Source organism: Aotus nancymaae, unplaced genomic scaffold, assembly GCF_030222135.1.
Source record: "Aotus nancymaae isolate 86718 unplaced genomic scaffold, 86718_ANA_hifiasm-v0.15.2.pri h1tg000058l, whole genome shotgun sequence".
Classification (NCBI taxonomy): Eukaryota; Metazoa; Chordata; class Mammalia; order Primates; family Aotidae; genus Aotus; species Aotus nancymaae.
Window position 1 is genome coordinate 21548773 of NW_026988472.1, and position 72089 is coordinate 21620861.

The 72089-nt window shown below is 37.2% G+C and overlaps 1 protein-coding gene across 1 annotated transcript; it reads right to left on the reverse strand.

Annotated features, from left to right (window-relative positions):
* Positions 1-5009: 5009 nt before the first annotated feature.
* LOC105714209 (cytochrome b-245 heavy chain) lies at positions 5010-38775 on the reverse strand. The gene is made up of 13 exons (XM_012448106.2): positions 38543-38775; positions 35855-35950; positions 34439-34549; positions 26116-26200; positions 24454-24599; positions 22133-22323; positions 19182-19311; positions 16951-17043; positions 14233-14486; positions 13209-13371; positions 11855-12001; positions 8759-8883; positions 5010-7649 (listed from the first exon to the last, which is right to left on the reverse strand). The coding sequence occupies exons 1-13, from the start codon at positions 38585-38587 to the stop codon at positions 7523-7525; spliced, it is 1713 nt and encodes a 570-aa protein (XP_012303529.1). The 5' UTR covers positions 38588-38775; the 3' UTR covers positions 5010-7522.
* Positions 38776-72089: the final 33314 nt, after the last annotated feature.

Genomic DNA, 72089 nt, shown 5'->3' on the forward strand with positions numbered 1-72089 from the left:
TGCTGGGATTACAGGCGTGAGCCACCGCACTCAGCCCCATTATTATTTCTAAAATGCCATTTAAGAGTCTTCAGAGAGAGAGAGAGAAAGAAAATTGCTTGGGATCAATTCACCACCCTGAACGAGAATTGTCTGAATTTTTATGATGTAGTTGAATCTGTGTTCTCCATGTAGCTTGTGGGTTTCATGAATGGTTAACATGGCTGTATTTTTCCTATATGTTAGACATGCTTTGGATTCATTCAGCCAGTTTAATATTTACTAAGTGAAGGGTTTATGGTTCGTTGCCAACTCAACGCAATAAACACCACCTGCAGCGGACCTTCATCTAGCAGATCAAGACTTCCTCATTTCTGAAAATAACTAATTGAGTTTTTAAACTCAATTGAGACAGCAGAATGTAAAACAGTTGTTTCTTAGTATAATCTGTATTTTCCACTTTCAGCTGAAGATTTTAAAAATTATTTTTAGAAGAATGAAAGTTTATTTTGTTAAGTTTTATTACTGTTTTATTGTTTTTCTTAAAAAAAATTTTAATGCCTCAAATAAGATGTATTTTGATTTTCTTTCCCTCCCTTTTTAAAAGCAACCTAGTTCTTTATTCTTATCTTTAAATGCATTTTAAACAAATGTTTACCTATTTTAGGCACAGAAGGTTCCTGCACTAGAAATGAAGACATACTAATAATACTTAAGCCATCTGAGAACACCATGAAATGAGTCATTCTCAATGGCTACCTTCAAACTTAGACAAAACTCTTAATTATTTTGCATAAACATTTAGGCGGGCTTAACTTGAATTAACCCTTTTGTGAATGGACTGTTAATACTGTTAATATCATTGCCAGATTGTAAACTCTAATTGATAGTCTCACTCCTTTAGGTTCTAGTCAGTACAATGATCAGAGAAAAAGTTAAGTATACATAGCATTTGTTGAATAAACATGTGAAGCGAATGAATGAATAAATGCAGTACAATGATGCTCTTAGGTTCTATTGAGACATATGGAGCTCTTTTCCTCTTACACTTAACTGGCCCCTAGCTGCTATGCTTTTAAGTGTTTGAGTGTGCTTCACGGTGTTTCTTTCTTTGCCCTTCCTTAGGTTCTCAGATGTCACTTGTTATCATTGTGTGTGTATCGATCTCTAGAAGTTCTTCTCTCTTAACTTGCCACTTCTCATCAACTATGACTTTGGGACCAAGATGACTAAGCTAGTTATGGCAAGTATACAAAAACTCTGAGTGAATTTCTGACCAATTCTGCCATTGTTTAATGTACTGTTTTTGGATTTGAGCTCCATTTTGGTTGCCCAGACATTGTCCTCACACACTTACCCACAGTTCATACTGCTATTTCAGATAGTGAGATAGCCAGATAGCTTATTTCTACATGAATGGAATGACACGCTATTTATTGGAGTAGAATTGAAATAAATTACCTGTATTTTCTAGATGACAACACCTTTGATCTGAGCCCAAGGACTTTCATACTTTCAAAACACGGATGACTCCACATAATTTATGACAATTCAGAGGATATGGTATTTTACTCATAGCAAAGCTAATGTATTATTCATGGCAATCCCCCAAAAAGAGCTATGTGGTATTAGCACAGATACAATCACCTACAGCTCTCACCCTGAACCTGTCTCTCTCTTTCAACAATTTTTGATCCCATTTACATCAGTGGTTTTGTTATATAACGAACTACTCTAAAGTTAGTGGCTTAAAACAACCATCATTTCATATTTCTCATGCATCTACAGGTCATCTCGGTGGTTCTGAGGATGTGAGCTGAACTCACTTATGTACCTGCAGTCACCTGTGGATGGCCTGGGCAGTTTTGTTAATCTTGGGCTCTCTCTCACATATCTGGGGTCTTGGCTGGGACTAGTAGGCTGACTCTGCTCTGCCCCATAGATTGCACCCTTGAGCAGGCTAGCCTGAGCATTCTGTATGGAAAAAGCAGAGGAGCAAAAGAGAGAAGAGATGTATGCCAGGTTTCCTGAGGCCTAGACTCTGGAACTCACATATCACTTTTGCCACATTTTATTGGTCAGTGCTACAATAGCACTTTGGTGTTATTACATACAATTGGTCAGTGTTACAAGAATAGCCCAGATTCAAGAGATGAGGAAATGGAGTCTTCATGGTGGAAGGAACTACAAAGTCACACTGCAGAGGATGTGGATCCAGGGAGAAGTAGAAAATCTGAGCCAATTTGCAATAAGTTCAAGCATTACTGTTTTAAAAAACAATTAAAAAACACTATTTATTATAATATTCCTTATCTTGCTTTTCTATTAATTTGGTTACCATTCATTTGTTTTACATTTTTCCCCAATTCCCATCCTTTAAGATATACAATATCTTAAAGAGGAAACAAATTTCTCAAAATGCATTTTTATATTTACCAAAAGGAAAGGAAAGTTTTCTGATTATTTTCTATAAAGAAAAAAAGGCAAAAACTCATATTCTTAAAGGCCGTTTTGCATCTGGGTTTCTTTGTGAGTTGGACATGGTCAAACTTGCTGTTGCCTTCAATCTCAGTAAAGCCATAGGCATGTTTGCCCCAGAAGAATAAGCACTGGGTAAGGAATGCAGCAGGAAGTTGATAACACACATATATGAGTGTGATATTTTAGCTGCGAGTGATGCAGAGCCCCCACCTGGAAAACAGGATGATCAGATAGCTGTGCTGACCTCCAATAGCTTGGTATGGAATAACTCCCATGTTAATAGTGTGCCCTGGTGGTTTTCGGCAAATGCAAGCACATTGGCTATTCCCAAGAGATGTTTAGGTAACACATTTTTTTTTTTTCTTATCAATCAACATAAGGATTTCTAAGAATTGCCTTGGAATCTCTTGGAAATAACAAAGGTGTTTCCATTCCTTATACCCTGACTTGCCCTCATCTGATCAGAAAAAGTCATGCTTAGTGTTTTCTATGAGCATGAGTAGGTTAGTGATTTTATTATTACTGAATTGGGTATTGTATTACTGAAAAGAAGAAGTAATATCTAGCAATCAAGGGATCTAACATCAAATCTTGGTTATTTCTTTATGATCTAATGTAATTTTAAGATTTATGAAGATCTTTTGAACTTAATTTCTTATATAAATCAAGTTTGCTATCTTTGGAGCAGTCCTCTATGAAGGATGAAATTTCAAGATATGATATTTTGTGCTGTTTTCAAAAGTCAGAGAGGCACAGTATTCATGTCATTAGTTCTTCAGAGTAAGATCTAGAAAACAAGCTCACAGTGGCCTCTGCTCATGAACAACCTTTCCTAGTATTTTTTAAATCCAAGAAACAGTGTATTTCATGATTTAGTTTCTCATTTCCTTGAAAATTATGAATCTATTAGCAATAAGCATTAACTGAAATATCCAATTACTTAGACTACCTGATTCCCCAATCACTACAAGAAGATAGTAAATACTACAGGTTTAAATGAACCTCAGGCCACCTGGTTGATCGTTTTTCCAAATTTAAAAAATCTCTAGTGGTTATATTTCCCAGCCTGTGTTAGCACTTTGTTTTTTGCCCAATCACATTTATGGTTGAGAAATTTAGCTTCTTCCTCATGCAATCTTATTAGACACACACATACACACATACACACACACATGCACACACACACACACTATGGGCAATAGCTGGCCATTCCCTGAAAGACAGAAATTGTTTATAAATAAAATAAATACAAATGAAAAAATAGACTTAATAAATATTATTGAGTCACCGTACAGTCTTCTTTTCTCCAAGTAAAATAATTCCATTTTTGATAGATTCTATTTTATCTTAATTTAAAAGTAAAAATTAGCATGAATCAGGTTAATCAGTGTTTCTAAACCAAGATACCAAGCTACTTAGATGACATAAACTAGAGATTTATGTTATCACTGTTACCCAGCTATTCTTGGTGCATAATTTGTACCTAGCATAATTGCTTTTAAAATATCCTTAGTTTTTGGCCGGGTGTGGTCGCTCACGCCTATAATCCCAGCACTTTGAGAGACTGAGGTGGGTGGATCACCTGAGGTCAAGAGTCTGAGACCAGCCTGACCAACATGGAGAAACCCCATATCTACTAAAAATACAAAATTAGCCGGGCGTGGTGGCACATGCCTGTAATCCCAGCTACTCGGGAGGCTGAGGCGGGAGAATTACTTGAACCTGGGAGGCGGAGGTTGCGGTAAGCTGAGATGGCAAAGAGTGAAACTCTGTCTCAAAAAAAAAATCCTTAATTTTTTATACCTAATCTGCTAGTGTAGTATAAAGCACATGGAGTTTGTCCCCAGAAAGATGTGGATTGAATGTTGACGTACTCACCCACTAGTTATGGGACTTTTGCTTCTCATTCATCTTCTTTCAGACTGTTTTCTTGTCAACAAAATTGGGATAAAATGGCTACCTTGTAGTGTCGCTAAGGGGTTGACTAAAGTATACGTAAAATGTTTGGCATAGTAAGAGGTGTTTACTCAATGTTGGCTATTTCTATCATTGCCATTTATTTTAGGTAATGTCCTTTCCCTCCACGGCAGCACCCATTGACTCCCACAGGAACATGCCATGTCTACACCCCTATGCATTTCCTGAATGGTGGAGATTATAACTGGTTGACTCATTTAGAACAATGGCTATCACAGAACCACGAGCATATATGACCACAATTGAACTTGATGACACTCAATTGTGAAGTTAGAACATGAAAGTTCAGTAGACATGGAACAAAGAGGTCATGGTTTTGGGGCTTCTTCCTTTCTGAAATTCTATCTATGAAATTAAGTTGCATTCCCTTGTCCCTTATATCAGTGTAGTGAGGATCACCAGTATTTAGCACAGAACTTAGTCTTCAGCTTTCACTTCCCAAATCCATAAACCATGAAGTGTTTGGCATGTCATATACAAAAACACAGAGTGTCTAAACCCCTCTGGGGCAGAGAAAATCATTGCTAGCTGAATTTACCCGTTGATACAAAGATCAGTAACACAGACACAAAGAAAGCTGATTAATTTTAATAGTTGAGCACAGTTTTAAGAATTCCCCCTAGAAATTATCTCCCAAATCCCCCCAGAACTATTCACATACAAAGTCTACAAGTATTCAAATTTCACAACCACAGTTGCAAAAGCAGAACTAAGAAAAGCCTTCACAGTCTTAAGATTAAAAACAATGCTTCATGATTCTTACAGTACCTGTTACTAAATGCTAAATACTAAGTGCAAAAAAAGAAAAAAATAAAGCTGTGCTGGCAGCTGGCAGATGGCGGCTTGAGAGAAGAATAAAGAAGGAAGCTCTTATAATGACAAGCACTTTTATACTCATTTTTTATCTCATAACTGGATAACACAGGGCAGATCTCTCTGCTTTCATAACTTGGTTTCGAAGATAGAAAACCTTGGAAAAACATTCTTGGAGCAACAAATGAAGCTGATTTTACTTATGCACATAGATTAGAAAGGGACAATATTCTCAGACTCCTTATAAGTGAGGTACTCACTCCAGTTCATATTTTGGTGTAAAGAATTGAAGCAATAAACAGAGCCCGAGTCATACTAATAATGCAATAGTTATCTATTGAATAGATGAACTGATACCTGAGGTGCAGTGTGAACAACCTGGACCTAAGTGTCTCTAAGCAGAAACCTTCCTGGTACATTTCAGAAAGGCTATATTTGCACAGCAGGCCATATTTGTCAGACCTACTCTCAGTGCCCCGAGGATTCTGGGAGACCAAAGGAACAGAAGTATGACAAAGAACAACTGAGTTGTTATTTAGTTCATCCTAGTCCCCTGAATAATCCCCATGAACATCAAAATTTGTGACCAGATTTTAAAAGATTCAGTACTATAGACAATCAAAACAACATGAATATGTGTATACCTCCTTCAATTACATTCAACACATACAAAACTTTAGGAAATCTGGGGCAGGGAATGATCAATATGAGACCCCCTTCCCCTCTCTCCCTTTTGCCTTTTTTATTTTCTCTCTTTCTCATTCTCTTTTCTTCTTATTTCCCTTTCCTCCCAAACCAGTCTCCTGCCCTTCCCCCAGCTCTTTCTATTTCTTCCTCATTACCAAAACTTAAAAGTTCTAAATATCTGTGGTTCCAAGGGGTGGCACAAGTAAAACTGGTTTTAATTCTGGGAAACGGGAGCAGTTCTAAGAAAAAAATCCCTGCTCTTGGCCACACTAACAGTAATTTATGGACTCTTGAACATATGTCCAGAACATTCTATTAAGTGTGAATTTGATCTCTGTATAGAGATTTTAGTTTTTGGGATGTTAATTTTAGGATGATGATGATGATATAATACAAATGAACCATTAGTCACACAGATGTGATCCGTTTTGTGTGTGTATTTAAGGAAAACAAGGGGTGGGTGCTATTTAAAGCAGATTGCCATATCAGATACATACTTGTCACAATTCTTAAGTTCAATATTCATAAGGGCTAGCTGGAGAAAACCATTTTGGGCAGGAAATCAGTCTGCATTTATTTTATAGCATAAGGAGCAGGACTAGATAAGCCAGACAGAATCATGGCAGGAGATTAATTCTCCACCTCCAACCCTCTTGTTTTCATGCTTCGGTAAGAATGTGCAGAACCCTCCAGGACATCCTATTGGTTAGTATGCTTAGCCTATTCTTTACCCTAGGGAGAATCGGATTCCTTTGGTTTATAAGAGTAACAGAAGTTATTTCTTTAGATAATTCTGTTTAAGGCTTTAAATTAATTCTATCTTGGCATTGTGTGGTTCTAAGTTCAGTCATTCATTCATTTAAAAAAACCTTACTTGAGTATCCACTCTCTGCCAAGCACTGTGGTAAATGATGAATATTACATTATCTCCAATCAATCCAATATTCTCCTGTAGAAAGAATATCTGCCCCAGTTACCCTGCTCTATTAGTAAACTGGAGTATGCTCAGATGTCAATACTGTCACTATTAAGCGTTGAGACACTCTCAGCATATATTATTTCCTAATGATCTGGAAAATTTCCTTCAATATGATATTAATGATGACAAAAATGACACTAAATGGAAATACATAGCTACTCCTTGGTTTCCTTCTTCTTTTGAGGAAGATAAAAACTGATTTTGAGGATTCTGAGGCAGCTCAGTATTATGGGAAGAGTATCAAACCTGGAGTAAGATGGGCTAGATCTGGTCTCAGCTTCGTAATCTTAGGGAGATTACTGAAACTTTCAATCCTTTTCCTTTTGATTCTAAAATTGAATCCAAGAATCTTTGTCCTACCTGCCACTGACATTACTGAGAGAAAAAAAATGAAATAATGTTGTAAAAGTGCTCTCAAAACCATAGGGCTCCATATAAATGAAACTTACCACTATCAAACAATCTTTGACATTCCTTTAAGGGAAAACCATTACATTACAGTTTCTTTTTCTCCATTTCTAAGCAAGGGATATTTATATTATCAATTAGCATTATTCGAGCATTTGGCAGCACAACCCACATTTATTTCCTCATGGAAGAGACGAGTTAGAAGTTTTCCTTGTTGAAAATGAAATGCACTCCCCGAGGGCCAGACTCAGAGTTGGAGATGCTCTGTTTACTGAGGGTTTCAGCCAAGGCTTCAGGTCCACAAAGGAAAACTCCTATTCTGGTACTTTTGGGAGAGAAAAAAAAAAGACAATTTCAAGCTTTGGGATGAGATGTCGACAAAGCAGGTAGCGGCATTTCCTGTTAATCTGTGGCCCCAGGGCAGAGTCCCCTCTGCTCCTTTGTCTTTTCCACAAATAGCAAAGAGTTCATATTGCTCAGAGGGAGTGTGGTTCAGTCTGTTTGTGTGAGCAGCTGGATAGTTGAAAAGGTAGTTGACTTCCTTGGAAAAATAAAATCCAACCAATGGAAGTTTTGGAACTTTTATCACAGAGAAAATGGGGGTGAATTCATGAGTCTTTGGGCTACTTTCCTTCAGGGCTCTGTGCCCCCTAAACTCTCCCTGGCATCTTGAAATTAGGATCAAGCCAACTATGCTAACTACTTGGTGTGGCTTCATTTCTCTAAATTTTTGAATCTAAAGCCTTGTTCAAAGTGTAGTTTCTGATCAGTAGCCTTGCCATAAACTTTTTAAAAAATGCGGATTACCTGGCCCTACCCCAAATTTTCTAAATCAGTATCTGCATTTTGAAGAGATTCCCCAGGTGCTCTGTATGCTCATTACAGTGCAAAAGGCAATAGTCTAAAGAGTACATGTATGGTGATCTCTTGAGTTTCTCAGGGGTTCTAGCAAGATAAGGGATCCCCCTCAAGGTTTTAGAATGACTGAAGTTTTAGTGAGAGCAGAAAGCACCTTGAGACATCTGTTAACTTAAGATTTTAGACCCAGAAGCTATAACTAAAAGTGGAGACAGTGTCTTCTTAACAATAAGTGTTAATTATATTGAATCTTTAAAAGAAGTAGTTACATTATTGAAATTTAGTAGACAAAGGAAAAGAACCAAGCTGTGGCCCTACTTGGGACAAGCAGGTTGAGAAAGTCTGAGAGGGGCACCTGGGAAACTTTTTAAAATAACTCTCCAGTAATGTTTATATAATTTAAATATTCCTTCTTAAAGTTGAAGATACCTGGGATGTATTGTTGGACATGAATTCAACCTTTATATAGTAATATACATATCTGAGTTTCTAAAATATACAAGTTTCAATATGGATGGGAGCTGCTGCTTTAGGCAGACACAAGCCTCAAAAACATCTTGGTGACAGACTGCTTACTTAGGGTGTTGACTTGCAATTGTCTTGAATTCGTTATCCCAGTTGGGCCGTCCATACAAAGTCTTTTGTTTCAGGCCTGTGATCACATCTTTCTCCTCATCATGGTGCACAGCAAAGTGATTGGCCTGCAGAAAAGGACATGAATTCAGAAAAAGACATGCTGTAAAACCACATACAATGTATTTACGTAATTCACAAACTATTCTAACCAAGGCACTCTGCTGGATGTTAAAAGGTAAACAAAGATGAACAAACTGGATCTCTCTCAAGCAATTTACAATCTAGAAGGGGAGACTTTGAAGTACAAATATAAGTAATCCCATATGTCGAACAGGGTGTGATGAGAGTCATGAAAGAGGCACAAGTATCCCAATAAGAACAAAGAAGGAAGGTGCAGTGGAAGAATACGGGAAGCTTTAGGGCCACAGGATTTGAATCAGGCATTGATGAATGAGTAGTGTCTCATTGTTTTTCTCTGTGCTCTATGTTTGACTTTTGCTCTTTACCGTAATATACTTCTACTCCTTTGGGACAATTACTAGGAGATGTAACAATTTTAGACTAAAATGCAGCAATACTTTGGTTGCATAATGAGACGTCAAATCAAGCCTAAAGCTAGTGTGTCTATGTGTGCGTGTGCGTGTGTGTTCACATGCTATTTTTCTGCTACAATCTAGGAGGCTTCAGTTTGAACAACAGGTATTTTTCATAAAAGTGGTTAATTAAATTTATTTTTAAAAAGTAAATAAAATTTTGAATTCACTAGATGGATAATGGGCATAGAGGAGGTTAAGAAAGGTGGGCACTCTGATTTAATAATTCTATGGAGATCAGTTTTGCAAAGCTAAATAATTACTTTTTCAATACAAATAAATTACTGATTTAAAAAAAAAAACCTGTGCCTGGCTTTTTAAATAACAAAACAGTAAAGCAATTTATATACTATAGATTTTTTTCCTGAGCTTTATTTTTATCAAAGTGTTTTTGTTGTGTTTTTAAATTGCAGAAGTGACATTTTGAAACCACTTTTTTTCTGGAGCAACAATTTTTATGGTTATGTTTCCCTAATCCATATTTGCCACAAGATTCCTTTAAGACTTGGAGAATCTGTGATAAGTAGTATGTCGAAACCCAAATGGGAATTCAGTCTTCACAGTGACAGGGTCCACATGGATTGCCCAGGGTTGCGGAACCAATGTCTGTGAATACCCAGCTGCTATAGTCTGAATGTGTCCTCTCCAAAATTCAGATGTTGCCAATGTGATAGCATTAAGAAGTGGAGCCTTAAAAAGGTGATTAAGATATAAGGATCATCCCTTATGAATGAGTTTAAGGGCTTTGGAATATAGTCGTCACACAGTATTTGACGAGCCTGCCCTTTTTCTTGCCACTATGTAAAAATACTGTATTTCTCCCACCCAGAAGATGCAACCTTTGCTAGACAACCAAACCTGTTGGTGTCTTGATCTTGGACTTGACAGCCTTCAGAACTTTGAGAAAATAAATTTCTTTTCTTTATAAATTATCCAGTCTCGGGTGTTTTGTTATAGCAGCACAAATGGACTAAGATACCAGCTAAGACACTGGAAAGAAACATGCAGAGACTCTTGCCTTAGCTTCTCATTCATGGCGACAGCTTATGCTGTTTCCAGGCTAAGTCATTAATGTTTGCTTATTTACACAGATGTTACCCCTCCAGGAATCATTGACTTGTTTCAGGGTTTGTCAATCTCAGCACTTTTGATATTTGGAACTGTATAATTCTTTGTTGTGCGGGGCTGTCCTATTAATTGTAGGATATTTACATTGCCAACTGTCTCTGGTGTATGTCTGGGCTGAGGGAACAGAGCGAAATTGTCCCAGTTAAGAACTACTGACTTACTTTATTATAGTGGTCTCCAAACATTTTTGAAAGACCACTCTCATTGTACACACACATACACACACAAACACACACATGCATATGTATCACCTTCATTAGATATATATTAATTTATTTACAAATGATAATAATGAACTACTGGGAGATGCTGAGAGTGCAGGCTCTGGCACATTCTGTCTTTGTCACTTATTTGTTGGGTGCTCTTAGGAAAATAACCTAACCTGGTCTGAGTTTCTTCATCTGTAAAATGTGGATAATAATAGGAGCTACTTCATAGTGTTGGTGAGAGGATAAAATTATACGATCTATGTAAATAGATATATAAGAATAATACCTGGCAATATACATGCATAATAATTATAAATGTAGTAAGTATATTGTAAAACATGCAAAAACATGTAAATTAAATGATTTTATAAATACATATATACATATAAGTGTATGTGATACATATATAAATACATAATAAAATATACATGTATATACAGAATCCTTTATATACTTAAGCATGTTATATATACAGATGCTCCTCAGCTTACAATGGGGTTATATCCTAATAAAACCATCATCAAATTGAAAATACCATAAGTTTAAAATGGATTTAATACACCTAACTTAATAAACATCATAGTTTAGCCTAGACTACCTTAAATGTGCTCAGAACACTTATATTAGCCTACGATTGCACAAAATCATCTAACACAAAGCCTATTCATAATAAAAGGTTTAATACCTCATGTAATTTATTGAATACAATACTGAAGTATGGCTTCTACTGAATGAATATTGCTTCCACTTCGTTGTAAAGTTGAAAAATAAGTTGAACCACTGTAAGTTGGGGAGTGTCTGTTTTACACACACACACACATACACACACACACACACACACACACACACAGAGAAAGTTAAATTTCCCTCCCATAACCCTGTACATCATCTCGTCCACCTGGTTTCAGAGTGCGTGGTGGGAGAATTGCCCTAATAATGTCAAAGCGATGGCTTTTATTCCCTTACAGGCTCCTTGGCTTTGAATCTACTCCGAACGGTTTAAATATATTGTGAGGATACCGAATGAGAGTGAATGGACTTGATCACTAAATCCACTAAGTGTACTTAGAAAAAAAATAGTATACAAGACACACCAATAACCAAGGGGAAGTCCATAAGTCCTGTACACTATGGGAAGAACCTGAGCGTTGGAGTCTTGTCCTTACCTGAGACTCATCCCAGCCAGTGAGGTAGATGTTGTAGCTGAGGAAGCCAGCATTGTTCCTTTCCTGCATCTGGCTCTCCAGCAGCTGTAGCAGGTCTGCAAACCACTCAAAGGCATGTGTGTCCCGGCACAGCCAGTAGAAGTAGATCTGAAAATGCGGTGGATCATGAAGCAGATTATATTTGGTAGGCCCTATAAGCATTAAAATGTGATTTCTACTTTCTGTCCCTTAAACTTTTTCCTGATGCTCAGAGTGCCTAGAAACATAGATTCTCAGGAGGTTCTGAACATCTCACAGGCTAGTTTACGTGATCCTGCTCTGGTCTTCACGCTAGTAGGGCAGTAAATAACTAACTTGACCTCAGAAATATATAGCTTAAGAAAAAACTATTAGCCCACCAAGTTTCCCTCTGGGTCTTCTCTTACTCTCCCAGAATCTCTGGCTTCCTTTGAACCTCTTCTCAGAAAGTCTGATGGGATTTAGACTAGGAGGGACTGCCACAGAAATTCTTCCCTGTCTGCTACTGCCAGACATTCATGAGTTTTTAGGTGAAAAATAAGGTTGTACGCACATCCCCTCCCACATGGAAAAGAGGTACAAGGAGAATGAAAAGTCAAAGTAGGCTTAACGTCCCTATTAGAGTTTATCTTTTCAGTTATTAGAATGTTCTGAGGTTTATTTAGGATGCCCTTTATTCCACAATAAAACCAAATTTATAGGTAACCAAAAAATCCCCTGTGAATTGATCCTGAGGAGATATCATAAGTAGAAATTTCAGGTCTCCTCTCCTCCCTTTGGATAAAAAGTATTGGTGGCGGGGGGAGGGGGGCTGGAAATGGAATCAATCTCAATATCCAACACAAGATGAAAGAAAAATTATTCAATATCCTCTCATTGGAACATGAAGGGATCATTTAAAATCATCATTATAAAGCCTGTGAAGACATTGAAAAAGACTTCCTATAATACGTTTTTTAAAAGCAGGACATGAAATTATACATGCTCAATACATAAAACTTTCTAAAAATATGTAAACGTGAAAATATTAGAAGAGAATATACAAAAATGATAGCTATTAAATTGGGGCTGTGAACACTTTTCCAACTTTCTTTCTTCTGAATTTCCAGCAGCACTATACAGATACAATATTTTCCCTTCACTAATAGGCCTGCTTTTCTAGAAGCACATTGGACTTAAATAGTCTTTTGAAGAAAGGTCTGTCTCTCTCGAACCACCGGAAGCTTTTCTTCACTTCCCATGGTCTCTGTCAACCTCAGCCCTGAAAGCACTTTCAGGCCTCACATGGCAGAGTATGGTGACCGCTTCAGGCCTTCCAATAAATGAAAGGACTTACCTTTTTGAGCTTCAGATTGGTGGCGTTATTGCAATATTTATACCAGACTGACTTGAGAATGGATGCGAAGGGTGTGACTCCAATCCCTGCTCCCACTAACATCACCACCTCATAGCTGAACACATCTTCACTGGCAGTGCCAAAGGGCCCATCAACAGCTATCCTGAAGGGAAACGGGGAGGAGACAGTTACAGAGATGTCTTGTTCTTCAGAGTGAGCTGGGACACCTATGATTATTGGGGATGTGAAATATGTTAATTCAAATTGGAACAATGTATCTATTAGGTGCTTCTTTCTATGAAGTAGCTTTCAAGTAACAAAACTTAGTGCCAATGTTGGGTTTGGAAGTAAGAAGAGAAATATTTGGGTAACCAAAACATTTGGTAACTCAGCACAAGTATTTTTTTTATCTCCCCACCCCACTTCACACACAACAAACCCCCCTCCACACACACCCTATCTCTTGCCAGGACATCCCATTTGAAATTTTTGCACATGCTGCACATTGAAGTGAGAATTTGCCATATCATAACATTTTGTAGATTTAATGTCTCCACTTTTTATTTGTCTATTCATTGAGTTATTCAACAAACTCTCAAACCTTTCTTTAGCATCTGCTAAGTGCCTGATATCATTGTTAGGCATGCAGGGAAAAGGAGGCAAGGGGGCTAATATATGGCATTTAACCTCAAATAAATTATGCCAATTAAAATTTAGGAATATTTTTGATATACTATAATTTTATTTGTTAGGAAAGTTAATATAACTTGGCTTTGACCTTTACATATTTAAAGGAGTTTGGGGGCATTTATTTCTAATATTTGATTCAAAGGTTTCACAGTTCACATAAGATTTATAAAAATATGCATGAACACATATGAAATAGTGACCACAGAAATAGTTACCTATATTCTTAGAACCTGTGTGTTTTCTTGGAGACTTAGTAAAACATGGAGAAGAAGGAGCTATTTAGTGCCATTTTTCCTGAACTCATACACATTGGTAATATGTACTTTGTACTCACTTAGGTAGTTTCCAAGCATCTTGAAACTCCTGCTTATCACAGCCACAAGCATTGAACAGCCCCTCTGTCCAGTCCCCAACAATGCGGATATGGATACTAAAGAAGTCTTCTTCAGGGGCAGAGGTCAGTGTGAAAGGGTGCCACTCCAGCTTGGACACCTTGGGGCACTTGACAAAAATGTATTGTCCCACTTCCATCTTGAACCCCTTCTTCTTCATCTGTAGCTCGATGGTTTTGAAAGGATGAGTGACCACCTGTAGAATAAAACATATGTCTGGAAATGACATTTTTCCTAAATACTTGCCTTTTTAGTGTCCATGTGGATAAAAAAAACTGAGCTAAATTGGCCCATCTAGATCTCTGCTTTAGGGCCAACAAAGCAGTTCCTCCAGCAGATGTGTCTGTCACAGGGAATTGCCCTCAGTTGTAGCCCATTACCAATGATGGGCTGACGAAGGAATACTTAGGCCCAGTTCCTTTTCCAAGGGGCCATCTCAATTCCAGCATTCCCTGTAGAATCAGCTGAGGCCACAGTTGCAACTAGAAACAGGGTCAGCTTTTCTGTATCCCCATTTCTGCCTTCTTACTTCCTTTCCAGGTTTATCTCCTACAGATTGCCTTAGAAACCTTCTGCATGCAGTTATTTCTCAGTCTTTACCAGGGAATCCGACGTAAGCAATCAGCCTATTGTGATTTTTTTCCTCTCAGAAGTGAAAAAAGGTGCTAAAAATTTTTACAAAAAGTGATGTTTCCTGCTCAGCCTTCCTAACTTCCCAGAGGATGAGAGAGGGCCTTAGTATTAGATTAGTGCAAAACTAGTTGTGGTTTTTGCCATACAAGTAATGGCAAAAACTGCAATAACTTTGCACCAACCTAATAGCTGGCCGGAAGAAGTAGATCCCATTGGCTAGTTATGTAGCAACATTCTCCAAACCAAGCCTAACTAAGCCAGTCTATCTTTGTCTTGAATCACACCTTGAATCTGCCTGATTCCATGCATTACTTCTACATTTCTGCCTACCTGGGGAGTACGACATGTATTCTACACACCCATTGCCATCCTCATTTGCCTATGTACACACATGTTTATAACAGCTTTATTCATAATAGCAAAAACCAGGAAACAATCCAAATGTCCATCAACTATTGAGTGGGTAATTTTTTAAAAAAACAGAACATAGTGAAGAGCAATAAAAAAAGTAATATGCTGTTTATTTAGTGATTCCTAAGACTTCTAGAAGAACTTTATATGTATAACTAAAGACAAACCAAGGGACATCAAAATAAAGAAAAATCAATAGAAATAAAATAGCATAGCAGCTTCCTAACGTTAACTGATATTGCTGGGCTTTTCTCAAACGGGGAGTTGTGGAAGAGTGGGAGATTATTTTTTTAAAAAATTGTCAAACGTTTCCAGATCTTGTGATTTAAATGCATCTTACATGTTAAAGCTATAACCAACTTCCCTTCTGCTATGAAATAAGGATTTGTAAAGCTTCATTTTGAAAACAGAAAATTAAAATTATGTTGAAAATTGTTTACCATGTTGTAATTTTGTGTGGTGGAAGCAATTTTTACCATATTGCAATTTTGCTATCATAGACACAAATGAGATGTAAGTAAATAAGGGGACAGCATTCTCATTGGAATACTTTTGGATAACATCTTGTTTCTCATACTTATTTATATGAGAACAGGAAAACAAGTTTTCCTTAAAAGTTTGTTTAAGAAAAATACTTGTCTGGTTCAGTCATCTCTAGTCTAGTAAGGGAAATTTTGCAGCAACTCTTTTTGCTGATTTGTGGGATTATTCTTATAATACAATATAAATGTAAGAAAAGGAGAACTGTTGTGGTTTCCTATATTTCAAGACTTCCAAATCCAGCTGAACTAACTTTACTATGATCCACCACAGACAGCAAATGAGGAAAGATAGATAGGGTGGAGGACAGGAAGAATTTGTGTGTTTAGCAAAAATAACCCATAGTAGGGTTTTGGCAAATACCTTTTGAACTGAGTTGAATTGAATTAAATCTTATTTGCTAAAGATATACTTTCTTGGTGTTTCCTGAAATTATAACAAGGAGTTCCATTTACATTTATTAAGTTAGATATTTATTTATTTTGTGATGAGAAACAGATTAGCATTCAGGAAAATCCACTCTAGACTTGGAAACAGGAGACCAAATTTGAGAGGCAGCTTAGTTACTAACTTGTCTGAAATTTGGGGCACTTCTACTTTCATATAGATTATTACATATACAGCACAGAAAAGGTGGTAGATAATCTGGAAAACCTTCTCAACCTTTTGGCATCGGAAAATTTTAAGACTCAATTTATGCCCCTTTAAACTCACTTCTTTTTCTTTTCTGCTCTTAACTAACCAAATAATGCCTCTGTGCCCTTCCCCTACACACACACACACACACAAACACACACACACACACACGGTGAGTGGGGGAGATTCATGCACACAAACAACTTGGCTTCATTTTAACATCGAAAATGGTAACTTGTAGTTTCCCCAGTTAAAGGCCCAAACATTTGACTATTGAGCTAAGTAAATTGAAATAAATTGTAGGTCTTCTCTCTGCTGTAACTTTAATTAAAATAAACTGAGTAAAAGATCACTCTGACCAATGCTATAGAAAAGTTGGATAGACTTGTCTATGATACAGTTACACACTGACCACTAGTAATTACTAAACCAATCAATACCTTGGTGATGACCACCTTCTGTTGAGATCGCCAAAACCGCACCAACCTCTCACAGAGATACAGAAACATGGGACCTACTATCCATTTCCAAGTCTGTAATCAGAGCAAAAATGAAAATGAGATGCATAAAGTGGTAATAGATAACAAAATATTCAGAGGGGGAAAATTTCAGAAGCCAAGTTAATCTTTGTAGGCTTGCTTAAATATTTGACATTACATAAATACATTTTTTCTACAATGGAATATATGGAAATATCTGAAGCTAAGATAATTTTGAGCCAGTAAAAGTAAACATTCTCCTTAGTCACATTGGGGAACTGTACTGACAATATAAAACTTTCCCAAGAGGAACTGCTCACAAGAGTGGGATTTCCCCTCAGTGTTGCAACTACAGTTGCAATAACCCTATAACAAAGCAAGGTTGGTTTCAGAATTAACATTTCTCTAAAGGATAACTCAGCAACACAATATTTTTAATGCAACATTGTGATTGCTTTCTCTTAGCTATGTAGTCACAGTGACAAATTTGCAAGATGACAGATTTTATGCAAGACTTTGGCTGTTTCTCCAATATTCTGATAAATTCTGGGAGTATGCAATGCACTTGCTGAATGGAGACAAAACCAGAGCTTTTCAGACTTTAGGTATCTCTTGGGTCAGAACATGCAGTGTTTCAGAACACTGGAATTACTCTGTAGCATCGTTGGTGGTACAAAAACATTGAGGCCAAACAGATCCATCCCGAGATGCAGCCAGCTGGATATCTGGTTTAATACCTAAAGTAGCAAAGAATTTTAGAAGGCAAGATTATCTAAAAGATGACTTTCTGGGATGTATTCTAACAGAAAAAAAGAGAGTGCTTCCCATCGTCTCACATATAATCTTTCTATGAAATTACTTTTACTGGAAACTTATTCTTGGAAATTGACAGCACCTGAATCTCCCCATCTTCAGCCAAAGTTGAAGAATAACATAAACAGTGTTCTGCTGTTGGCCTTTGTTTTGATGGGATAGATATTTAAAACAGTCTCAAATCATCCATCTGTTTCCTGAGTGCTTCTATGGAGCCCCACTGAACGGAACCAGATTTGGATATTGCTAGTATCTCTAGAAACTCTTTGAGGTAGGTTTCTGTTAAGGTGCTAGTACTCTGACTTTAGCTGTCATCAAGGAATGTGCCTTCCCCTGCCCACAAGAGGACTGGCAATACAGTTCCCTTTTTATCCTTTCTATTGATGTCTGCATGTAGTGGAGACAATTAACTGATTTGTCTGGTTGCTTTCATTAATGAGATAGGATGCTTAAAGATATTAAGTCCTCAGATAGTATGCTGTGTCTAGAGAAAGAGTAATCTTATGCTAAGAGAGTAGGAAAAAAGAAAAGAGAAATGGAATGGGATATTTGCCTTCATGTTATACTGTGCTTAAGGAAAAAAAAATCCTCTTCGGAAGCTCTGCACAAATGTTGATTTTTGCCTAGTTTTATACCAACGGCTAGCATAATAACCAACAAAGTATACTGTCTGCCAGTGGGCAGAATGATATGATGATTACAAGGCCCACATCTTACTCCATGGAACAGTGATAGGAGAATAGACAAAATGGAGCCCTTCAGAGTTCCCAATAGAAGAAAGAAAGTATTTCATCATGTATTTCCTTGGTCATTTGCCACATTTCTGCCTACCACATGATGCCATTGAGTCTTGGTATGCACCTGGCTGTTTAGCCTCCTTTATGCCTCATAAACAGAAAACTCCTAATGCCTAAAGGTAGCCTTACATGCCACCTCATCAATTTCCTTTTTAAATCTGAAAGCTGTACAGAAAGTATCATGTGCTGGTATCTCAAGAGGCCCCCTCACTCCTTATAAATGATTTACTTGAGCTATTCAACTCAGCTCAAGATGGAATCCCTAGTGTCCCCCTAAAAATCATTATCTGGTGTTGTCATGAAGAAAAGAGATAGAACCTCTTGACTGAAATAGCACTTTTAAAAACACTATTTTTCCAAGATTTATATCAGGATGTTGATAACAAAACAATGCAAAGCTTATTTTTCCAGAAACAGTTCTATCCAATAAGTATAGCAGAGAAAAGTAGACACATGTTTTAGCTGTTCCATGACATTTGTAATGGACATCTATATAGATGTGTAACATCTGTACATGTTTCTTAGACACAGGGAAAGGATTGTCAGTAATGAACTGTAATAACAACAATGAATTGTACATACCATAGGAGGGTTCCCAGCAAACTGAGGGATTGGGCATTTCTGTATTTTTCCCCATTCTGAGATTTTTTTTTCACACTCCATTGGATTGTGCTCTTTCAAACTCTTTGCTGTCTGCCCACGTACAATTCGTCTGGGAGAAAAATGTAAGTCCAGACCATTTAGTAATAGGAAATTAAACTGTTTTATTAAAAGATTCTAGACATATTTTAAGTGCTCTGATGTAGGTCTGTACTTTTCACTTAAAAGTGATAGCTTATTGCTCCCTCTAAATAGATTAAAGGAAAGAAAATGTATAATACTCAGCAATAGAAAAAAAACATATGTTCAATTACCAAGGGGATATTTACATGTAACATTACAGAGGGTAAGTCTTGGATCATCAATATATGTTCTCTTAAAGGGAGAATTTATAATTCTGTCTCAAGTATCATTTTCATTTACAAACAAACAAAAGCAGAAAGATTGCAAATCTAACAGAGTGACTGTTGGTCCATACAGTGCCTTTATGCAAATTAGAAAAAGGTACCCTTTCTAAAAGGATAGTCCTACAAGCAAAGGACTCAATCATCAAAGTGTGGGCTAACTTTATCGTCTTTGGCCAGGCACTCACTATAGTGGACAACCCAGACAGTCATACACAGTAGCCCTGAAGCTTACCAGAAGTGCCTTATTTGTGGGTTCAGAAATTATCTAAATTAAACCAAAATTTTGAGACCAGTTTGAGATACTTGACATTATAGGGATTATGCCATTCTCACAGACATCAACAATAATAGTGTGTACCTTGAAGTGCTCAGAGCCCATCTATTTCAATTCAATAAATGTTAAATGAGCAACTACCAAAACATAAGACAATTATTGGTGATAGAGAGAGGAAGGCACAATGTTGAGTAGACATCAAGGAACATAAATGACAGCGTCTTTAGAATACATAAGAAGAAAAGACACAGAAAACCCATTGAAAAAGTTTGTTTGGAGACCTAAAATGTATTGTGTCATTTGGTGTATTCTGAGAATGTTTTAATCCAAGTTTATTAACCACTCCTTTCTATCCTTCGGTCTTGAGGAAAAGAATTATCATATATTGAGTACCTATCATGTGCCAGGCTTGGGGAAAGACATTTTGCACAAATCATATCGGTTAATCCTCATGACAAGCCTGAGAGGCAAGTGTTATTACCCCCATTTTACATGAGAATGTAAATCAGAATGATTTAGTAACTCGAAGAAAAATGTTTTGGTGAAAACAATTCTGTTTTGTGTCAGACAGATTTGGGTTCAAATCTCAGTTCTACTCCTTACTAGTTTGGTGGACTCAGGTAAATTATTTAACTTCTTTTCAGCCTCAGTTCCTTCAGCTGTAAAACAGGCATAATAGGAACTCATTAAAGGTTCATCATAATAAGCAGTTTGCATGATGTATAAAAAAATGTCAGACACAAAGCAAGTGTCCAGAAAATAACTACTGAAGTTCAAAATGCCTAAGTTCCCATGGGAAGTAAATGATAGAAAAATAATCTGATTTTCTCCTTGTCTTCTCAATGCTAGGACCAGGAGTCCAGAAACCTGCATTTTAAACCTAGTTCAGCTGCTACAGAGTCATGAGACTGTAAGCAATCACCTAACCAGTGTAAGTAGCAGATTCTCTTCAAGTGGAGGAGATAAACATGTCTCCTCTGTCCGCTTCAAAGGAAGATGAATGTCTGTGAAACTATACAAACAGAAAATGGTGTAATTACTAAATTAGAGAGGGGAAGAAATTCTTTCTCTTCTCTAGGATTACCTGAAACACTGGATTATGAGTAAGTCCCATTTAAAGATACTTGAGTGATTTAGGAGTCAAGAGATTCTTGGTCTACACTGATTTATCCATGGTTAGAAAGAGTTTATCAGGGGTCACAGTCAGCAAGTAGATTAAGAATGCTCAATGCAGCTTTCCCCACCCTTCCCCTTTTTCACACTCATGTCTTGGCCACCAACTGGGCTCTGGACAGACGGAGTCTTGAGCTTCTACTTCCTTCACTGCTAATTTCCTGGAGCCCTATACTCACCAGGGAACGTCCCCAGGCCTGCCTTTATGTGCAGGTGGTATGAAACAGTAGAAAAAAGGAAACTTGATATGAAAGAGGATTTTCAATCAGGCAAACTCTCCTAAGCACACAGCCAGGCACTGTGTGTCTCTAAGAGAATATTTATCACAGCCTGCTTTAGACTACCTGGGCTCCAATCTCAACTGGGCCACTTACCAGCTGGGTGGCTTAGGCTACATAGTTTAACATTTTAGCTCTAAATTTCTTGTCTACAATTGCTATCCCCAAGAAATGGTGATAGTGAAAGATCTATACATTTTGGGGGTTAAAAGAAATATCTCATGTCAAACCCTTAGCACAGACCCTTAATAGAAGTTATCTGTTACTTTCATTATATTAGAATGTTTGAAGGCAGTACCCATGTATCTTTTCTGCTTATATTTCCCGCAGTGCCTGAGATAGGTCCTTATACATAGTAGGCAACAAATAAATGATTGTGGGCTTAAATAAAAACTTGTTATACTATAACAAACCTCTTCAACCAATTAATCATTAACTCATCTTGTTTGGAGGTTTGTCTAATTGACTAGTGATTAAACCATAAGGGTCATCTTTGCAGATATTCTGGATCCTACCAGTGCTCTCAACATGTTTTATACACTTGCAAAGATACTCAGACTTTGGTGTAGTTTTCAAGCTTGCTATAAATAATTGCACTATGAATAGCAATTACATGTATGCATGAAACAAAAATGCCAATGTTGAGTGATTTCTACCAAACTGACCTCTGCTGTCCCCTCACATTCCCTTAGCAGACAGGCTAACCACACAGAGGCAAGGAGGTCACTGTGCCTCTAATAGACCATCATGCCCAGACATTGAGGGACATGAAATCTTTTACTATAGAGTTTAAACACTCACTCAGCTCCATGGATGGCAAGGCCAATGAAGAAGATCACAAAGAGATGATGTGTGTACCAAAAGACTTCAAAGTAAGACCTCCGGATGGTTTTGGTGGAGGAGGTGATAATTAATATGAGGCACAGTGTGATGACAACTCCAGTGATGCCCGCCAAGAGGGTCACTGCTAGGTATAGGCCTCCTTCAGGGTTCTGTAAAATATAAACACATACACACACACACACACACACACACACACACACACACACACACACACAAACACATTATTATAGGTTCTCAAATCTCAAATGCAGGACTATTATAGTGTCCAATGTATAGAACAATAGGTATTTCCACTCCCTCTTTGAATAATCCTCATCATCCCTCACAGAGAGAAATAGACTTGAAATAGATGTTTCTAAATTTTAAAATGTCTTACATGGTTAAGGTGTCATAGATATACTTAAATAGTTATTTCTAAGTGGGTATCAAATAAAGGAACTCAATCAACTTTTAGGATGTCTAAAAGTTTCTGAAGGCTCTTTCTGCCTTTGATTTTGAAAAGGTGATAGTGCTTAGTTTGCAAATATATTCTGGGAATGCCGAATATCATCAGCTGTGTTCCCCAGAAGCATATCTTAAGATGAAACTTCATGGGCAAGTGACTTAGAAAAGATGTGCTCCAAGAGAAACTGGTAAGAGAGTGGGGAATAGAATAGAAAAGACAAGCAAGTCAAGCAAGGAGGTGAAATCAGGTAGTCTCACAGGGAATAGCTTCAACCTGACCCTGCAAGGGAACTGTGGAGGGTAAGTTACAAATCAGAGTTTATCCTGACTCGAGGCAGGGAAGCCAGGCTTTCATAGTCTGCATCCACCAGTTATTGGCTAAGGATTGCACAGGAACAGGTAACTATTTCAGTCCCCCCACCCCCCACCTTCCAAGATCTCTGAGCCTGTGAGCAAGGGGACTCTAGTAGTCCCTGGGCAGTCCTCTGAGGAAGAAACACAGTTACAGGTTATTGAAAATGAAAACATTTAGAAGAGTGGGAGAACATAGATACAGTAAAAGTGATCCAGAGCATGATAGTGTAGGCTCACCTAGTTATGTTCACGTTGCCACCCTCATGTATCATTGGGCAAACAATAAACAATTTAAAAGAAATATTACCCAATATGTTGTAGAAAAAAATCTGTTTTTTATGATGCTTAATTCTGTGTTTAGTTCTGTGCCTAGGTATATCAGGCAAGTTTTTCTCATGTCAGTCTGAGGGCAATTTTTTTTTTTCAAAACTAAGGATGTTTTCTAAACAAAAGGAAACATTTTTGGAATTCAGTGCATATTAATGTGATTTAGTCATCTTCCCAAGTCACTATGTGCATGAAGACTTAGAGCTTCTGTCTCTGAGTGTAGGAAGCTTCAACAGCTGCTGGGATGGAAGAAGTTCTTCTAGATACCCTCTTGGCTGCTTCTAGAGAACTGCTGAGTTACTCCAGGTGTACCTATGCTTCTCAAGGAATGACACTTAGCAGACATAGGCCATCCCTCAGATATTGTTTGTAAGAAAAGACAAAGGCATCACTGACAACTGTCAGCTGGTGGCTGACCTTACACTAATACTTAGGCCAGGATGTTCGCTACTTCACATAAATAATTTCATAAAACACCAACATCAGACGAGGTCACTCTGTGACTGTGATAGAGTAAGATAAAAACAAAATCTCTCCAAAATCATGTCTGATCCTAGACAATGACTACTGCTTCTTTTCCTATTATAGATTTAGTCCTATTCTGTTCCCTCTGCCTCCTAAGAAAAATAATTAAGATACCTAACCTGAGAACTACCCCCAATTCCTGACCGTAACTGATTCAGAGAAAATTCTTGCATTCTTAAATTCTCCCCTAAACCATCTAACAGAATCCTAAATCCTACAACATGTCCTACTTCACATGCCCTTGAGATGCCCAGAGTCCCTCAAGGTGTTAGATTTCTTTTGCTGTAGCAAGTAATAAACCAAAACTTGTTCGACTAGACATGTGTTCCCAGCTTTCTTTGACTGGTGGGCATAGTCACAGGTAAGCCTGAGTTACTCCAGGCCTCACATGCGCACATTCTCATGGGTGAGCTTAAAGACCTGGAAAACATCTAGAGACCTCCACACATGGGATGAGGAGTGTGAGAGACATTTTTTTCTATACTCCCATTCTTGTAACCTACAGACTTGTCCCTCTGTTGGTTAGCCAACTTTTTTTTTCTGGCAAAGTAGAGGTCTTCACTCACTGAAATCTAATCCTCAATAATAATGGCCTAGAGAATATCTGAATCAGATAGTGAGAGGCTTACCTTGATTCTCTTTCGAGCAAAGTTGAGATAACTTTCATTTGGCCTGTCTCCAAGTTCAGAGAGTGCTATTGAATAAGGATCAGAATTGTTGACTCGGGCATTCACACACCATTCCACATTAAATAGATGTGCAATGGTGTGAATTGCTGAAAAGGGCAGAGAAGACAAACAAAGAGAGTGAAGGGTATGCACAAATTTATTTTAAGCTGGGTTTCTGGGAAAGCCTCTGACTCTATGATAAGCCACAGGGAGACAAAGGGAGGCCTAGGAAACTTATAAACAAGAACTGGGAAAATGACTTAACTCTCTGGTCGTGGTTTACTAATTTGTAAGATGAAGATGTTGAGCTATATGCTCCTAAAGGCCCAACCAAGTTATAAGATTCTATGGAACAGTCTTAGTTTCTGAAGGTGTTTAGATATGCTTTCATTATTTCTCTGCATAATATATTTGGGCTCAATCAAGAAAACTCTCATGGAATAAATGCCTAATTGCTGGCCCATTAACCCGACTCTGAAATTACCTCCAGAGAGAGATGACAAATTTGACTGAATTAATACAAATCTATGGCCATAAGGTATAAATCTCTCTCCTTTAAAAATTGCATTGTTTACTAATAAACACTTACATAGGGCTTACTAGATGCCAAGTACTGTTATAGGTGCTTCACAATGACTTAATCCTTACATTGACCCAGTAATGTAGGTGCTATTAACATAGGCTCATCTTACAGATGAGGAACCTGGGACATAGACTGCTTTAAAACTTTGATCAAGGTTATCAATCTAGGAAGCAGCAGAATTATGAATCAAATCCAGTACATTTGGCACACAAATCTGTGCTCTTGATCTGTACACTATGCCAGTTTCTAACAAGATTTTAACATACATTTCTTTTGAACTATTTATTTGCCACTGCTCAAAAAGCCTGCCAGATCTACTAGTAGAAGAGAAATTCAGTTAAATGCCTGTAATCTAAGCCTATTTTACTCAGGCTAGGAACAGACTATTTAAGGGCAGAGTACAAGTCTGCTTTATCATTGTGCTTATCTATTTTCTGGCACATGAATTATTTGTTGAGTGAATTAATGGAATTAGATAAGGGCCCCAGATACATCCCTTCTTGCACTGACACTACCACTCTAATAATTTAATAAATTTAATAATAATATATAATATATATTTATACATATATATATATTGCATGGATACATGTAATAACAATAGTAATAATAATAATAAATGTATTTGGCTGATAAGGACTGTCTTGAGGGATTCTCAATTTATAACTCCTATAGATTTACTGCAAAAAGTCCACAAATTCACTTGGGCAGCCAATAACTTTTTTTAGAATAAATAAGCTTTCGTGCGTATTTTTGACAGTAGAAAGAACAGGAAAAGATGAAGACACTAGGACTGACTTTTCTGATGGCATATTTTCATTTTTATAGGAAAATCCTGAAATAAAAATGCTTTAAAACCTAAAGAAATAAATCCTAATATTGAAGTGGCAGAAAGTGTGGTAAATACTTTTGAGCAGAACTCAATACAACATATCCAGCCACCACTTAATCTAACTATAAAGGCTGATTGATCTCTTACATAAAAGATAACTATGAATAGAGGGAACTTTCTGGTTCTAAGTTTTCTTTAATAAACTTACCAGTGTGAAGTGCAATCATCCATGCCACCATTTTATGAAAGGTGAGATTCCTGTCCAGTTGTCTTCGAACTCTTGTTGAGCAGCACTTTGGATTAAGGGGGGAACAAAATGGAATAGTAATTGTTCACAAGAAAGCTTGCTATGTGCCAGACATTTGATACATATTATATCATTTAATTTTCATGATCTCCCTACAAACTATATCATTGTATCTATTTTATAAATAAGGAAAATGAGGCTCAGAGAGATGCAGTCATCTTTCTCAGGTCAAACAGCCAGTAAGTGACATGGCTGGCTTAACTGGTATGTTTTCTGTTCTCATACTGGTGACATAAAGTCACCCCTGGAATCAATTGCTTAAGTGTATTAAAATATAAACCTGGACAGAAAACATATCTAGTTACATAGTTTCTAGTTCTGATTCATTTACTCATTAAAAAAGGATGTAGAAATTAGTAAAGGACAAGACTGTCTTCACATACGTGATGGTCAAGCAGGGACAGACAAGTGAACAGTTCTAGAAGAATTGAACAGTTTTCAAACAACATTGTTCTAGGACATACACACTATGAGACAAGAAAGAAGGGTACACCTGCCCATGTAGGTGAACAACACTACAAGGGAGATCATTGATCAAAAACAAATAGGCAAAATAATAATAGCTAACATTTACCAATAGCTTCTGCAACTGTTTTATATGCATTGACTCATTTAATTCTTACATTAATCTTTAATGTAATTAATGTAATATTTAATGTAATTAACCTTTAATGTCAGAATCAAATTAACTCTTTAATTCTTACATTACAATAACAGTTTAAGGAAGGTACTATAATTATCAGTACATAGCAGATGAGAAAACAAAGGGATAGAGAGTTTACCTGGCATTTGGTCACACAGCTGATAAGTTGCAGAGCTGGGATTTAAACTCAGGCCATCTGATACTAGATTTTATATCAACATTCTGATATTTCATACTGTGCATGATTTACTTTGGCATTAAAAATACTATTATACTCAATATTTTAGTGTATTTGATCAGCCTGCACATGTTAGAAAATGTGAGTTTGAATCTCAATTCATGACAATGCTTAAAGCAAGGAAAAAAAAAACGGTTTATGGTTGAATTAGAGCTTTGCTCTCCTGAAAACTGGCCAATGCTCTGGTTGCTTTGTTCCATAGTCTAAATGCACTGTCACAGAGATTCAGGGAACTTTAAGAACAAGAGAGTGAAATACCAAAGAAAATTTATGTATTTAAAGTATCTGGTTTAAAGGTTGTCTTCAATTTAAATACAGGGGTGTTTAATACTTGGCTTACTTATTTTTAATAAAATACTCTGATTTGATAGAAAATATAATTGCATAGAAAATTGTGCTTACTCCACCATCTCTCTCTCAGCCATTACTAGGAAGGGCAGGAAGCTTAAACTATGAGGGCAGATTCTTGGAATTGTAGAAATAGTAGTGAGGAAGACACTGGAGATTCCAGAAAAGGAAAAAATAGAATTAGGCTTTACTGAATTCCTTCTGTGAACCAGGTAGTTTACCCATAATCATTACCTCATTTAATGTAACAAGGTAAGTCTTAATGTCCTCATTTTACAGGTAAGAAAACTAAAGCTAAAATTGCATATTGGCTGGGATCCAAGTCTATTTGTCTATAAAAGGTTAATGCCCTTTTCTACCCAACCAAATGCAGGAATATAGTCACTATTATTCTAAGTGCCTATAAACCAGAGGCAAGAATTTAAGTGTCAGTATTCTATCCAGAAGGTGATCATAGAAAACGAAGGTAGAAATAAGACCGGGGAGGAAATCAATGAAGAGTGCATTATCATATCAGCTACCATGGTCATATCATATCACTGGGCTCAATCACACCGGGGAACTCTGGAAGACTGTGTAGAACTTGTCCCAAAAGTTTATCTTTTGTTTTTATTTTGTTCTTTGGTTTTGTTCTTTGGTTTTTACCTAACGGGTTAAGAAGCTAGGGTGTTCAACCACCAACTGCCACTTATGATTGGCTGAGGGCGGCTCTGATGGCATCACCTCCCTAGGATTTCAGGCTTGCTTCAGGAGAAAGCTGAAAGAAAATCCCCAGGCAGAAAGTGAATGATGCTTGTAAAGCGCAGTTGTCGCGTGGATCGGAAGTGTCAGTGCTTAGGGAATAAGCCAATGGCATCAGCTACAATTAAATGTTGACCAGAGGAGCTGAGCAATGACTCACACTGTAGACAATGGTTTCCTATTTGAAATAAAAACTTGTAAAATAATTTTTTTCAAACTGAATGTTTTTGCAATAAAGAATATTTCACAGATCTGTTGGTGAAAAGTTGACTAGCTTTGTTTTCTTGTATAACTGCCTTGTTTTTCATGTTCAAGTGCTGAAAGTTATTTTCTATTTTGTATTCTTTAAAATTTTCAGGAAATATCTTTTTCCTGTTTCCCAATTGCCATGTTCCTCTATCATTTTTTTTTTTTTTTGGCTCCTCAAGTTCCAACTTAATTTCCTCTATAGTTTCTGAGAGTCCTTGTGTTAGACAGAATTCTAGAATGACCCCCAATGACCTTATATAATCTCCTCCCCTTCAGTTTGGGTAGGACTTGTGAAGATGATGAGACAACACTCTGTGATTTTGTTACCTTATATGGCAAAAGGGATTTTGCAGAGGTAAGGTTCCAAGTTGACTTTAATAGGGAGATTATCTGGGCAGACAAACCCAATCACATGAACTCTTTAAATCTGGGTTTAGAAGTCGGAGATGGAGGAAGTCAGAGATTTGAAGCCCTGTGGCTGGATGGAAGAGGGCATGTGGCAGGGAATGCAGGAATATCTAGGATCTGAGTGACCCCTAGATGAACACCAGCAAGGAAACAGTGCTACATCTGTAATGAACTGAATTCTGCCAACAAGAATGAGCTTGGAAGAGGGTTTTTACCTGGAGTGAGTTTCCAGGTGAGAATTTAGACCAGAAGGCATCTTGATTTCAGTCTTGTAATACTTTGAGCAGAGAACCCAGTCACTGGGTGCTGCACTTGTGATCTACAGAACTGTAAACTAATAAATGGGGGTTGGTTTAAGCTATTGTGGTAATTTGTTACATAACAGATGACTGATACGGGAGTGGTGAAACTAGGATGGAGTCCAAAGAATAAGAGAATGAGAATTAGTAGTGTTGGAAAGCAGTACTAAATTACATTTCAGAGCAAGTTTTGTCTGTGTTGCTTCTCAGTCCTTCCACCTAGCCATGTGACATTGAACCATGTACTCAGTCTCCAGTTTCCTCACCTGTATAATTATCATAGTTCATCCCTCATATCCCAATTGCATATATTCATTGACAGGTATTTTATAAATATTTGATGTTATTTTGTATCATTATTTAAGTTTTCAGTTAGTATGGCTGCACTCCCCAGCTAGCACGTAAGCTTCCTGTGTGAAGAACAGTATGTCATGTACTTTAAAAAATATTTTAATTAGTATTTGGTTGGATAAATGAGGTTCATTTTCATTGCTCTGGAACTGAAGATAATGATACTAAACCTATAGAGATGTATTTACCCCCATATCTATATGTGCCACACTGTTCTTTTCTATTTGTTGACAAATCCTTTTGAAATTTTTTGGGGAAAATTCACTAGCTCCTGCATGCCGAATTTAAAGAAAAAGAATATGGTTTTGTTGTGGAACCTACACTGTACTGTATCCATAGTCCTATCCTTAGCATCACCATCACCATGTATCATAAAAAGTGTGAAATAATAGATGTTGATGTCCTCTGATAGCTTTAACCATAGATCCTTAGAGAAAAATTAACTGAAAGCCAGAAGAGTGGAGAGATGTGATTGGGAAATACATTGTCCATTCAATGATACTCCGTTTCATCTTAATAGGTAATTTTTAAAAGCTAATTAATATAAAACACAAACATTATATTGAAAGGAAAAAGATAGATTACTAGTCACTAATGGATCAGTGGAGTGGGTCCAACCATCAGGCCACCAATCCCTAGTTTTTCCCATCTACTCTCTTTGGCATGGTCGGGAATGGCAAAAAAAAAAAAAAAAAAAAAATCCAAAAAGAAGCCACAAGTCATGCTGATACTGGGCTTTTAAGAAGACCATCTCCCTACCACTTCCTTAAAAAGGAGGCAAGACAACCAGTTGGTGGCATAGGAAGGAAGGACTTTAATGTCTGTGACTGCCCATAATTTTTTGTTTCTCATCACCATGCAGATTGCATTTATATGCTTTGAGTTACTTCTAAATTATTGCCAGCCACTCTCCACTTATCCAAGTTGCCATCATGCCCCATAGCTTCCTTACCAACTTACTTTACTTTCTGCCATTGACTTCTAAAGGGAAATTTCTCTGTTACTGTCACTTAAAGCCTTGCCCAATTTCAATAAACTACCATTCTAATGCAAGGGAGATTATTGAGTCACTTCAGCAGATTTCTATGCTCTATTGAAACTGAGTGAGAAAAAAAATTTCAAGAAAATGGGAAGTGGAACTAAAAGGAAGTGCATATTTTATGGGGTGTAACACTTATGTTACAGAAACTCAAAACCTCTATTTTTTATACACTTGATCTTACCACATGCACCATTAATGTATCTGATTTAGATATTTATATTCAATTTGGAGAAATTGCAAAATCCAACTTTGAATCTACAGAAATCAGGCAAAGAAGTTGACAGTAATGTCCACACCTGCTGGCAGTAGAGTGTGTGATAAATAGGAATAACATTACCTTATTTGCATAGCACTGTTTATAATTTGGAAATTCCATGTTTATTCTCTATGTCTTCTGTAACACTCTAAGCTCCTTAAGTTCATGGCCCATCTATACCTCACTCTTTACTCACCATATGTCCCCAGTCCTTAGCACATAGATGGAACTCAACAAATATTTATTGACTGACAACTCACTAATTGACAGACTTATTCAATTAATATATTTTAGAACAACATATGCCTTCTTACATTCACATTAGTTGACCTGTTTTTCAACTAAAAAAAATATGAAACAGAAAGCCCAAAAGACTCGTGCTAGACCACATGATTAGAGACAGAGGCACACTGAGTGCCTCTGACTCCCAGACTATATAAGGTAACAGATAAAAACCTCACCCTCTCATCTTCCTGTTTCTTTCTGGTCTTAAGACGAGGACTGCCATCCAGCTAGAAATTAGTTTCTGCACGGCAAGCTGGGGGTTATTAAGGGTTCCTCAGAGACTTTTGTATGCTGAGCTGAATTTACCCTTTCTCCATTTTTCTCAACAAAGCAGTCTGAGAGCCTTTACCCCTACATTTCCTGGGGTGGTGGCGTGGGCAACCCTGGAGCTTTCTTTCTCTAGGTAACCAGAAGCAAACTTACAAAGCAAAATTTCAGTGATTGAGACCTCTAGAAACTCAATGCAAGTTTGTGGCTATTTTGCTTATATAGTGTCCCTACTATTGAGTCCTTGTATTTACAACATCCTTGTCATTTCTAGTCTAGGTTACTTGGCATGCTCAAACAACACTCATATCTATAATGGCTTTCTAAGATCATCATACTGCAACAGCACAGTTTCAAGAAGTTTTGGCAGCATGATTTATAGTGAATGTGCTCTGGGGACACAATGACCTGGGTTTGAATGCCAATACTTCCATTTAATTTTATTCCCACTTTACTGGCTGGATGTGCAGATTTCATGAGGTGAATTCCATTAAGCTTCAATGAGTGGCAGCTATATGATTTATAGCATTAGTCATGGCACACTCACTCATTTTAATCCCAATCAGAAAAGAAGTTTTATTTGAAAAGTTCACATTTCAGGTTAGGAATCCCAGAAGAAAGTACATGCTTGATCTATGAAAGAATATTGCTTGCTGCTAGTTTAAAATATTATTATTTTATATAAAGATCTATCTAGTTATAGAGCCAAGCTTCTCTGCAATTTGAAGGACAGCCTCATTTCATCCCTGTCTTTAGAAACCCTCATGCAGATCTTCCCTCTCGGGTCACAGAGGGCCTAAAAGCTACCATTACAACATGTGCTGCTCATAGGACATGGTGCTCAATGGCAGTGCAACTTGGAATTGTGGAGTAACCAAGATTTCTTAACAGACCATCTTGGTGAAAACATTGCCTGTTTCTCAGCCTTTACTTCCTCTAAATAGAAACTATTCTAATGGGGGTGGGAAGAATAAAAATGAATTGTGTCTCCTTAGAAATAAGGAACTGGCTGGGCAGGTTACTCCTGCCTGTAATCCCCACATGTATGGAGACCAAGGAGGGAGGATCACTTGAGCCCAGGAGTTCCAGGCTGCAGTGAGCTATGATCGTACCACTGCATTCTAGCCTGGGTGATAGAGAACCCAACTCAAAAATAAGCTATAGTGCATGGGCTTAATTTAGCAAATGTTCACAGGGAACTTATGATATATTAAACATCATACTTTACAATAGGTAGCTAATTAAAAAAACTTTCAATTGAGTGTAATTTTACCTCTGTCATTTCTGAAATTCAGAAGATTATTTGGAAATTCTTGTAATCAATGTCTAATACAAAGTACTGTTGTTAGTTTTTGGTTTTGATTAGCTGTCAGTTTATAAGACAACATTGTATGGCATAGAATTTATGGATTAAGGAAAGGAACCTCATCACAGAATTTTTCAGAGGAAAACATCATGACTATGGAATATCTTAAACTGGTTATCAACATTCTTTTTCTTTTCTGATAAAGTAGAGATGTTAGAGTTATTTCTGCCAACTTTTACTTTATACTTGTGAGAGCCCAATTTTGGCAGTTGGTTTAAGATGAAATGGTATTTTCTAAATAGTTAAGACATAAAAGCTAAATTATAGCTTCTAGTCCTATATTAGTAAATTGAGTGTTGTATGTTCTTAAAGAAAAAAAATCCTTCTTTGGATCAGCATGAATTTAGTATAACTAAGAAAAATGAGGCTGAGTTCAAGGCAAGTTATACTTGTCATTACAGTTTAGTTCACTGCCTCCTTCACATATTCTGTAATTGCCAAATTAAGCATGAACTCCTCAACTATACACATATGGTTCTAGTTTACCAGCAAAATCCTACCCCTCTTCTCCAGCCTTATGTCAGGCATCTGCCCTGTACAATCCCTACATTCCCACAAAAGTGGTTTGCTTTCTGCTCTCCTCTATAAATGATCTCTACTTAATAAGTAATTTTTTCAATAAGCTTATTATACTTTTAATTTTTTTTAAAAAAACCCAGAAGCTACTAGTCATTAATGAACTATGGAATTGGTCCCACTAGGACACCAATCCCTACTTTTTCCCAGCTACTCTCTTTGGTATGCTGAAAATAGTTATAATGAATAACTATTATAACTGGTGGCAAAAAAATAGTTATAATAATAATAATACAAAGGGAAGCCAAGGCTGTGCCAGTTCGTGGCCTTCAAAAATATGATTTCCTCACTATTTCCTGTGCTTCTGTCCATGCCATCTTCTCCATGTAGGATGCCTTTCTCTCTCATTTACACCTCTTAGAAGCTTACTTATTTTTATATGTTCATCTCTAATGTCACCTCCTCTAAAAAGCCCTTCTTCATCCCCTGCCCCACCTGACACAACTTCTCTCTTGCTTCCCCATAGTATTTTATTTGTAAAGCGTTGTGGGACCCATCATATTTTGCTTTGTATCATATTTATTTGAGTACATTTGTAGATTTTAAGTTCCTTGTTTGTCATCTTTGTATAGTAATACTAATGAGAAATTTGTATACCATTTTAATGGTTTACAGGGTTCTTCCTACTTAATTTTTTTTCCTTCTAGTACAGTACATTTAGCAGACTACTAAATTGTTGAAGTGAGAGTCAAAGGAATTCTGGGCACTTGGAAAGCTCTATGCTTCCTAGTTCCATGAAGCCAATACTTCTTGGTCACATTAGTTATAGTGTGACTCTGTCCATTGACTCCATCTCCTTGGGATGTTATCCACAGAAGATATTTTCTCTGACTTAAATATTTTTGAATGACACTGAAAGATCAACTCCCGAATATCACATGCCAACTTCCTAAAGCTCTGTATATATGCATATCTATTATATGTGTGTGTGTGTAAGTGTGTGCACGTGTGTGCTACTTTATTGCTATTGTTGAGGTATAGGTGGTTCTGTGTGTTTTTTCAAAATTTGTTTTTCAAATAGTTATCTTAGGGAGCTCCATCCTCAAATAGTATGGAAATATGCCAGAGAATGGCTTGGCTCATGAATATTCCACAGAAGCTGGAGCTTGATGGCCTTTGAAAATTAGAGGAACTTAGTAAAACATTTTATCTTACCGCACTGGAACCCCTGAGGAAGGACAGCAGATTTCGACAGACTGGCAACAGAATCAGCATGCAGTTGAAATTCAGACAGGCTGCAGGGGCCCTGGCCAGGGCCAACGCTGACTAGAAGAGGCAGGAAAGGGAGCAGAGTGACTCTTTTGAGCACAGAATGTGCCCTGTCCTCACTTCCCCAAGGTTCTCAGTCACACACCAGAGACACCAAGTGATCTGGACAGGAAGGTCCTTCAGAGCCAACAGTTTTCCTTTAGGGCTAGCTAGGACCCTTCATTTTCATCTGAAATTGACCATTTTCCCTAATCCAACATTTTATTATTAAAATTTTCAAACATAAAGAGAAATTGAAAGAAATTTACAGTAAATACCTGTCAATTCAACTCCCAGATTATACCTTTCATGCTTGCTTTATCACATATCTATCTATCCATTCCAGTATCTATTCATCAGCTCATCTAATTTTTGATGCATTTCAATGTAAGTTACAGACATCAGTTCACTTTCCCCTAAACACTTAAGGTGCATATCATTAACTAGAGTTAAGTATCAAAACTTTTAAAGATTTAAAATATTTTCTTAGCACTTAGGTTGATCTTAACAGTAACTTAAATTTGTATGGTATAATGCTTTGGCGTTATAATTATTATCTTTGTAATGTCTAAAGAAGTTGCATATTTTGGAGGGAGAAAGAATCAATGTGAATAAGTTAACAATAATTATAATAATATAGTATAACTACATGTTATAATTATTTATAGCATTTCTATTATTTATAATACATATAATAATTAATATTGAGCAATTAAGTCACAGTTTCAGCATGATGTAACAAATGTTTTCTGGAGGCAAGAGGCCTGACAGTTCAAGGAAACTCAGAATACTAAAGGACCCAAGGAAACTGAAGGGCCTTCACTCTACTAGCCTAGTCAACAGATGTGGCCCTTGAGCAAGTTCCTCAAGTCTCCATATGTAGACAGACGTTGATTTTATGAAGATCATTTCATAACATGTGATTAGGAGCAGAGCTCTCCATGCAAAAAAGTAGCAGGAATCAGATAACTTAGAAAACATGGAAAGTCCCACTTGTCCCACACGTGTCACTTTCAGATGGATTGCTCCAACGTGGCCTTCCATTTCAGAGTGAGTATTAGATTTCTCCTTTAAGATAAACAATGGCACATGGTCCTTGTGTGGGGAGGGATGACACTGGGCCCCTCTGCCCCACTTTTGCTGGTCCCAGACTGGAAGGTTTTAATGACTCTTGCCCAGGAAGTTGCAATGGAGGGAGTGAGGCTGATGGTACTGTTTGGGTTGGTCAGAATATTTATTTAAAATGCTAACAGGGAGTTGAACAAGAATGCTGATGAGACATGTGAACCAGCCAATACTGCATTGGATGGAACTTATACTTACCCCAAGAAGTTTTCGTGTGTAGAAAAACGATTCTGGAATAGCATAAACCCGGTAATACCAGACAAAGAGGAAGACGTTCAACCCCAGCCATACCAGCTGCACAAACAGAAATAATTGCATGAAGTTTTTGCATTTCAACAGTAGATTCCACACAAGATTGGAGTCAGATAAGGGTCAGGACTTCCCCAAGTCCAACTTTGACAAAGGTTGTGACAAAGGTGGGTGTAACCAGCTTAAAGCCAGCTCTTTCCTCAACAGTGTCACTGTCTATAATTAACCTTTCCACCCTCTGTTGTTCCCCATGATTGTTTTATGATTTGGCCAGTATGTCAAATTATCAGTCTCACATCCCCCCTCCCTTTTTTTCTCCTCCTTTTTGCTTAACCTTAGATAGGGAGCTGATAGCAGGCCACTCTACTTAAAATGAGAAAGGAAGGCAACATGTTACTGCTTTCCCTCCACCAGTACGACACTGTGTTCTGTTCTCACAGGTGCCACTCACCTCCCTCTACCACACAATACTCCAGCTAGTGAAGTCTCATCAGCGAAAATGCTGAGACTTCCATTCTCCTTGGTTAGTTTTACTCAACGTTTGAAGGAGAGAATATTGAGCATAGTGAGGGGCATGGGATTTACAAAAAAAACAGCTTTCTGGATCATGACAATTCATTTTATGCTAAGCATTGATTGGATCAAGTGGCAACACTACCCAGTTCTCTACTTTCAGCTCCATAGTGATCTTTTCTCAACTATGCTTTGAAGCTATTAAACTCCACAGACACTTGATAATATTCTATTTTTTTAAAGAAATAAATTTTTATATTTTTTAAAAAGTTATTTTTAATTGACACATAATTGTATACATCTATGGGGTACAATGTGATGTTTTGATATATATATATACACACAGCATAAAGTGATTAAATAAAATTAACATTTATCACCTCATTTATCATTTTATGTAGTGAGACAATTGAAATTTACTCTTAGCTATAATATGTTTTCAAATATACAATATATCCCTATTAATTATGGTTACCTTGCTGTGCAATATATCTCAAAAATTCATTTATCTTATCTCACTGAAACTTTATGACCACAACTCCCCTTCCCTCGGTCTTTGGTATAATATTCTATCTTTACAAAGAAAAAGGTGCAAAAGCAAATTCCCAATTTCCTGACCTTGTCATTCTTTCTTTACTCTGACTTTCCAAGCTGTGTTTTCACTTTCAAGTGTATGAGTATATAATTTAGAAGGAGATCATTTCATGTGAAAAATTGTGGTAAGTGCTAAAAGTATAATTTGAACTTATTTTCTATAGAGATTATTTGCTCTTAAAAATGGTGATAAGAAGTTAAGTTTACAGCTTCAAATTTTTAGAAGAATTCTCTGTTGCAGTAGAATGTTGGTTTGGCAGAAAACAATTTTGTAACAAAATATTTGTTGTTTTTATTTTATTTGAGCCACTAATTTCCTTCTATATTTAAAACTCAAAGACTCATATTTTTCATGATAAATTTTTACAAACGTTCCATTCATATTCAATTCATAATTGTTCTTTTTAACATCTGTGTAATGCTTCTATTGGTTATCTAGAAAGGCTATTTAAAAATCACATTTCTATTTACCCAATTTGTCCATTATTGCTTTGCTGATGACACCATTTTAAGAGAATGGTGGATTTTCTTTATTTTAAGAAGTACAGAAGTTGGCTGTACTTCTTAAAATAAAGAAAATCAACCATTTTCACCATGGCGCATGCCTGTAATCCCAGCACTTTGGGAGGCCAAGGCAGGCAGATCACCTGAGGTCAGGAGTTTGAGACTAGCCTGGCCAACATGGTGAAACTCTGTCTCTGCTAGAAATACAAAAATTAGCTGGGCATGGTGGCAGGCACCTGTTATCCCAGCTACTCGAGAGGCTGAGGCAGGAGAATTGCTTGAACACAAGAGGCAAAGGTTGCAGTGAGCTGAGATTGCGCCACTGCACCCCAGCCTGAGCGACAGAGAGAGACTCCATGTTGAAAAAAAAAAGATAGATTATATTGATTTATATATATACAATTATATATAATATATATACAATTATATATACCATATACATACTACATGTATATGAATCTAGTTGACTTATTTCAATTCTTGTCTTTTGAATTTTTATAAATCTTGTAAATAACTCAAATTTAGATCTCTGAGAAAAGAAGGTACTTATTTTGAAAAGAAATTTGAGAAATTTCATTATATTTAGCATAATTACTGAAATAAAGGCTAATTTTCCATACATGAGTCAATCTTATACTTTTTATTTAGAAAATGGTATAAAATTTCAATTGATCATTTTTAAAGTAGTATAAACACATAGATACATGTGTCTGAGTAAACATTACTAAACAACTCAGAATCAGAGATTACTAGCATGAAATATTTTCTACTCCTTCTGTGAAATGTTGGCTAAGTTAGTCCTCCTAGGAATTCAGGAGTAAGCTAGAAGTGAGACCCCAGGTATGTTCTTTCCATTAAGGAATTTGGAAGAATGGACTCAGTCTGTTTACAGATAGATATATGTTCACATGGTAAATCAGTTTCAACACAATTTCCCAAGTGAACAAAAAAGATTTGGCCTATTTTAGTTCCAAGATAACCCCCAAAAGTCAGAGAATTTATAACTTATCTTTTGTTGGTACTTACAATGACAAAAATGGAGAGCCCCTCATTCACAGCCCAGTTCCCCATGGCGGCAGAGGTTGAATGTGTTGTGTCTGCCTTTCTTCTATACTATGCTTCTTCTTCCAATGAGGAAATGAAAACAGCAGCCCTGGGGCAATCTGTTTCCTTTCTTTTATCAGAAATTGGCTAATAATCATTGGTCAACTGAAAAGCTTGTAATCACAACAAACTTAAATCTTTAAACCTCAACAACTACAAAAAAAAAAGATCTATAATGATACAGTCACAACTAAACATAGTGGAAAACGAAACCAATTTCTACAACTAAGAGAGAAATAAGTGCATTTTATGGCATGTATTTTACACAGTGAACTAACTTTTCAACTAACTAGTTATCTGCTAGCAATTTTTAAGTCACTCAACTAGATATGACTTGGTGCTGCGTAAAACACATTAAACAGGTGTGATTTTGACAGGCTGGAACAGCATTTACAGCCTTGTTGAGAAAAGTAGTGACAATTGCAATGGTTGATATTTACAAGATGCTTACTATGTGCCAATTTTATGTGCTATATATGTCTATATATATGTGTGTGTATGTTCATGTATAGACATTATATATATATACACACACATATATATATGATGTGAAACATACATATATAAATACAGATGTTTTGGCCAACGATGAACCATATGTATGACAGTTGACAATATTATAAGATTATAATAGTGTTGGCCAGGGATGATGGCTCACACCTGTAATCCCAGCACTTTGAGAGGCTGAGGCGGGTGGATCACTTGAGGTCAGGAGTTTGAGACCAGCTCGGACAACATGGTGAAACCCTGTCTCTACTAAAAATACAAAAATTAGCCAGATGTGGTGGAGGGTGCCTGTAGTCCCAGCTACTCAGAAGGCTGAGGCAGTAGAATCACTTGAACCTGGGAGTCAGGTTGTAGTGAGCTGAGATTGTGTCATTGCACTCCAGTCTGGATGACAGAGCAAGACTCTGACTCTGTCTCTCTGTCTCTCTCCATATATATATATATATGCTGAAAAATTCCTACCACCTAGTGACATTGTAGCATAACACATTACTCATGTGTTTGTGGTGATGCTGGGGTAAACAAACCCACTGAGCTGCCAGTTGTAAAAGGTATAGCACACACAATTATGTATATTACATAATACTTGATAATAAAAATAGATGACTATGTTACTGGTTCATTTATTTACTAGAATATAATTTTAAACATTATTTTAGAATATACTCCTACTTTTAAAGAAGTTAACTGTAAAAGAACCTCAGGCAAAACCTTCAGAAAGTATTTCAGAAAAATGTATATTAGTGCCCTTGAAGACTGTCCAGTGGAACAAGATGTGGAGGTGAAAGACAGTGATATTAATGATCCTGACTTTGTGTGGGCCTAGGCTAATGTGTGTGTTTGTGTCTTAGCTTTTAACAAAAATATTTTAAAGGTAAAAAATAAAAATAAAAGTTTTAAAAACAGAACAAAGGTTCTATAATATGGATATTAAAAATTTTTTTGTATGGTTGTAATTTCTTTGTTGTTTTAAGCTTAGGGTTATTACAAAAGAGGCAGGAAGTTAAAAAAGAAAAAGTTTATAAACGAAAAAGTTGCAGTAAGCTAAATTTATTTCATCATTGAAGAAATAAAATGTTTTATGTATATAGTGTAGCCAAAGTATACAGTGTTTATAAAGTTTATAGGAGTGTACAAAAATGTTTAGGCCTTCGCATCCACTCACCACTCACTCACTGACTCACCCAGAGTAACTTCTAGTTTTCCAAGCTCTATTCATGGTAAATGCCTTATACAGGTGTACCATTTTTAATCTTTTATACTTTATTTTTATTGTTTCTTTTCTATATTTAACTATGGTTAGATACACAAATACTGACCATTGTGTTAGAATTGCCTACAGTATTCAGCGCAATAACAAACTATAAGGTTTGTAGCCTAGCCACCACAGGCTACACCATATAGTCTAGGTGTGTAGTAGACTATACTACCTAGTTTTGTGTAAGTACATTCTATGATTTTTACACAACAAAATCAAAAGGATACATTTCTCAGAACAAATCTCCCATAGTTGTGATATGACTGCATATATGTGTGTATTACACATACAGACGCACATGCAAACACATACACACACATCAATTCATTTGATCCTTGCAACTCAACCACTGTAAAGCAGATTCTATTATTATGATTTTATTTACAGATAAGGAAACTGAGTTCCAGAGCAGTTCAATTACTTGGCCAAGTTCACATGACTAGAAAATAGTGGAGTTGGGATTTGAAACCCAGGAAATTTGGTTATACTTTTGACCAAGATACTAGAAAAAAGCCTGACTATGCCTACACTGAAAACCCTACACTAAGTCACTCCACATACAACTATAGGAAATGAAAACATAACAAAATGCAATAAATATGCCAAAATGTTTATATGACAATTGTGTTTGCAGGCAAACATGTCATCCTATATGCTACACGAGTAAACAGGGTCAGAACAAAGGTATGTCAGATATGTTAGATGCCAAAATCTAAATATAGCATCATTTACCCTTGTTGCTACCCACTCTTCAAGACATGAAAGAGACAGGAGGGTAGGATAGTAACCCCATTATAAGATTGATATTGACTAATTGCACAAGGGTGGTTGTACAGCAGCTATAGCTAATAGGGCAGTAAAAAAAAAAAAAAGAAAGAAATGGTAGGAGAAAAAGGGAACAGAAGAAAGAAAAAGAAGACATATATACTCTTTTGGTTGCTGTCTATGAACTACTTGAGAAACTTCTAGAATTATGGTAATTGGTAAAGTAGTAGTGTTTTTCACTTCTTAATATTCAAGGAAAGGTACTTTTCTGAACTCTCTGGCTCTTCAAGCATGTGTAACCCACATAAAGAGAAGTTGGCCTCATGGTTCTGTTCCACACAGAGATGAATTCAAAGAAACACATTTAGACGATCCAAACATGTGACAATTATTTGCTTCTTGCTCTCAGGTCTATTTCCTCCTTTCCTTGCTCTACTGTGTTTCAGAGAGAATTGTATAGCCAGGCTCCTTGGCCCTCTGGCTACTAGTATGTTGACTTGATTGGAGAATGAAGAGCAGGGGATAAGCCATAGTGTTTCTTCCCTGAGCTTTCTGCTTCAAGTGGCATCCATGAAGGAACTGCATCTGCACTGAGGCTCCAGTTTTCACCAGTCAGCCTCTCCCCCTGTGGCATGAGCTCCTGCTGGCCATCACCACTGTAGTTCTAGATTCTGCCAGGTGGCCCTGGCTTCTGAACTCAAGTTACACTACCACCTCCTAGTTTCCCCCAACCCCTAGGGTGGTAACCACTTCCTGTAGTTGCTCATCTTTATGTTTTGTTGCCTCTGCACCCTGTGTTGGGATTCTCTAATTTTTCATAATCCATGTAACAAATTTCCTGGTCTGAAATTCCCTCTGTTAAAGTACAGTGGTTTCTGTTTTCTGACTGATACAAAAAGTTATTCATATCTGTATTCATTTTTTCACGTAATTAAAGAAATGATGCCTTTACACCTAAAGAAAAATAAAACGTCTTCAAAAATCCACTTTCTCCCCTTATCTCTGCCACTCTCAAACTCCTCTACAAAGATGACTGCTTCTCCATCAGCCCTGGAAACTCATCAGTCTCTTCCTCTGTACTTATCCCCACTGTTCTGTTTCCCTGCCTGTTGGCTCACCTTCCCTTATCCACTTAAAGTTTCAAGCCTTTCTCATACTTTTCCACCTACCTCCTGAAGCCAGTGCTCTGCTAGGGAGGAAATGACAAGGAGATCATGAATCTGCATCTACCAGGAAATAATGTTTCCAGTTTCACATAAACTTATTTCTTGAACATTTTCCCACTTCTTTTCCTTCCCCCCATAATTTGAGAAGAAAATTCAAAAAAGAAAGACTTTTCCCTGGGCAATCAACAATTCCATTCTTCTGCTTTTTCCTCCCTTTATGAAAGTTATCATAAGGCTGTGAGTAGCAATTTCTTGAGAACATTAAGCATCTCAATCAGTTTTACAGCTGGAGAAAGAGAGATAGCTGCAACGAAGAGTAAAGTCTTTCTTTTACGGAAAGTAACTAACTTCCCTTTTGAGAACACTGGTTAAGTAAAATGTAATGTGCACTGCTCTTAGAAAGGCAGGCAGAAAGTTTCATGAAAGAACAACAGGTATTAGTTGAAAGGCATTGACTAGATATGGAGATGAAGAAAACTGAACTTCTATGCATTAGCTAACGGTTTACACTTTCCCACCCTCATTGGCTTTCATTGTCTCCTAAGTTGTTAGTATTAAACTAGACTGCAGTTGAATGTAAGGAAGTACTCACCATTCCCAATAGGCAGTAATGACCAGCATCCTCAGGCTTGTGATTGAAATCCTAAACATTTCTGGTTGAGAAAAAGGTGAGAGAGGAGAAGCAGACCCAAGTCTAGGAAATTCCCTGATTTTGCAGTTGGAGTAAGATTCATTCTTGAAAGCTTAAATTAAAAATTATGTTCCCCTGCAATAGTCAAGTAGTCTATAGAGTTTAATCACCATTATTCTAGTCAATTAATTTGGCACTGTGAGAGACTGATATTAGATGTGACACACATTTTCTCAATTTTTGCCTAATTATTTCCACGTTGATATAAAGAAAACCTTAATTAAAAAGAACTCTATTTAAAGCATTGCTTTGTTTAGTCTTTCACTATGGATTGTAAAGCACAAATCTTTTTAGATTTTAGATTGATGCCTGGATTACCACATAGTCACAGGACATGTTTAGCAATTGAGATGACCATGATGATGATGGTGATTGATTAAGAACTGTTAGAGAAAATGCAAACTTGCAAACACTGCTAGCTAAATTGAGGACTTTCTAAGGAATGCTCTAGAGGAAGCATTTGCTCACAGAGTCACATGTACTATATTTGAAAAATTTAACAGAAATATATAATAATATGCCCCTTTCCATGATTAGTTATCGATAACAAAATTTACATTGTGAGCAGGTTGAAAGTGGTAAGACTCTAAGGCAACCTTCATATTACCACAATCAATAACATCATTATTTTCCTTGAAAATATATGGATAATGAACATATTTTAAAAAATATTTTCAGGTTATTAAAATGTATCTTCATACCTGAGAAATGATTACTTTTTCATAAGCTTTTTACATTATGCATAACACTTTCATGTATATATGCTATTTTATCCTTATAACTGCCCAGTTATTGCTCAGTGATCCACATTTTACTCAGGGAACTAAGTTTCAGAAAAGCTTGGTTGCTTTCTCAAGATTATAGCTAATAAGTGAGAGAATGTGTTCTGGATCTTTTTATTCAAATCAAATATTTTTTATCATAAACCTCAATATTATGCTTCTACAGTAGGTAGTCAAAAATTTCTGAAATGAAATAATACAGTAGTAGTAGACTGTCATGTTAATAAAAATAAATTTCAGTTTACCTTCCCCCAAAATTATGTTTCTAGTTACTTCAAGGTGCATGTATAAAATTTCTGATGAAAGGGAGATGTGTTACTATGCCAAGATGCTTAATGAGTTTTGTTCCTGGTGCTAATGAAAAATGGATTTCTGTTCCCTTTATCTCTGCCATGTATCCTATTCTTTCCGGGACTGTTGTGCTCCCACTCTACATCCTTCTATGATTTGTGTGGCCCCACATTCCTTGCCAAAGGATGGCTACTGAGATAACTTCATCTCTCTGGACTGTTTGTCCCAGGGGTGAGCATTTGACCCAAGCTAGACCAATTAGTTTTTTGCATCATGGGGTGGAGTTTTAGGAACTCCAGAGAAGAGAAAGTCAAGCTTTTCTCTTTTTGTGAATGATGTATGCCTGAAGCTGCCATAGGCCATTTGGACAACCTTGTGCTAAATAGCTACATAAGAATTTCGCCAACACAAAATCAGAATCAGTAGTTAGGGAAGGATCGAGAGGTCTGGAGACAGATGTGATTACAATGTTTGAATTTTTGAGTCTGATCTGCCTGAGATACTTAGACATCTCAATTATCCTTTTAGATTGGGTTTCCTGGGAAGCAGATTCCAAGATGGAGTTTAGTGTGCAGGAGTTTCATTAGGGAGTGTTCTTGGAGGTAAATACCTGTGAAAGGCAATGAAAAATAAGAAAACAGAAGTGGGCAGAAGGAGCAGTTGAATTATCATGTGGTCACAATAAGGCCTCAGCAATCCCATGAGGAGATCATCCCATGAGAAGATCACTCAGATCTCCTCATGGGATTGCTGAGGCCTTATTGTGACCACAGCTGGGATGACCTGAATGATCTTGGGCAACATCGTTCTGTTCACTGAGAAAAATCCCTATACGAGCTGACAGTAGAGGAGTAAGTTCTTCATTCTTGAAGTTGGACCTGGTTGCCACATCACTGTATTTAACCTGGATACAGAAGCCATCAATTCCCACCACTACCACTTCCTGCTTAAGAAAAGAAAAAACAGTTCCAGTTGTATTTCTGCTGCTTATATCAAGAAGGGTTCTCACTAAATCATGGTATAAAGAAATTCACTTTTATTTCATAACCAGAATCTCAAAAGTTAATAAAAGTTGAATAAGTTTGCTGGAACGGGATCCAAATGTTCTATCTCCTGTTTGAGAGATAAAATAAGAAAGTAAAAGAAGAGGCATTCAGGGAAGAAGGGGTAGTTTACTGACCTAGGCAATTAAAGGCATTAAGAATATGGATTTTACTGGCATTTCACGTAATAGAAAGTGAAAATGTCTGGTGATGAAGATTTACATTTTAACCCTTTATGTTAAATGTGATTTGTATACATTAATTCATCAGTATAAGGAAAAAAGGGGAGGAAATCTCTAGTTATTGATTTGAATTTAAAATGTTTCAGTATGCGTCTTGTGTTATATTGGCTTATTTTCTTGAAAAATCTATTTTTACAAACAACTTGGACTCATTAACAACAGCTGACATTTATAAAGCATTTTATACACTCCACGTCTTATGTGCTTGGTCTCATTTATTTTTCACAACCACCTTATGAGGTATGTAAAATTATCATATCCATTTGTAGTTGGATAAATATTGCCCCCAACCAAAGATATCTAGGTACTAATCTCTAGAATCTGTGGATATGGTACCTCACATGGTTAAAGGGACTTTGCAGGTGTAATTAAGTTAAGGCTATTGAGATGGAAAGATTTTCATGAGTTATCTGGGTGCACCCAATGTAATTACAAGTTCCTTATTAGAGGGAGACAAGAGGCTCAGGGTTAGAGAAAAAGAACGTGAGGATGGAATCAGAGGTCAAAGAGGAGAGATGTTATGCTGCTGGCTTTAAATATGGAGGAAGGGCTCATGAGTCAAGAAATGCAGCTCTAGAATCTATAAAAGGCAAGGGAATTTTGAATTATCCTCTAGAGAATTCTTGAGTCTGATCTGCCCAAGATACTTGGATGTCTCAGTTATTCTTTCAGATTGGGTTTCCTGGGAAGCAGACTCTGAGATGGAGTTTAGTGTGCATTCCAGAAAGAATGAAGACCTGCTGACATTTTTCTTTTACTCTAGTGAAACTGATTCCAGACCTTTGACCTCTAGACTGCAAGAAAATTAATTTGTGTTGTTTTAAGCCATCAGTTTGCAGTAATATGTTACAGCACTAGTAGGAAGCTAATACACCATTTTCCAGATGTGAGATACAAGTCCAGGGAGATAAAGTAACTTGCCAGTGTTGCATGCTACTTGATGTAAAAGTTGCGATTTAAATCTGGGCAGTCTAATTGTATCACTCCTTATTTGAGCCACCAGAATCCCTCTATAAAGCTAGGACTTTGTTGTAAATAATAAAATTATTTCATGAGCCTCAACTGCTCTCCCAAAGCCCTAGCTTGAACTCTGCCATCCTGCTTTCAGTTTGCAATATGTAATTTAAGTCTTCCCCATTTAACTGATCAGAATGACCCTTGGTTTTCAGTTTCCTTCTGACAACCTAGATGTTACTGACAGGTTCTTGCAGTAACCAATATGCAAAACCTGCTCAGAAGCCTAAATATGTCTCTTGAGGAAGAAGTGTTAGGTTCCCACAACCAGTCTCTGCATATTTCAGCTGGACCTAAAGGAGAAAGTTCTGTCTCTAAGTCTCTTCCATCATTTTTCTTTGCTCCAAGATGTATCGGAGTTCTCATAGTCTCACCTTGAGAAGTTGGCAATGGTTTATCACTGTGAATATATTAACCAGTAACTTGAGTGTTAGGTGAGAACTTCAAGTGTCAGTTTTCTTAGAAATGCTGGCATTGTAATAGAATTTTGTCCAAGAGAAAAGGCTTATGGACTTCATATGACCCTGAGATCTAGCCCGTTTAATACTTTAAGCACAATAATGTTTGGCCTAACAAAACTAATAGGATCTCACTGCCTGCTAATGAGAAATTGAAGATGTTTTACATAAACATATGTCTTCACATGTAAAAATCTGTTAGCGTAGGTAACAATTATATTAGCATAATTATCAAAATTAGAAAATGTAACCTGGATACAATATTCTTATTTAATTTACAGTTTGTAGAGTTTGCCAACTGTCCCAATAATCTTCTGTTTTGTGACTTTTTTGGGTTATAGTCCAGGATTCAATATATGATCATGCAGGGAATCCAGTTGTCATGTATTTTTAATCTCCTTTAATTCGGGCTAGTTCCTCAGCCTTTATTTTCTTCATGACATTGACATTTCTCAAGAATAGAGACTGGTTACTTTGTAGCATGTTCCTCATTTGAGGTGTGTCTGATATCTGTTAAGGACTAAATTCAGGTTATGCATTTTTGGCTATGCACTTTTGGCATGAGAAAGCATGTGATATTGCTTTGTCACATTACTGATGATGGCCTTTCTCTTAGAAGGTACATACTGAAATGTTGAAATGTAGGCAACCTATACTCAAATGGTTCAGAAAAAAATAATATGGAGAGAGAGAATGGCAATGTAAATGTGACAAAATGTTAATTGTTGATGAATCTGGATCAAGAATATCTTGGATTTCTTTGTAATAGCTTTCTCTTCTGCATGAAATTATTTTAAAAGAAAATGGTTTGTAAAATCTAACACATCAGAAGCTATCTTCAGTGTGTGCACATTTCTTTGGGAGTTGGGGAATTAGTTTTGAGGAGAGGCTGCCCTTTTGTTAGAGCACTTGGATGGGCTTTTCGGGAATTAAAAGGCACTGCCTGGTCTAGGAGTTAGAATTTGAGTCAGAGAAGAGTTAAACTGCTCAGTACAGTAAAATGAAAGGGTGATGTTCTTGGGTGGAGAAACTTAGAGTGTTACTTGATGTGAGACTTGCTCTGGAGTTTGTGGAAGGGAATGTCATGGTGGATAGAAGTGCTTCTCACAGAGATGAGGAATAGGTCACAGAATAAAACAGAATATCTGTCCCAAGAAAGGATATGGCTGATAAAGGGCTTTCCTGTTCATGATGATGATCTTAGAGAAAAGGGATACACAATAATTATTGCTGGGTTTCCTTTTCCTGTTTTATAATCCCTTTGTGTTGTTGATATGTCTTCAGCAAAGCTAATTAACAAGCACAACACTGCATCAACCTTGAACTAATGGTCTTGAGGGATAAGGCAGAAGCTGGTCCTTAGTTGAAGGAGACTAGCTTCCTATCAACAACATTTACAGACTCCTATTTAAAAACAAAATGAAACTACATTCTTGTGGTGTACACATGTCTTCCTAATTCGAGCCAAGCTCTTTCTTCCCTATTACAGCCTCAGCCATTTTGAGGTGTCTCACTCCCTTGCCTCAACCCACAACATCTGCTTCCCCTCATTTCTCTCCAATATGACCCCTTACTGAGGTCACTGTCAACTTCCTATTGGTAAACCAGGGGTTACATATCAGCCTGTTTTATAATGTGTATTAAAAAAAGATAATGAATTTTTATTATATTTTAATATGAGATTATTAATTTGTGGCCATTTGGGACATTTACAGAATTGCTTTCTGAGACTGAGTATCTCAGTAATTAAAGAATTCTAAGAAAATCAATCAGGAAGACCGCAAATGAATCACAAGATTTTACTTTCTAACGGATGTGCAAAGACATCTGCACACTCTAAACTTGAAACTATAAGCATAAAATGTGAATACTACCCTCAGTTCAAGGAAATGAAGGTATTCAGACTCAAACCAGATTTGTATGTAATTCTGAGACTGCACCTATCTTTCTTGCTAAACTGCTTTGGCCTAAATGGATTAAATAAATGTTTTGAACACAGGCAAACATTTTGGTGGAAATGAAATAATAATTTTAAAAAATCAATGACTATGAAGTCATTTAAATTTTTCTATTCGCTTTTGAAATTTAAATATCTATATATAATTGGACTGATATTTATCAGTCCTGTAAGTGTGGTTCAGTTTTAAAAGTGCTGATTGGTGAAACAGCACTTAAAAATGAAACATACCTGGCTAGATATGGTGGCTCATGCCTGTAATCCCAGCACCTTGGCTGGCTGCAGCTGGGGGATTGCTTGAGCCCAGGAGTTTGAGAACAGTCTGAGTAACACAGTGAGACCCCATCTCTTCAAAAAATTTTAAAAAAATTAGCTGGGCATCTTAGTGTGTACCTGTAATCCCAGCTACTAAAGAGGCTTAGGTGGGAGGATTGCTTGAGCCCAAGAGTTTGAGGTTGCAGTGAGTCGTGATCATGCCACTGTGCTCCAGCCTGGGTGACAGAGACTCTGTCTCAAAAAATAAAAAATATATAAAATAAAAAAGAAAGAAAAGAAACCTGCCCATCAAAAGTGGTAAAGTGCCCATGGATTTATGATACACATTTGCCTATAGATCCCAAAACTCTCATAAAACAGCTAGCAATATGGCCCAATTATGAGAAATGCTTGGGTCTCAGGTTAATATATAAAATTACTATCTTGATGAAATAGCTGAAATCAAAGAGGCACCATGAGAAATGCAAACCTAGAGTCAAAATGAGATTCTCTCTAGCTGTCTCCACTTCACATTTCCCCAGAATAGTTTAGTTTGTTAAATACCAGCATAGCAGGCATTGTCTTAACTATTTCAAATGTTTTATTATCTCCCTTGTTTTCTGTTGCCCTCAATATAAAGGATGAAAAACCAAATAATAGCTCTTTCAAACTTCCTTGCAAGTAGCCTTCAAAAAATAAACTTCCAAAGGAGGGTAAAGCATTGTTATGGCAGCCTGAGCTGCCTAACAGTCATACAGGTGGAGTAAGGACTAAGAAGACCTTAACTTCTACCTCTGGATGATTTCCAGACTCAGAGCAAGCAGAAAGTGAAGGTAAAGATAGAATTGTAAATGTCTGGCTAAGGGTTAGAACATTGTCCTAACACAGAACCTATTTTCAAAGACCTAGGGAGTATGTTTTTCTTTTTCTTTTCTTTTTTTGGAAGTTGGTTCCAGATGTTCAAGTAAATCTCTGTCAAATTACTAGTTGAGCACTCTGCTAAAGGAAGAGATACCTTGTGTAACACTTATGGGAAAAAATACAATCTTTACAAAATTATTTTAGAAAGTCACTAAACAGCCATGTATGGCTAGTCTCAAACTCCTGGGCTCAAGTGATCCTCCCAACACCAGCTTCCAAAGTGCTGCGATAATTCCAGCTGGAGTTGGAAGGATCACTTGAGTCTAGTAGTTTGAGATCAGCCTGGACAATATAGTGATATCTCATCTCTACAAAGAAAAAAAAATCACTAAACAAAAAAATGACTGTAACACACAGCGAACAACACAAACCCTGGAGAGGGAAGATAATCCAACTTACTACATCATAATATTCAAAACGTCTTGTTTTTGACAAAAAGTTACAAGTCATGCAAGGAAGAAAAAGAAAGTATAGCTCATTTACAAGGAAAAAAGTAATTAACAGAAATTGTCCATGATGACACACTAAATAATGGCTTTAAATCAACAGTTTTAAAACATTCTCATAGAATGAAAGAAAACCATTGACACAGACTAAAGGAAACCAGGAAAATAAAGTCTCAAGAAAGAGAAACTATCAGTAAAGAAGAGAAAATTATAAAAAGGAACCAAATAGAAATTTTGGATCTGAAAATGTACAGTAACTGAAATGAAAAATATTCTAGAGGGACTCAACAGCATATTTGAGAAGGCAAAATAAAGAATTAGTAGACTTGAATATAGATCAAATAAAATAATACAGGCTAAGGAACAGAAAGAAAAATGAATGAAGAAAATGAAGAGCTTAAGAGACCTGTGGCACACCTCAAGCATAATAATATACATGTAGTGGAAATCTCAGAAGAAAAAAAGAGAAAGGAGGAGAAAGAATATTTGAAAAAAATTATCAAAAAACTTTCCACATTTGATAAAATACCTGAATCTACACATCCAAGAAGCTCAACAAATTCCAAGTGGGATGACATGTTTAAAGTGCTGAAAGAAAAAAAATCTGTCAACTAAGAACTCTATATCAGGCAAAACTATTCTTCAATAATAGAGAAAAAGATATTTACCAGATAACACAGAGCTAAAGGAGTTAGTCACTAGTAGACCTGCCCTACAAGAAATACTAAAGGAAGTCTTTCAGGCTGAAATTAAAGGATAGTAAACATAACTAGAAGCAATTTGAAGAAATAAAGAACACGAGTAAAAGTGCCTACATAGGCAAATATAGATTTAGTATTGGAGTATTGTCTTTATTGTATTTTTCTGTTTTATCTGTTACTGTTTAGATTTTTTTAAAATTTGTAAATTAGCTTCATTTTTGGTACCACTTTAGGAAACGTATGTATAATATTTTAACATTTATCTAAAAAAATTTGTTGAATCAAATCTTTATTTTTCTGACTGTGCCTTGTTTTGTAGATTTGACTTGAAAACAATGAAATATTTTATATACTTGTAAAAAAAACTAATTTATATTCAAAGAGCACTCTTTAAAATTCTAAGTGAAATTAATGAACTTAACTATGTAACAAAACTCACTTGGAATAGAAAGCCAAAAGATTTTCATAAAGACCTTGCCATCAAGTACATTTTCTTTTGTTTTTGTCACAAAAAAAATAAAGGACAAAACTCAGAGTGAAATCCAGAGTCTTACTTTCTGCTAATGTCATGAAGTGGCAGATCTAGCTATTCTTCTAATATTAGTTCAGATATTAAGAAAATACAGTCATAATTGTATCTATTTCTTTCTAAATCAAGGTATAAATGGTGCTAGTGCTTTTGGTGCAAAGTTTCTAAAGAATTTAGGAGCCAAAGACAATCAGTCAAAGAAGGAATAGCCAAGAAAATTTAACTTAATTTTACAATACTCAAGGAAAAGGCATGGGTGGAAACTATTAGGTCAAGCTCTGAGAGAGAACAATGAAAGATTAATGAAAAAAATATATACCTTATTTCTCTCAGTGTTAGCAACTATACCATTCTCAAAATTATATATTCTATTTCAATGCAGCACACTTTACTTTTATTTAAATTACTTAAATGAAGCATTTTAATATTACAGAAAAAGCATAACTGAATGTGAAATTCAGCTACACTCCTTTCAACTGAATTAATCCATTAGTGGAAGTCTAGCTGCATAAACCAGGCACCATATCCAAGTGGTGGCATCAACATCCACTTCATGTTTCTCATATCCACTGGTGGCACCCTCATGGATTTCTCAGCATGTTGCTTGTTTTAAGCAGGGCACTTAGTTGCAAACAACATAAGTCAACTTTTGATTAACTCTGCAAAACGTAACTTATCAAAAAGCTATACAATGTTTTGATGGATGGACAGGAAATTTGGAGAAGTAGGAGTGGAAACAAGGGAATAACAGAGGGAAGCCAAGGTGATGCCAAAGGAAAACTTCTGGGTCACTGGCATCTGCCACCAGCACTGGCAGTAGAATGAGATTATAAACTCTCCTACTTCTCATCACCACCACCAAATATCAGGTCCTAGAAGCATCTCATTATGTTTGTGCTCTTGCTCCATCTGCCAAGGACCAAAGAGAATAAATATTTCAGCTTTTTATCTTCTGTCACATGGTGGATTCTTCAAGCCCAAGAAGGGGCTTTGTAGGATAGGCAGATAATAATTGATTAATTTCTATCACAGCACCAGTGAAGAAAGTAAGTGCTAGAGTTTTGGTCACACCCACACATATAATGCCTTTTCCAGTTAAGACAGTTTGTAGAAAGAGTGCTGCAGAAATTTGTGCATTCATGAGACACAGATGCATAGGAAATCAAATTTTTATATCCTAATTCCAGATACTCTACTACCTTTACCTATCTCCTCTCAGCTCTCTAATCCCTCAGGCAGTACATCTGCCCCTCTGATAGAGGCTGAAAGGTGAGTGGGTTTCAGCAATAAAATACAAATGGTATAGACAATGACACATACACTAGTACATGTTTAACAACTGCATCTCTGGGTCTAGGGAGGCAGTCCTGATTTGTGGAATTTGCCAATTTCTGTGGTGTAAATACTCCCACCATGGCAGATTTCAAAGATGGTTATGTTTAATATCCAGCTCACAAAATTTCTGAAAATTTAACAATTAGCTTTCATGACCAAGTATGCAATGGTTTTGACATAACACTGAGTGAATAAGAGTGACATAAGGTCTGACAGATAAGAGGAAAAATAAAATCGCTAAGAGTATTTGGGAAAAGAAAAAGAAAAAATTGTGGTTGTATTTATAAAATATATTAATTTGGAAAAGAGAATAGACAGACATGTAGGAAATTGAAGAGTCACAGTTTCAAGGCCCATCATCTGATAAGTTATAGGAAATGATAAACGTAAATGTAGCCTAAAATAAGTAAGGTGAGAGAATTCCATGAAAAAAAATTATATATCCTATTTCAATGCAGCACACTTTATTTCAATGCACGAAAACAAGCATAGAAAATAATTGATCTACTGTTTTCGTTTAGAGAATTTATTTAAAGAGGCTTGAGAGAAAAGAGGACCAGGAATAAATCTTGAGGGTTAGATGTATTTATCATTCATTGCTACAAAAATGTTGCATAGAAACTACTCCAGATCATTGTGGCTTAAAATATTAATCATGCATTATTGTTCTTGGGTTCATGGGTTGTCTGGGTAGTTCTCTTGGTCTTCACCAGGCTCACTTGTATATCTATACTCATCTTTGGGTTGGGTAGGTGGCTCTGTTGATCTTGGCTGAACTCATTCATATGTTTGAAAGACATCTGGCTTTTAGCTAGCTTAGGATGGGCCCAGTTTTTCTTCATTAGTTTCTCTTATTTTTCCAGCAAGCTAACCCAGACATACTCTCATGATGAGATAAAGATGCAACAGTGAGTGAGCCAAATCATACAAAACAGCAAGAGGAGATATATATGGGCTTTTCTTTTCTTTCTTTCTTTCTTTTTTTTTTTCTTTGAGACAGAGTCTCACTGTGTTGCCCAGGCTAGTGTGTAGTGGCAGAATCTTGGCTCACTGCAACCTCTTCCTCCCAGCTTCAAGCGATTCTCATGCCTCAGTCTCCTGAGTAGCTGGCATTACAGGTGTGAGCCACCACACCTGGCTATTTTTTGTATTTTTAGTAGAAAGAGGGTTTCAGCAATTTGTCCAGGCTGGTCTCAAACTCCTGACCTCATGTGATCCACCCACATTAGTGTCCCCAAGTGCTGGGATTACAGGTGTGAGCTTTTCAAACCTCTTCTTGCATCATATTTGCTAACATTTTGATTGGCTAAAGCAAGTCACTTGGCCAATTACTCAGAGTGAGATGGTACTACAAAGCTGCAGTCATAAAGTGTCGATAAAGAAAAGCCATTACTTGGTTTTACTACTACAATCAATCTACCACGCTAGGTATTATGGAAACAGTGGTAATCATGACAAACATGGTTTTCTCATTCTTCATGGAACTCATAGCCCAGTGGATGGTGCAGAAGTAAGTGTTCACAGGCAATTAATATACAGTGTGGTTAGTGGTGTAACATGAGAAGTCTATATGTATTGATTCCATATTTAGCAACCCATGACATCTTGTTTATACATTGCTTTCAATAGTATTCAAATCAGTTTGTATCTGAAATTGAAAATGGCCTGGTCTAGTCCATTTTAATTCAGTCTACTAGAAGATTTATATGGCCCATGAAATGTTTTAGTTTCTGGGGAGGAAAAAAAAAAAGACAAAGATAAATAAGAAGCATGTCTTGCCCTCCATGAAGTCAAGGTCTATTAGGAAATGCATTTTAGTCTTTATTTTCTTGGAGTCTGTGAATTCTCCATTCTTCATTTCTTCTCTATAGTTTATGAAAGCTAGACCAGGAAAGGAATGGGGAAACATTCTTACCAAAGCATTATTGAGACAGCTATCTACAGCTCAATGTGCTATTTGACAATGAACAAGCAAATCTTCCTTACTAATTTAAGAATTAGTAATAATATTACTGTTAGTTAATAGTAATAGTACTAATGAGTCAAAGAATCTATGTCCTCTGACTCATTAGTACTATTACTATTACGTAGGCAAAGTCAGTCTGTCATATAATTACACTATGATGAACATCATTACATTTAGTGTATGGTTTCAACCACCAGTTAATAAATCCCATTTTACAGAGAACACTGACACCCACATACCCACAGAAATCATGTTTAAACTGCATAACCTTATCCCAGGCCATAGCTAGTTGGTTAACTGGTTAACACTAGCCTAAGTTGTGCAAACCAGATTATTTTACCTGGAATTTTTGGATACCCTATCTCTGTTTTTGTGAGAGACTGTAATACCTCAAGTGAGTAATACCTAAACTCACTTGGCAGGACAACAGGATGGCCACAAATTTCTATGTGACAAAGAGCAAAGAAAGCTTGCCTGCATCTGGAAAGACACATAATGCTGATGTACAAAAGGAAACAGCAATGAGAAATTGAGAGAAAGTCATGAAAGTACTTTAATTTCTGGTCCAATCTGGCTTTATAATATGCCTTAAAGATATGTATGTAGTACGAAACAAAGCCAATATCAAACCTCGGTGTACCACCATTACATTCATAATAAAATAAGATCCCATTAATTTGGAAACCACTAAATCAAAGTTTCTAACATAATTCTTCCATATTCAGCAACTCATGACATCTCATTTATACATTGAAGTGCCACTTAACTAGATCTTGGAGACAAGGAATGATTTCCAAGGAAAACTGATATCAAGGATGTGATCTGATGAAAAGTAGATTAATGGCCAGAAAAGGCCATTTGGAAGAGTATGCTGATATGGATTGAATTGTGTCCTCCCTAAAATACGTTGATGTCCTAAATACCAGTACCTTGGAATGTGACTTTATTTGGAAGTAAGATTGTTGCAGATATATTTAGTTACGATAAGGTTATACTGAAGTAAATGAACCTTAAATCTAGCATGACTGGTGTCCTTATAAGAAGAGGATGTGAAGACATGAGGGAGGAATATCATGTGATGATAGAGGCAGAGATTGAAGTGCTGCAGCTAGAAGCCAAAGAATGCCAGGGATTACTAGCAACCTCCTGAAGCTAGAAAGATGCAAGGATGAGTGCTTGTTTCAGAGGGAGTGAGATTTTGTTGACATCTTGATTTCAGACCTAGGAAATTAATACATGTCCCCTATAGAGAAAATGATATGTTTACAGGCCTAGAAGCAAGAGAGAAAATGGCTCAGTTAGGGATATGTAAGTATCTCACCATAGTTGAAATTTATAGATGGAAAAGATAATGCCAAGAAATGAGACTGGCTCATTGAATAAGCAGGGACAAGATTATGCAAAAGTTTGTAATTTAACCTAAAGATAAATATAAGATTTATATTTAAATGGTTTAAGAAAGAAAATAAGGTAATCAGATTTGTGTTGTAGAAGGGCACTATGACTTCAGTAAGAAATAGATTGAAGGAGAGTACTGTAGCAGGAAAATAAGTTAAGAGGCTACAGAATTTGTCTAGGTGACATTACTGTATAAGAAACTACCCCAAACTCAGTGGCTTAAAACAACATTTAAAGATGATTTCTCATGAGTATACAGATCAGATGATAGATGGCTAATCTAAACTTGGTTTGTGTGGGCATCTGCAGCAAGCTGAGAGTCCTATAGACTGGGTTTGCCTAGGATTGGCTTCACACTTTGTGTGTTTTATTTTCCTCCTGGGAACAGTGAGCAGGCTTGGGCACATCCTTCATATAGATGTGGAAGACGTTCAGGAGGGCAAGCCCAGGCAGACAAGCATTCTGTCAAGCTTTTGCTAGTATTATGTCTGCTAACATTCCACTGGGCAAAACACACCACATGGTTGAGTTAAATTTCAAAGGACAGGGAATTACATTTTGTCTTTTGATTGAAGAAAATGTAAAGTCAAATGGCAAAGGGTGTACATTTAGGGAAGGGTTAAAGATTGAGACCATTAATACAATTCATCTGTCGTCAGAAATCACCTTGATGCAATGGTAGCCTCCAAGTAAATCACAAGGCAAACTATCCCAGAGAACACAAAAAAGATTCACAGAACATAGTAAGATGCTAAAATCACCATTTACCAAGTAAATTTTAATGCACACAGTAATATTCAAAGGGAAAGAGATGAGATAGGTGCACACATATAAGACAGTGTTCGAAAAAGCAGAACTACTGAATCCTGGAGTATGGATTGGGCATTCATCCTTTCTCTCTGTTGCATCAGTCTTCCCTGCTAATGGTGTTGTTACAAACACCAGGGTTGAGGTTTGAGTATGGGGTCCACAGAGGAAAGTGCTTGGGACCAGTGACAGACACTATCCTCTGAGAGATGTTGAGACAAGTACACCTGGCTACAGTTGTAGCTTGCCAATAAGGCTGCTGAACAACTAAGAGTTTAATTGCATTTCCTAGGCAGAGGACACATGGGACCAAGATGGGTGTCACCAATGGGTGGCCAAATTAAGACTTCATAAATACAGAGTGCCTCACATTCCTGAAGTAAAAATGGTGTGCCCCATGTACTTCATGTATATTTATCATATATATCAATGAGTATTAGCATTTCCTTGGTCCTTCTATCCTTTTCTATGTTCACACATACATGTTCTACTTACTTCACTTATCTTACATGCCTGCAAGGTTAATATGTTATTTATTGCTACTGGCTGAATTGTACCCTTCCAAAATTCATATGTTGAAATCCTAACATCTAATATGACTGTATTTAGAGATAGGGATTTTAGGAAATAAATAAGATTAAGGCTTGAGTTCTAATCTGATATAATTAGTGGTTGTATAAGAAAAGGAAGAGTGAGAGAAATCCTTTCTTCACATTGAGCACACACAAACTGAAGAAAGGTCATGTGAGCACACAGCAATAAGTCAGTCAGCAGCAAGCCCAGAAGAGGGCCCTCACAGAACTTGCCCATGCTGGCACCCTAATCTTGATGTCCAGCTCCCAGAACTGTGAAAAATAAATTTCTGTGTTGAAGCCATCTAGTCTATGGTATTTTCTTATGGCAGTCATACCTAAGGCAGTCATCTTTGCCTGGCACATTGTATGAATTTCACTCATCCCATTTATTTTCTTGTCTTTTGTGGCATAATTGAATATTCTGAAACAATATAGCAAATGCACATTACACCACATGGAGAAATATTAATGATGTGAATTAGATGATAATAGAGAGGAAGGCAAGAAAGAGAAATGGAAAGACTCAAAAGCAATTATTTCCAGGAATTGTTGACTGAATAAGCTAAAATAGGGCTGTGAGGCAGGAAGGGGCCAAGGCTAGCCTCAGGTTTCTGGCTTGGGCATCTGAGTTAATGATAATGTCATCCCCTGGAAAAAATGCACAGGAGGAATAACCATTATGTGGAGGAAGAGAATGAATTCAGCTTTTCACATGATTGAGTTTAGATGAGTTGGGCAGGGGCCATCTCTAATGAAATATGTTGGCTGGTTAGTTGGATGTACAAAGGTGGAATCCAATAACAACATCTAGCCTGGAGACATAAGTGAGGGTGTCATGAGTAAGTAGAAAGTAAATAAAGTCATGAGAGCGTGCAGCAGTTAGAAAGGAGGATGCCCTAGGGAAGAACACTGGTTGGAGATCTTGGTTTGAAGGACAGCAGATGTGGGTTGAGGTGAGGGAGTGAGACACCTCAAAATGTTTGAGGCTATGATAAGAAAGAGAGGGCTTGGCTACAATTGGGAAAACATGTGAACACCAGGACCATCTAGTTTTGTTACTTTAAAAAAAAAAATAGGAGCTTGTAAATATTGAGAAGGAGCTACAACAAAGGGAGAGGCTAACTATGGAAGATCTTGGATGGAGCGAGGTTTTTGAGCTCAAGGAAGGAAATGGACCTTGCTTTAGACAGGAGGAGGGGCCTTCTTTCTGTAAAGGGAGGGAAGGAGCAGAGTGCAGATGCAGGAGCATTTGTAGGGCTGGGGGCAGCAGGGTGAGGGACTTCCTCTTTGTGGTTTCCATTTTGTTTGTGAAAGAGAGGGCAAAGTTATCTGTTGAAAGTGAGGTAGTGGGTAGACATTTCAGGAAACAGAAACAGTTTTCTGTACTGTATCTGCTTTTTCAGAAGGGAGACTTGACTGTAGACACACAAAATGATTTCCAGGCTCAGTTAAGGGCCCAGTTGAGCCTGGAGCTCATAAATCACTAGTGGTAGGAGTCCGTGGGTAGCTTTTCTAGTTTTTCTTACCCACCCACGTGCAAGTGTAGAGGACAATTGAGTTGATCAGGGTTGGGTTTTGCCTGCAGGTCGTACAGAGGGGCACTGCATGAGAGAATACAGGACTTCTGCAAGAAAAATGGCTGACGTGAACTGAGTCTAAGATAAGTAGAATACCAAGAAGTGAACACAAGATGGGAGCGAAGTCAAAGAGTCAAAAGGAAACTCAAAGTTTGATGAAGTTGAAGGACAATCATCTTGGACATGAGTGAATTAGGAAGCCAAGGAGCAGGAGGTTGTTGTTAAGAGGGTGTGTGAGGTGCACATTTTGGAGGCAGTGCACTTCTGAGAGATAACAGGGTTCAGAGTCTGGCTATAGGAGTACATGGAGGTGAAGACCTCTGAATGAGGAAGTCAAGGATGACTGAGGCAGGGTATCTGATCCACTGAAGTCACTCAGAAAGATGGCAAATGTTAGTGGAGAGAGGCAGACTATAATGCAGTTCCCAAGTTCTTAATAAAGCAACTCATGTGAGGACACAGCAGTACACGGACTGCCTCCCTTAAAAAGGAGGGGCAGAGAGGGAAGTACCTCGGAGTGGCCCGAACCTCAATGGGGCACAGGGATTTGCATGCAGTGGAAGGATTGAAAGTACAGAAATGTTAATGAGGAGCTAGGACAAAGGCGACTCTCATAGCCTAGTCCACTCTCTTAACATGGCATGTAGAGTAGTTAGAGAGCCAACTGCTGTAGGTTACCTGTCTGTAGGCCACAGGGTCTTCTGGAGAAAAGAAGGCTATGAAGTGGTGGAGATGTTCAAAGAAGAGCTGAGGGTGTTGGGGAGGCCGTTAACCATGGGAGAAGTACAGATGTCCAGTGTGAAGGTTTTGTAGAGGATGGGGAAGACTAGGTGGTTGCCCAGATGAATTAAGAGAATGTAGAAGAGATGGAAGAATTGGAAGAGCTGCCCTCCCTTGATCCTGTTCCCTCAAAGATATTTCAAGAGTCTCTTGGTTCAAGACAAGAGTCTCTCAAACATATTTCAAGAATTTTTTGGTTCCTTTTATTTAGATGAACCACACTCAACATTTTACAACATTCCCAGATGGCTCAGTAGCCAAATACCTCCCCACCTTGTTTGCCCTCCTTTTCTTGCAAAGTGGTTTCATGATAAACTTACATAGAATTTGTTCAAATCCTGACCACTGTACTAACAAACTTTAAGACCTTGGGCAACCTATTTGACCTTTTTTAGCCTCAGTCTCATCATCCGAACAATGGGAGGTGGGTATTAATATCATCTTCATTGGGTTGGTGGGAGGACTAAGTGTACACAATGCATATAGTCTGATGCTCCACATGTGGCAGCTGCACAATGCATGGGTTTTGTCCTCCTCTTTAAATGTGATATGCAGAATTGAGGAAAATGTTCTAGGTGTGATCTGACTGGTCAAGAGTGATGGGGGAGCTTGACTTCCTATGTTGTGGAGACCACACATCTATGGTGTAACCTCAGACTGCTTGTGCTACCCTTTTAATTGGCTCATATAGAAATGTGCAATCACCTTATTGGCTCATATAGAAGTGTGCAATCAACCACAACCACCAGAACTTTGAAAAATGTAATTGCGGCAATTGAGTTGGGGTAGCTGATAAGACATATCAGTCAAAGTATACATGAATAGGAGGAAGTGTTGTTGTATTAGTTTGATAGGAGTTCCATAACAAAGTCCCTCAGCCTGGATGGTTTAAATAACAGAAATTTATTTTCTCAGTTTTAGAAGCTACAAATCCAAAGTCAAGATTTCAGCATGTTTGATTTCCTTCTGAGGCCCCTTTTCTTGGCTTGTAGATGGTCATCCTCTTCCTTTATCTTAACGTGGTCTTTCCTCCCTGTGGTCTTTCCTCTGTGTGTACATGCCTGTGTCCTCTTCCTATAAAGTTATATGAGCTTAGAACTCACCTTCTGACTTCATTTTAATTTAAATGCCTCTTTAAAGATCACTGAATTAAGTCACATTCAGAGGTCCTAAGGGCTCAGATCTCAATATATAAATTTTGAAGGGGACAAAATTCAGCCCATAACAGTAGTGGTGAATGAGAATTTTATTTTCAAACACCAAAAATTTGCCAAGTGTTCTTGTCACATTTTAATATACATTAGAAAAACACACAAAAAAAATGCTGAGGGAGAATATAAATTAAGTTTGAGTAACATATAATAAGGGATGTGTGCTCTTCATATGAAAGAGGAAAATCTCTGAAAAAAGTATTCACTGAGTGAAGAAGTAAATAATGCATCCTCTTTACTACAGATTAAATGTACAACTGTTCAAGTCTAAGGAACAAAACAAGGCAAAATGAAAAAAAACTCATGTGGGAAGTTTATCTTTTTCTATATTTCAGTACTTGGCTGATGTCTGGCCATGTCTTCCTCCTTAGAAACATGGGAATAAATGTTTCTTTAGAGTTTTAGCTATGGAAGAAGCCCTGGAAAGAATGGCTAGGATGTTGCTGCTGCTGCCCTACAGATACATGCTTGGAGTTCCTATTAAGAGTTGTTGGGTAGACTACATTAAATCATCCAGATTCTCTTGCCCAGTTCTTATGTGAAGAAGGTCACACAATTTCAAGATGACCACATAGGGAAGGAAAGAGGAACCAATATTCCCACTAGTAGGTTCTGTGATAGGTGGTTTGGAGTCATTAATTTAATGAAGTATTCACGTCAAGAAAAATGCAAATAATCTGATTTAAAAATGGGCAAAAGATCTTGATAGAGTTTGGATGTTATCCCAGCCGAAATCTCATGTCAAAATGTAATCCCCAATGCTGCAGGTGGGGTCTGGTGGGAGATGATTGGATCATGGGGGTGGATTTCTCATGAATGGTTTAATACCATCCCCTTTGTACTGTCCTGGTGATAGTGAGTGAGTTCTCACAAGATCTGGGTGTTTAAAAATGTAAGGCACCTCCCCTGTCCCTCTTTTACTCCTGCTCTGGCCATGTGATGTGCTCCTCCCCCTTCACCTTCTGCCATGATTGCAAATTTTCTGAGGCATGCCCAGAAGTCAAGCAGATGCCAGTATTATGCTTGCAATCTGCAGAACCATGGGCCAATTAAAACTCTTTTCTATATAAATTACCCATTCTCAGGTATTTCTTTACAGGTGCTGGAATGGACTAATACAGTTCTGAATAGACATTTCTCAAAAGAAGACATACAAATGGCAAACAGACATATGAAAAATGCTCACTATCGCTAATCATTAGAAAAATGCAAATCAGGCCGGGCGCGGTGGCTCACGCCTGTAATCCCAGCACTTTGGGAGGCCGAGGCGGGTGGATCACGAGGTCAAGAGATCGAGACCATCCTGGTCAACACGGTGAAACCCCGTCTCTACTAAAAATACAAAAAATTAGCTGGGCATGGTGGCGCATGCCTGTAATCCCAGCTACTCAGGAAGCTGAGGCAGGAGAATTGCCTGAACCCAGGAGGCGATGGTTGTGGTGAGCCGAGATCGCGCCATTGCACTCCAGCTTGGGTAACAAGAGCGAAACTCCGTCTCAAAAAAAAAAAAAAGAAAAATGCAAATCAAAACCACAATGAGCTATCACTTCACCCCTGTTAAAATGGCTTTAATTAAAAAGACAAAAAAATAGTAGATACTGGTGAAGATGCAGAGAAAGGGGAATGATTGCACACTTTTGGTGGCAATGTAAAGTAGTGCAACCACTATAGAGAACAGTATGGAGATTACAGAAACAAAAACAAAAAATGAAAAATAGAAGTACCATATGATCCAGGAATTCCAGCACTGGGTATATATCCAAAATAAAGCAAGTCAGTATTGAAGACTAAACACCCCCATGTTTGTTGCAGCACTATTCACAATAGCCAATAGCCCAGATAAGAATTAACTTAAGTGTCTATCAATGGATGAATAGAAAACAAAAATGTGGTATATATACACGATAGAATACTATTCAGCCATAAAAAGAATAAAATCCTGTCATTTGCAACAACATACATGAAACTGGAAGACATTATGTTAAGTGAAATAAGCCAGGCACAGAATGAAAAACATTGCATGTTTTCACTCATATGTGGCAGCTAAAAAAATTGATGTCATGGATGTAGAGAGTAGAATAATGGTTACTAGAGGCTAGGGAGGATAGTGGAAAAGTGGGGAGGAAGAGAGGTTGGTTAATGGGTACAAAAATACAGCTAGATAGAAGGAATAAGATATAGTGTTCAGTAGCACAACACGATCAACATAGTTAAAAATAATTTTTTAGGTATCTCAAAATAACTAGAGGAGTCAATATGGAATGTTTCCAACACTAAATTAAAAAAAGATAAATGTTTGAGGTTATGGATATCTCAGTTACACTGATCTGATCATTACACATTGTAAGACTGAATCAAAATATCACATGTACCTCATAAAAATGTGGAACTACTATGTATTTACAAAAATTAAAAATATAAAGAGAAGTATCTCTTCTCATCCCCATTTTATAGATGAATATGTTGAGGGTTATGAAACCCACTTAATGTTTCATGGTGGTAGTGACAAATAGAATTCAAATTCAGGTTTATCTAAAAACAAAGCATTAGTACTTTTGACTGTATCTACCAAATGGACATCAACCAGTGTTGTCCAATATATAATAGTAGCCAAGAGCTATATGTGACTTTTTAAATTTAAATTAATTTAAATCAAATACAATTTAAAATTCAGTTCTTCAGTTCCACTGGGCACATTTTGAGTGCTCAATAGCCACATGTGGCTAGTGGCTTTTCTACTGAACATTAAAGATACAGAACACTTCCATCATCACTGAAAGTTTTATTGGAGAATGCTGATATAGAACTAACAGGTCCTGGCATAATTTAATTGTATAATCACTTCTACGAGTATTTAATTGACAAGATGTTTTCCAGCAACTAATTAAACTATGTAAATTGAAAGCTAGAAATTTCTTTCTCATACTGATTTGCAGGAGTCTTTGCATATTTTAGGCAGAAGTCCTTGTTGGATATATGCATTGAAATATATTATCCAGCTGGGTGTGGTGGCTCACGCCTGTAATCCCAGCACTTTGGGAGGCCAAGGTGGGAGGATCACTTGAGGTCAGGAGTTCAAGACCAGCCTGGCCAGCATGAGAAAACCCTGTCTCTACTAAAAATACAAAAATTAGCTGGGCTTGGTGGCACATGCCTGTAATCCCAGCTACTCAGGAGGCTGAGGCAGGAGAATGGCTTGAACCTGGGAGGCGGAGGTTTCAGTGAGCCAAGATTGCCCCACTGCCCTCCAGATTGGGTGACAAAATGTGACTCTGTCTTAAATATATATATATATATATAATCCCATTCCAGCATTTGCATTTTTACTCTCTAATGGGATCTTTTGATGAAGAGAAGATTTTATATTTTTATTTTTTTGTTGTGGCAAGAATACTTGACACCAAATTTTTAAGTGCAAAATACAGTATTGTTAACTATAGGCACAATATTGTAGAGAACATCTCTAGTACTTACTCATTTTGCATAACTTTGTACCCATTGAACATGGACTCCCAGTTTCCTCAACCTCCGGCCTTTGGCAACTGCCATCTGTTTTCTGTTTCTTTGAGTTTGACTATTTTAAATATCCCATATAAGTGGAATCATACAGTATTTGTCTTTCTATATATGCCTTATTCACTTAGCATGAGGTCCTCCAGGTTCATCATGTTATAGCAAATGACAGGATTTCCTTCTTTTTAAGGCTGAATAATATTTCCTTGTATGTATATACCACATTTTCTTTATCCATTCATCTCTTGATAGACATCTAGGTTGTTTCCATGTCCTGGCTATTGTGCGTTATGCTATAATAAACATGGCAGTGCAGATATCTTTTTGAAATTCTGAGTTCAATTCTTTTGGATATACTGCCAGAAGTGGGATTGCTGGATCATATGGTAGTTCTAGTTTTAATTTTTTGAGGTACTTCTATACTGTTTTTTATAGTGGCTGTACCTTTTTATATTCCCATCAACAGTGTGCAAGTGTTCTAATTTCTACACTTCTTGCCAACAATTCTTCTCTTTTGGGTTACTTGATAATAGCCATTCTAACAGGTAAAAGGTGATGTCTTACAGTGGTTTTAATTTGTATTTCCCTGATGGTTAGTGATGTTGAGCATCTTTTCATCTACTTGATGGTCAGTTGTATGTCTTCTTTAAAAAAATGTTTTCAAGTGCTTTGCCTGCCTTTTTTTTTTTTTAACTATTGGGTTATAGGAGTTTTTTGTATATTTTGATATTAACTCTTTATCAGATATACTGTTTGCAAATATTTTCTCCCATCCTATAGGTTGCTTTTTAAATATGTTAATTGTTTCCTTTGGTGTGCAGAAGTTTTTTATTTTGATGTACTGTCACTCATCTATTTTTGTTTTTGTTGCCTGTATATTTGGTTTTGTATCCAAGAAATCACTCAAAAAATGGGCAAGCACCTTGAATTGGCAGGTCTACTAAAAAACACACTGAAATATTCCAATGACATTAGTAAAACATAAAATTAAAATAACAGAATGACTAAAATTAAACATGTTAACAATACTAAGCTGCAGAAAGTGTGTGGAGCACAGGAGCTATCCTGTAATACCCATGTGAGAGTTTATTAGTACAATTAATTTGGAAATAACTGGCAATTTCAAGATATGCATATCCTATAGCTTAGTAATCTTTTCTTTCTTCTTTCTTTCTTTCTTTCTTTCTTTCCTTTTTCTTCTTTCTCTTTCTTTTTTTTTTTTTGTCTCCTTTTGTTGCCAAGGCTGGAGTGTAGTGGCGTGATCTCAGCTCACTGCAACCTCCGCCTCCTGGTTCAAGCAATTCTCCTGCCTCAGCCTCCTGAGTAGCTGAGATTACAGGCACCTGCCATCATGCCTGGCTAATTCCTGTATTTTTAGTTGAGATGGGATTTCATCATGTTGGCCAGATTGGTCTTGAACTCCTGACCTCAGGTGATCCGCTCGCCTTGGCCTCGCAAGTACTGGAATTACAGGCATGAGCCACTGCCCCAGGCCTAGTTTAGCAATCTTATTCCTAGATGTATAGTGTATAGAAATGTGTGCACAAATGCCACAGGAAACATATGCAAGGTGATACGTGGCAACAGTATTCATAATTAAAAAAATTAAAGCCTAAAAAGAAAGATAAAAGTTTGATAACTATACTTTTAAAAATGATAAAATATGTATACTTGGGAGTGAATATATAACATAAACATACAATTATAAAATGAATATCTATGTAAGCACCACTCGGGTTAAGAAACGACATTGCCTGTCCTCTAGAATCTGCTACTTGTTATATTCCTTCTTAATTATGGTCCTCCTTCTTTCAGGAGGTAATACCCTGATTTTATGTGATTATCACTTTTCTTTATAATCTTACCACCTATGAATGGATTAATAAGCTGTGGAATTTAATTTTGCCTTTCAAAAACTATATAAATTGTAGCCACTTTGGAAAACTATTTGGTAGTTCTTAAAAATGTTAAAAAAAATAGAGTTGCCATATTAAAAAAACTATATAAATTGAATCATAAAGTAGGAATTCTTTTTCCATCTTGTTTCTTACGTTCAATATGTCAGTAAGATTCATCCATGATGTTGCATGTAGCTATAGTTCATTCTTTTATTGCTGTGTAATGTTCTTATTGTATAAATATGCCATATTTTATTTACCTCTTCTACTGTTGATGGTCACTTGAGTTGTGTCCAGTGTTTGACTATTACTAGTGCCTTCCTCTGGAAAAATGAAAAAGGAGAATTTTCCTTTCAGTAAAGTTGAGATTTGGGTTCACAGTAGTTTACAATTTTTTTTTTGAGACAGGGTCTCGCTCTGTTGCCCAGGCTGGAGTGCAGTGGCATGATTTTGGCTCACTGCAACCTCTGTCTCCAGTGTTCAAGAGATTCTAGTGTCTCAGCCTCCCGAGTAGCTGGGACTACAGGCATGCGCACCATGCCCAGCTAATTTTTGTCTTTTTTTCAGTAGAGATGAGGTTTCACCATGTTGTCCAGGCTGATCTTGAACTCCTGAGCTCAAGTGATCCGACTGCCTCAGCCTCCCAAAGTGCTGGATTTACAGGCATGAGCCACCATACCCAGCAAGTTTACAAATATTTGTTACCACAGCCACAGTAAGAACACATTTTATATTGTGACTCAACATACTCATAACTGTATAGAATGGAAACAAAAATTATCCCAAAGGATATTTGACTCAATATGAGGAGAGCTGTCTGATATCTCATTAGTATTTAATTCTTGTCTATTTCCTTTTCAATAATTTTTGGTTGTGACTCACTAAATTTATATGAGGCTATATTAATAGTTTGCAACCAACAGGTGGAAGACTTATGGAACATAAGTTACAAAAGGTACAGAACACTAGGCTAGTAGGGCTTTTCCATAACAAGCTTTCCACAGTTTCCATGGCTACACATTTTTCAGGTCAATAAAATCAATGATGCAGTGAACCAAAACTATCATGGCGATCTGCTCCTCTCTTCTTCATCAGACCTGGGACCACACAATGAAAGCACCACACAATGAAAGCAGCAGGAATGTGACATCTCTTGACAGTGCTCTCGCAGGGAAATCAGGCCAGTTTTTGCAAGAAATGGTTCATATACTTCACCCAGGCTGCGAAAGTGCTGACCCCTTCCTTCGCTTCAACAGCCACTCAGACTAGAATTTATTCCTTTATGGGTCCTTTGAGGAGCTGCCCTTCCCCAGGGTGTGGAGAATTACTGATGACTCAGAGAAGCCAAACCCCAGCTCTGAATCAGGGCACATGCCGCCTCTAAGCCTCCCTTCAGGTTTCCCCATTTGCTCTAAGTCCACCAGGCTCCTGCAGCCCTGCTGGTGGTGTGAGATTTCTTGCTTTAAGCCCAGCTACCCTTTGCCACTGGGCTGATTGCTATAGGGCCTCTTTCCCATAATGCTGGAGATGGGACCCTGAAGTAAAGGACCACAGTCTTTCCAGAGCAGCAGATCAGGTTGCCAAGTCTGATCTGCACAACTATGAGAGGAGGTTGGCAAAGGGAAATTGTGGGTGTGGGTGGGCATGGGGGTGATGGCTCTGCTTCACTTTTAGCAGCTGAAGGAAGAACATGTGGTGGTTTGGAGGATCTCAAGAGTGGGAGGTTAAGAGTAAGGTTTTAAAAGTCAGATGGTTTCAAGTAAATCTTGGGTTTTCCCCTTATTGTCTGTATGACTTTGCCGTTAACCAATTTTTTAACCTAGTCTGTGGTCTCCACTTGTGTAACTTCTACTTTTCATCCTGTTTTGAAGAAAACATGTGATAATGCATATGAATCACGAATTGCCTCACATATAGCATGGGCTCATTAATGGTAGCTGCTATTATTAATGCATTGTTGTTGTTATCATACTGGGTAAGAGAAAAAGGTGGAAAGACTTAGCCAGTGGCCCCTGGAACGCAGCTAAATGCAGATGTAATGCCTGGGAACTGCACATACAGTGTGCTCTATTACAGAAACTTGCCCTTCCTGGTTTGGCAGGGTGTGTCATGCTTGCCTGTTAGGAAAAGAAGTTTCTTGAGTAGCTGTGCTCAGAAGGACCGCGAAACCTTCTGAGAAACCTTCTGGCAAGACCCAGTGTGGTAACAGAGCCTCACACTGAGCATCTTGCCCTGTCATGGGTTTGGAGTGGCAAACATGGGCAAGCCAGCTGAGTATTTGCCTTCCCTTCCTTTTTAGGATTTAATATTTTTTGATTTAGTGTTAATTTTTCAGGCTTTTCAAGATGGCTCTTTTTAAAGGCATTATTTCTCATTGGCATTTCCAGGGGTGATACATAAGCCTCACCTACATTCCCGAAAATATTCTACAAGGCACATATTTGAGGAGGTTGTTAGGTGCATAATAGAGATGGGTCTAGCATTGGAGGGGAACAGAAGTGGTGGGAAAGAAAAAACAACAAGTCACAGAATAAGAAATATAAAAAGGAGAAAATTAGAACACATGCACTGTAAAACAACAAGCTAAAACCGCTGCTGGGCCCTGGTGCTAAGGCAGGGAAAATATTCTGTACCTCAATGAGCAAACACTGCCACCTGCTGGCCAAGTGGAATGAGACTGCCAAGGGATCCCTTTGAAAATGGCACACAGGCATACATCATTTTGTTGTGCTTTGAACGTAATTGTTTTTTTCAGTTTTTTTTTTCTTTTACGAATTGAAGGTTTGTGGCAGCCTTACGTCAATCAAGTCTATCGGCGCCATTTTTCCAACAGCATGTGCTCACTTTACGTCTCTGTGCTACATTTTGGTAATTCTCTGAAATTTTTTTTAAAAATGAAAAATTTCAAACATTTTCACTCTTATTGTATTTGTTAGGATGATCTGTGATCAGTGATCTTTGATATTACTATGGGAATTCTTCTGCAGCACCACAAACCACACTCATGTAAGACAGCAAATTTAATGGATAAATGTGTGTGTCTTCTGACTGTTCCACAAACTGACAGTTCCTCTCTGTCTCCCTCTCCTCAGGCCTTCCTATTCCCTGAGACACATCAATATTGAAATTAGGCCAATTAATAACCATACAATGGCCTCTAAGTTTTCAAGTAAAAGGAAGAGTCACAAATCTACACTTTCAACCAAAAGCTTGAAATGATTTTTAGTGAAGAAGCCATGTTGAAAGCCGAGAGAGGCAAAAAACCAGACCTCGGTGCCAAACAGACAAGTTTTGAATGCAAATGAAAAGTTCCTGAAGGAAATTAGAAGTGCCACTCTAGTCAACATAGGAATGACAAAAAGGAAAACAGTTTTATTGCTGATATGGAGAAAGTTTTAGTGGTTGGTATAGGAGATCAAACCAGCCACAACATTCCCTTAAGTCAAAGCCTAATCCAGGGCAAGGCCCTAACTCTTCAATTCTGTGAAGTCTGAGGGAGGTGAGGAAGCTGCAGAAGAAAAGTTAGAAGGTAGAAGAGGTTGGTTCATGAGGTTTGGGGAAAGAAGCTGTTTCTGTAACATAAAAATGCAGGATGAAGCAGCAAGTGCTGATGGAGAAGCTGCAAAACATCATCCAGAAGATTCAGCTAAGATCATTAAGGTGGCTACACTAAACAACAGATTTTCAATGTAGACAAACAGCCTTATATTGGAAGAAGATGCATCTAGGACTTTCATAGCCAAAGAAGAGAAGACAATGCCTGGCTTCGAAACTTCAAAAGAAAGACTGACTCTCTTGTTAGGGGCTAATGCTGCTGGTAACTTTAAGCTGAAGACAATGCTCATTTACCATTCCAAAACTTCTAGGGCCCAAAAGGCTTATGCCAAATCTACTCTACCATACTCTAGAAATGAAACACATTTCTAGATGACAGCACATCTGTGTACAGCATGGTTTACTGAATAAGCCCACATAAACCTATTGTAAAGAAAAAAAATTCCTTTCAAAATATTACTGTTCATTGACATTGCACCTGGTCAACGAAGAACTCTGATGGAAATGTGCATGGAGATGAATGTTGTTTTCATGCCTGCTAGCATAGCACCCTTTCTGAAGGCCATGGATCAAATAGTTATTTAAGGTTTCAAGTGTTATTATGTAAGAAATACATTTTGTAAGGTACAGCTGCCATACAAAGTGATTACTCTGATGGCTTTAGTCAAAGGAAATTGAAAAATCTTCTGAAAAAAAGTTACCATTTAAGATAACATTAAGAACATTCATGATTCATGGGAGGAAGTCACAAATATCAACATTAACAGGAGTTTGGAATAAGTTTATTCTAACCCTCGTGGATGACTTTGAACAATACAAAACGTCAATGGAGGAAGCAACTGCAGATGTAGTAGAAATAGCAACAGAGCTAGAATTAGAAGTGGAGTATAAAAAAGTGACTGAATTGCTGCGATCTCATTTTTTCTTCTTAATTTTTGTAACTATATAATAGGTGCATACATTTATGGGTCACATGATATTCTGATACAGGTATGCAATGCATAATAATCACATCCATGCAAATGGGGTATTCATCATTTCAAGCATTTATCCTTTGTGTTACAAACAAATTACACTCTTTGTTATTTTAAAATGTACAACTAAATTATTTTTGACTATAGTCACCCTGTGCTGCTGGCAAATACTAGGTCTTATTCATTCTTTCTAACTATGTTTTTGTACCACTTAACAATTCCCACTTCTTCCTGACTACATCCCAACTAATACCCTCTCATCTTCTTGTAACCATCCTTCTACTCTCCATATCCATGAATTTAATTGTTTTAATTTTTAGCTCTTCACAAATAAGGAAGAACACGTAAAGTTTGTCTTTCTGTGGTTATTTCACTTAACATAATGATCTCCAGTTCCATGCATGTTGTTGCAAATGACAGGATCTTATTCCTTTTTATAGCTGAACAGTACTCCAGTGTGTATATGTACCACATTTTCTTTCTCTTCTTTAAGCTGAAGTCAATGATCATTTATCATTCCAAACTTCTAGAGCCCATAAGAATTGGGCCAAATCTACTCTGCCTGTGCTCTAGAAATGAAGAAACAAAGCCTAGATGACAGCACATCTGCTTACAGCATGATTTACTGAATAGGTTAAGCCCACTTAGAGAAAAGTAGGTTCTCCATATTGGTTGTACCAATTTACTTTACCACCAACTGCATACCAGGCTTCCTTTTTCTCCACATTCTTGCCAGCATTTGTTATTTCCTGTCTTTTGGATAAAAGCTATTTTAACTGGGTTGAGATAATATCTCACTGTAGTTTTAATTTGCATTTCTCTGACAATCAGTGCTGTTGAGCACCTTTTCATAT

Excerpts from the sequence above, each read along its gene's own strand:
- LOC105714209 (XM_012448106.2), bottom strand. The coding sequence starts at position 38,587 with ATGGGGAACTGGGCTGTGAATGAGGGGCTCTCCATTTTTGTCATT. Across the intron at positions 14,487-16,950 it reads AGAAGGTGGTCATCACCAAG|GTGGTCACTCATCCTTTCAA; the intron begins GTATTGATTGGT and ends TTTATTCTACAG. Across the intron at positions 13,372-14,232 it reads GATGCTTGGAAACTACCTAA|GATAGCTGTTGATGGGCCCT; the intron begins GTGAGTACAAAG and ends GTTTCCCTTCAG.